This window comes from Nymphaea colorata, chromosome 2, assembly GCF_008831285.2.
Source record: "Nymphaea colorata isolate Beijing-Zhang1983 chromosome 2, ASM883128v2, whole genome shotgun sequence".
NCBI lineage: Eukaryota > Viridiplantae > Streptophyta > Magnoliopsida > Nymphaeales > Nymphaeaceae > Nymphaea > Nymphaea colorata.
Window position 1 is genome coordinate 1,894,795 of NC_045139.1, and position 71,414 is coordinate 1,966,208.

At 37.9% G+C, this 71,414-nt stretch overlaps 5 protein-coding genes and 1 long non-coding RNA gene across 10 annotated transcripts in view; 1 reads left to right on the top strand and 5 right to left on the bottom strand.

Annotated features, from left to right (window-relative positions):
- Positions 1–880: 880 nt before the first annotated feature.
- LOC116249157 (disease resistance protein TAO1-like) lies at positions 881–5,548 on the bottom strand. Its single transcript, XM_031622331.1, has 6 exons — positions 5,031–5,548; positions 3,326–4,442; positions 2,763–3,053; positions 1,945–2,360; positions 1,201–1,393; positions 881–940 (listed from the first exon to the last, which is right to left on the bottom strand). Exons 1-6 carry the CDS (start codon positions 5,546–5,548, stop codon positions 881–883), a joined length of 2,595 nt encoding a protein of 864 aa, XP_031478191.1.
- A 3,483-nt stretch (positions 5,549–9,031) lies between these two features.
- On the bottom strand, positions 9,032–27,091 carry LOC116249162 (uncharacterized). Its single transcript, XM_050076429.1, has 11 exons — positions 26,755–27,091; positions 25,083–26,196; positions 24,476–24,775; positions 21,591–24,050; positions 21,270–21,328; positions 15,168–15,338; positions 14,527–15,078; positions 12,947–14,051; positions 12,393–12,686; positions 9,632–12,010; positions 9,032–9,408 (listed from the first exon to the last, which is right to left on the bottom strand). Exons 1-11 carry the CDS (start codon positions 26,955–26,957, stop codon positions 9,247–9,249), a joined length of 8,799 nt encoding a protein of 2,932 aa, XP_049932386.1. The 5' UTR covers positions 26,958–27,091; the 3' UTR covers positions 9,032–9,246.
- Positions 27,092–30,680: 3,589 nt separating this feature from the next.
- LOC126409781 (uncharacterized) lies at positions 30,681–32,502 on the top strand. The gene is made up of 2 exons (XR_007572489.1): positions 30,681–30,911; positions 32,153–32,502. It is a non-coding gene; the product is annotated as an uncharacterized LOC126409781 (long non-coding RNA).
- A 9,891-nt stretch (positions 32,503–42,393) lies between these two features.
- On the bottom strand, positions 42,394–49,058 carry LOC116249169 (disease resistance protein RPV1-like). The gene is made up of 5 exons (XM_050076431.1): positions 47,891–49,058; positions 46,242–47,328; positions 45,618–45,935; positions 43,025–45,223; positions 42,394–42,871 (listed from the first exon to the last, which is right to left on the bottom strand). Exons 1-5 carry the CDS (start codon positions 48,508–48,510, stop codon positions 42,803–42,805), a joined length of 4,293 nt encoding a protein of 1,430 aa, XP_049932388.1. The 5' UTR covers positions 48,511–49,058; the 3' UTR covers positions 42,394–42,802.
- Positions 49,059–58,783: 9,725 nt separating this feature from the next.
- On the bottom strand, positions 58,784–64,067 carry LOC116248203 (disease resistance protein RUN1-like). Of its 4 annotated transcripts, none has more exons than XR_004170975.2 (3): positions 62,981–64,067; positions 60,890–62,459; positions 58,784–59,161 (listed from the first exon to the last, which is right to left on the bottom strand). XR_004170975.2 is itself a non-coding variant. In XM_031620857.2 (3 exons), the coding sequence occupies exons 1-3, from the start codon at positions 63,520–63,522 to the stop codon at positions 60,208–60,210; spliced, it is 1,986 nt and encodes a 661-aa protein (XP_031476717.1). In that variant the 5' UTR covers positions 63,523–64,067; the 3' UTR covers positions 58,784–60,207. The 4 variants fall into 4 exon arrangements, 2 of the variants coding, with proteins under 2 accessions (XP_031476717.1, XP_031476718.1); XM_031620857.2 differs by having other exon boundaries at positions 58,784–60,525; positions 61,334–62,459; XR_004170974.2 differs by lacking the exon at positions 58,784–59,161 and adding an exon at positions 60,395–60,525.
- Positions 64,068–69,292: 5,225 nt separating this feature from the next.
- Positions 69,293–71,414, bottom strand: part of LOC116248199 (disease resistance protein RPV1-like) — a 6,496-nt gene continuing 4,374 nt past the window's right edge. For both annotated transcript variants that reach the window (XM_031620851.2, XM_031620850.2), the window contains exons 4-5: positions 69,953–71,414; positions 69,293–69,698 (exon numbers count right to left, since the gene is read on the bottom strand). The exon at positions 69,953–71,414 is cut by the window's right edge and continues 497 nt beyond it. In XM_031620851.2, coding sequence (XP_031476711.1) covers positions 69,519–69,698; positions 69,953–71,414 — 1,642 coding nt within the window. In that variant the 3' untranslated portion in view covers positions 69,293–69,518. The remainder of the gene's footprint in view (positions 69,699–69,952) is intronic.

Consider the following 71,414-nt stretch of genomic DNA (forward strand, 5'->3'; position numbering starts at 1 on the left):
ATTGTATTACATCAAAGGAAAGAAAAGCAGAAAGCATCTTCCTTCTTTTCTCTCTTTTTTCCACTTGGTAGAGACACTAAGGAAACAGATCCTGGTTTTTTAGTGTACCATGGAGCTTTTTCGTTGATTTGATATTAAAATAAAAGCGGTAGAAGATGTCAATCACCTTCCAGTTCCAGCTATATAATTTTGTCCCCGATGAATGTAAAGTGGAAAACCTTCGGGCCGGGTTTCTGTCCATATATCACATGACAACAACTGGACCATCATAGTGATCAAATGCTCCATGCATCATCATCTTCTTCCACTTCCTCTGCCTCGGAGCATCATTTTGTCACTCACTGAGAATTAAGCACCCAACCTTTTTAATTAAAGGTGAGATCAGCTACAACTGTTAAACCAATGAAAACATAAAGATGACATGGGCGGCAATTCCATTCCACTTGTCAATCCACTTCCTACACCACTACATGCGGATGGAACCGAGTGATGAAGTTAGAAATAATGAAAATGACTTAATGTAAATAAACACTTTTATTCCGTACACAAATAAAAACTACATAATATATATATATATATATATACATATATATCCCAACAAAAATCCTTTTGTCTCTTGCTCCAATCTTTACAAAGCAGGAAAAAAAAAAAAAAAAAAAAACCTCAAGCACGAAATGAAAGCTTCCTGATCTCTCTAACAGCCTCTCTTGTTACCTCAAATAAGTGGGACAACACCCACCACTTCCAAAAATCAATCCCAATATAAATCATCGACCTCCGTAAAGTTTTCTTCTTCACTTGGATTGGGGTCCTCCCCATGGAGGGGATCCAGCCCAACTCAAGCTGCCAAATGCCCACTACTTGAGTGAGATCGTGCATCTCACGATTCTTCCATGCTTCCAGGGATGGTCAACTCCTCCAAGTCTGGAAAGTCTGCCTCCTGAAAAATGGAGTAAAGATATAATAAATTTGCAGTGGCTATCTTTATCTATGGGAAATGAAATTGCAAAGGACCTAATTGAACCACTCGGAATACTCCCCCCACAAAATCGAATTATTTAGTTTTTCCATTCCCGTGCATTTCAAATTACTGACTGACCAATAATTTGATAAGAGTCACAAGTTAGTACAAATTAAGGGGAGCCTAGCTAGCGAATGGACAAGAAACAAAACTTGCTCGTTAAGATGACATTTGATTACCTGTACTCTTTTTTTGAAAGAGTTGGAAAGGCTTCTACATCCTCCAAGCTTCAGCTTCTTTAAACATCTCAACTGCTCAACACCAGGAACATCCTCAAGCTTTTGGCAGCCGGTTAGGTCCAATTCCCATAAATCAAATGCCTTTGAAACATCTGCTATCACTTCCATTTCATAGCAATCTGCTGCATGAACTCTGATGAGAGAATGGGGTAACAGAGGCAAGAATTTAACCTGTTTGCAACCATTGATTGATAGTTGGGTAAGTTGCGTTAGTGAGTGAATGGAGCTCGGTAATTCTTCAATAGCTGTCCAACTCAAGTCAAGATAGTGCAAACTCCGCAGTTCGCCAAGCACGTTGGGCAAAGATGCAAGACTTACACAATTTTTAGCTTCCAGTTTTTCAAGACTGATACATGAATGAATCCATTCAGGTATTTCTTTCAAGAAGCGACACTCGTTGAGAGACAAATGCTTCAGTTGCTTCAAGTGTCTCATGGATTCAGGCAAAGCTGTTAGGGTGGTGCGATCAAGGAAGAGCTGCTTCAATCGCCTCGAGTTTCCCCAATTGTGATGGCAAAGCTGTATTTTGAGAGCAGTTGCCTACGTAAAGCTCCTCAAGCGATGTCAATTGCCAAACTCCTCCTTTAGGCAGTTCTTTTAGCGATTTGCATCCTACCAAAGACAAATAAGTCAAACTCTTGAGATGCCCAATAGATGGATGAAGTTCGGTCATATAAAAACAACCTCCAAAATCCAATTTCTCTAGATGTGGCATGCACGCACGTAAAATCCGGACAGATGGTAAGGTTCCAAGATGAATTGAGATCCATGACTTTTAATTTGCCAAGCAAGGGCCGCTTCAATGACTTAGAATCCATCAACTGTGATGGCAAAGCTGTAATTTGAGAGCAGCCGCAGACATAAAGCTCTTCAAGCGATGTCAATTGCCAAACTCCTTGAGGCATTTCTTTTAATGATTCACATCCCGTCAAAAACAAGTGAGTCAAGCTCTTGAGATACTTAACAGATGGATGAAGTTCAGTCAACTTCTTACAACCTATAAAATACAGCTTCTCTAGATGTTGCATGGTCGTAAAATCTGGACAAATGGTGAGATTCCAACATGAACTGAGATTTAGTACTTTTAATTGGCCAAACACCTGACAAAAAAAAGTCAGCATTTATCAAAACGAATGCCACAAGCATCAACCTCTGCATGTGTCTTACTGCATCAATATTCTAAGTGATTTAAATCAATCTTGTCAATCTCAGCTTCTAGAAAACTATCAAAACTACGTCTAACACTAACAAGCAGTAACCTTATCGGCCTTTTTCTCTATATTCAATTTAAAAAATAAACAATATTAATAAGCATTTTTTATAAAATATAAATAATTATTTATATCTCTAACTCCATTCAAGATCGATATGATGCATATAAATGGCCACAACTTCGATAGTGTTGGTCTCTATAAGACTATAACACCATGTTGGCTATAAAAACAAAACAAATAAACAAAACTGAAAAATACGCACAAAGGTGCTAAAGGATTTTCATTCACCTTGGTCTCTTTAAATCCGTGGTGATTCCATACTTGAGTTATACAACTTTTTGAGAAGTCGAGAACGACAATATTCTCAAGTGGAAGGGTGCAAGGAAATGAATCCAAGTACCGTGAATTCCAATTCAACCATTTGAGGGTACTAGGAAAATGTCCATATTCTCCTCCCAATGTCACATTTCCCAACCGAAGCATTATAAGTCGAGACATTCCTACAAAGGACTCCGTGTCAACATCCACTGAATCTATCGATAGACAAGAGATATCGATGGCTTCAATTTTTTCTGTTCCCTGCAATACACAATTGTTGGCAGTTAAAGGAAATGAATTTCGCTTATGAATTTGATAAATACGAGTTTTACAATTCAGAGGCATATCTATAGGGCATCAGTCCTTCTGGCATACCAGTTTCTGGCAACTCTATTTTTCAAATCATGGCAGTAATAACCATTAAAATTACTCATTATATAAAATTACTCATTAGAAAGAAGCGAAAACAAAATAAGGTAATAATAATAATAATAACAGTATTAACCATTGAAGTGATAGACTGAGTACCCTACCGTCTTGTTTTTCAGTACATATAATAGGTCATCTTTCTTCCACAACCTGCTGCGCATTCCTGGATCTGAAGGGCTCTCATCTTCCACAATTTTCCTTCCCATGTCTCTAATATGGTCATGCATTTCAAACGCTTCTGTATGTTCATTTATATTGACTAAACACTTGTGCATTAAGACTTCGATTGTTAGGTCTGGGAAGAGGTCGCGTTCTTCCCACATGAAAGTAGCAAAACTTCTTTGTTGACCAATAAAGAAGCAGGCTATGTCCAAAAATACAATTTTTTCTTCTTTATCAAGGGCATCAAAACTTATCTTCAACCTCTCATGGATATCTTTGTGTTGATCTTTCTTCAACTTTTTCAACATGGCTTCTCGTTGTTTAGTTGTTTTCTGGCACAAGAAATGTCTACCGAATATTTTGAGGGCTAGTGGCAACCCAGCAGCAGTAGCTGCAACTTCCTTTGATAAATTTGCAAATTCAGCGGGTGGCTCCTCTTTCCCAAATGCATGCCAACTGAAAAGCTGAAGTGCTTGGGCAGGATCGAGCTCCTTAATCTCATACACATTTTTTACTCTTAGTGTTGGTGGCCCAATCAACACCTGCTTATCCCTAGTAGTAATGATGATTCTTGACCCAGGCCGAAAATGATCCACACTGCCGACCAATGCACCGAGCTGTGATTCACTATCAACGTCGTCAAGAACTAGCAGAACCTTCTTATGCTTAATTCGATCCATGATCATGCCAGTTCCATGAGCAGTGTCATTTACTTTCACCTTTTCATCCTTGAGAACATCACGAAGCAGCTGTTCTTGGAGGGAAACGAGTTTGGACTGCTTTGCTGCTTCTCTAACGTCTGAAATGAAGCTACAAGCATCAAAATGCAGAAAGAGTTGGTTATAGACAGCCCTGGCAAGAGTCGTCTTGCCGATCCCACCCATTCCATGGATCCCAACCATTTTGACATCATTCTGGGCTTCAACATCCAGCACCTCCACCAACTCTTTAATTCGAGAATCTAGACCTATTGGATGTGTATCTCCAATAAATAGAGGGGCCCTGTTTACTTCAGTCAAGATCCTCGTCACAATTTTTTTGATCTCAGTTGCCTCGTCTCTGCCAAAAGGCCAAAAGAATACAAGTTAAAGTTATGACTCGTTGCAATCAATGCTTTGAGTATCTAAGAACATAAAGCTTAATTCAAGCATGAAATGTATGATTCTTAACTCAGCTAATATTTTGCAAACAGGGGAATCACTTCTTTATAGTTAGTTAAGGAAAGCTGTAAATGAGAGAAATTCGTGACTTCCTATTATGTGTACATTTTGAATAAAAATTCACAATCAGGGCAGTTAGGTTGACACGATCAGATGACCTATGAAGTAACACACAAGTTATCCCTGGTTTTCAATGTGTAACCCAAAAAGAACATGCCTACAACCATTGACAGTTTTCTGCATCGATTCAAAAGTTTATGCCTGCAACTTAGGCCCGATAAAGTTCGCTCTCTCTCTTTCCCATATATATATATATATATATATATATATGGTTTATCGTTTAAAAGAAAGTCTATTTTTTCATTAATTTGCAAATTTTAGTGCCAGATAAAGAGAGAACAATGTAGGAACTACACTACTTACAGACAAGTACTGGCCAAAGAGAGAACGATACGCTACTTACACACAAGTACTGGCCAAGTTATACCCTACGACTTTCCCAGCTGCCGTCAGAGCATCACTCCATTTCCTCGCCTCCTCCTTGTTTGTCATACCATTTTCAAGATATCTTGTGAATGCATGTGCGAAAGGGCCAGATTGATGACGGACGTCTCTTGGCTCAACATCAAAGAAGACTGGTATGATGAGCCTCTTGCACTCCACCATCTTAGCTATCTCTTTCAAACACCACTCTGAATCGGCATAACCTTTGGAGAAGATGGGCACAAATATTTTGGATCTCTCTACATACCCAAATAGCTCCTCCACCCTCTGACCCTTCTCCAACTCCTCGCTGTCGATGAAAGTGTGGATGCTCTTGTGTTGCAATGCTCGATAGAGATGGCTGGTGAAGCCCTTGCGAGCGTCCGGTCCCCTAAAGCTTAGAAACACATCATATTGGAAACCATCTTCCCTCACTGGTGGTGGGGACGATGAAGAAGGTGCAGCTTCATCAACCTCATAATCCGACCCGTTGGAATATCGGGATGAACTTGATCCTTTCATTAAGCCTTAAACTGGCTCCCCGATGCCAAAAGAGTGAAGTGGAAAGAGAGTTTATTCAACAGTATTAATTCGTCTGGCCTCTCGTCTTAGGCGATGTCAGTACCGTGGATCACCTTTAGCTAGCACTTCGGGATTCATTTCACAGCACATGCTGGCCTTGCCTTTCTGCGTCCTACACTCAGTTGCTTCTTTTTGGCCTTTTGGTCGCGCACTTGGGACTGATGCTCGTTCAGATGAGGAAAACTGTTGGAGACAAAAGAGGCAACAGAGGAAGAATCGTTGACAGCAGAAAATCAGTGATCTTATAAGTGCAACACAAAAATCTGTGATAAAAGCAGATAAAGATCTACATCTTCTTGTAACAGATTTCCAGTCTAAATTGAGGAGATTAAAGATAGAAGATAAATCTTCTATTTTTGTAAATGGATAAATATGGTGATTAATATATATATTGACACGATCTTTCTCAATACTTTCTTTGAGAAAGAGATCTGGGTGAGTTGTGGATATAGGCTGACATTGTAGCCGAACCACTTACCTGTTTTATTTTTTGTTCTGCTTTTCCTGATACTCTTTCAAAAACAACTAAGGCAGAAGAGATAGCATGAGGTAATTGGGTTGTCAATGCGTGTGTTGAAGGATATGTAGGAGAGATGCAACGCTCCAGATCGATCTTCCAAGTATCTAACAGGAAATGAAGTTTGTTTGCTTTGGGAGGTGAAGGAGGCTTCTTCCGCTTGATGTTTGTCGGAAGATTGAGATGGAGGTGTCAGATGTTTTCTGGAAGGTACAGATGGAGCTGCTGTGTGTTTCTCGGGTCCACCCACCACTGAAGTCCCTCCCTGTTCCTTCGTTGTTGGTGGTTTAGAGATGATGTTTGGCATCCGGATGCCGGATGGCTAAGGCTTTGACTTTCTAACTCGTTCTTGGAGTGTTCTAGAAACGGTTTGCACAAACAATTTTTTATAGGTTTTTTTTTTCTACTACCACCACGTTATTGCATTGTCAAGTTTATCTATTTCAGTTTAGCATTTTATATTGATTTTTGAAATTAAATTTTCTAAGGAAAAACCGTCCTTCTTTTGGGAAAGTTTTAACTCTATAACTAGCCAATAGTACACCTAAGGTTTCAATATCAGTAAAAGGATAATACCAAAGTATTTTTCATTGTTTAAAAAAAAAAACCAGCTAAGTTTGTCTTCACTCCTCTGTTAAGAAACATTTATGCCCACAAAAGAAACATACATAATATTTAAAATTAAAAAAAAAAATCCATGAAGGAAAAGGATCAATTAATTTTTAACTACGAACAGACACCAAAAAGGTCTTTTACTCTCTCTAAATTCTTGATTACTTTTTGTTTTCGAATAGATTTTGTTTTCGTAAAAAAAGTACGCCTCTCCCTCCTTTTGTTTTTATCGGTAGATTGGATGTGTGCACCGGAGCGGTGATCATCTGTCTACATCTTGTAGACTTTAATCGAATAATTGACTCTATAATCTATACAGTTAATAACGTTGCGACATTATGAGATTGACAAGCTGTTCCAACTGTTTTTCTTTCTTAGATTGTAATTGCCATAATCATGCTTGCCACACTTAATTGCGACGCTAATTATAATTTTCAAACATATTCATGCTTGTCACATTACAATTGCCGTAATCATGCTCACCACTCATTGTGAGGGCTGCCATGTCAATGAGGATTGACATTCTCCTCGTGGCAGCTGTCATGACCGCAAGACCTGCAGCTGCCATCAGAGTTGCAAGGATAAAAACTTGCCGCCTTTGCCGGATTGGGGTGACAGCCGTTGCCATCTTCACCACCATCATCCTACTCAGAGGAAACACAGCATCGTCAACCGGACGTGCTTAGTCATGACAGTGAATCAAATGTCTAAGAGTACAAATGGAATTAACCTATGGATCTAGTTTCCATAGCGTAACTTATTAGCCCTTGTCAACAGAAATGGAACAAGAGTTCAGTTCTTTCGAAAGTGGATGTAATGAAATTGTGTCCCCAGACATATTCAATGGGTTAAGTTGGGATCAATGGCATGTTCATTTGGGTTTTCTTTTTTCTTTTGAATGCTAAAAAGAAGCACCTGAAGTTACAAACATGAATATCATTGGTAGTCCGAGAAAAACTGAGATATAAATAGCCAAACTAAATTAATTTCATTTTCAATGTGAGATTTTATAAGTGTATACTAATTGAAAAGTCTTAACTTGCAAACTTAGGGTGTTCATTGGCGCAACCGAAATTGATTGGAGATTGAAATTCTAGGTTTTTATTTTTCGTAGACTACATCCTAAATAGGTTCAATTTGTCTGCGAGAAGAATGCAAAGTTTATTCAAAGATTACCAAGTGGCGGAGCCATGGGGGCCGGCATGGACACTCCTCTCCCACTAAAAAAGAAAATTTTTAAAGCTTTATATATGAATTTTAAAATATTTCATTTATCCCATACAAAAATTTTGAAAAATAATATTTCGGCCTCTATCAAAATTTTGAAACCATAATTCAGATGAAAAATTTCTGGTTTCACCCTTGAAGATTATGACAATTAGGAAATGAAAAACAGGTGGAAAAAGAAATCAAAACTAGTTATAAAGCCCGTCCCACTTTGGAAAAAATAATTATGCTGGGCAGTTCCAGATAAACTGCTGCCTAGGCAAAAAATCAGTTGGCCGACTCCTCAATTCCTCGTGTAATTTCAATGTTTACAGGACAACAATATTGTTCGTATCTCAAACATAGTTTTCTTCAAAATTTGACAAATGTAAAAAAAGCACAATGTTTTACGAATTCAATCACTAATTCCTTGGAAATGGTTTGGATTTAGAACCATCTTTCGTCAGGCAAAAAAGAGATGTGCACATTGTGCACAAATATTGAAAGTTGGTATATTGTATGTTTTAGTTAGATCTAAAATTCAATATTATACCAAAGCTTTACCTAGTTTAAGGTTGATCAATAATCAAAAGATCCACTTAGATTGAATTTAGATTTGGGCGACCATAAATTTGAATCACCGTTTTATGTTAAAAGCAACAAGATAGAATATGTATTTCAGACTAATTAAATCTAGTACGATTCATATGGTATGATCTAACTACTGAACTTGACGTTGAAAAAAGATATGAACATAGGAAAATTTTTGACAATGTAGATATCAACTTTATGAAACTCTTTTTCCATCATCAACACAGCCTTATATATATATATATATATATATATATATATAGAGAGAGAGAGAGAGAGAGAGAGTCTGAACCACAGGTCCAGCAATGTTTATGTGAATTTTTCAAATATGAAGGAATCAAATAATGCCTTTGTATTTGAAAGGTTATGTTGTTGTTGAATGTTCGTGTGCTCCTAGGCACGTTTCCTTCTTTAAAACAAGAAGGAGTTTAATCGTAATTGGTTGACCATATTTTTGTAACTTGTAAGTATCTAAAGCTGGTTATATGCACACTCAGTGTATTAAGCAATTATATATATCTACACCAAATAATAATAATAATAATTGTTGGGATATATATATCCACAACAATTATCCTTTTGTCTCTTGCTCCAATCTTTACAAAGCAGAAAAAAAGTAAAAAATAAAAACCTCAAACAAGAAATGCGGATCTCTCTAACAACCTCCCTTGTTACCGCAAATAAGTGGGACAACACCCTCCACCTCCAAAAATTAATTCCAAAAGTAAAGTTTTCTTCCTAACATGGATTTGGATCCTCCCCATGGAGGGGATCCAGCCCAACTCAAGCTTCCCATATGCCAACTACTTGAGTGAGATCGTGCATCGCTTCCAGGGATGGTCAACTCCTCCACCAAACTTGGAAAGTCTGCCTCCTGAAAAATGGAGTAAAGAGATATAATAAATTTGCAGTGGCTATCTTTATCTATGGGAAATGAAATTGCAAAGGACCACGCGGAGTACTCCCCACACAAAATCGAATTATTTAGTTTTCCCATTCCCGTGCATTTCAAATTATTGACTGATCAAATAATTTGATAACAGTCACAAGTTGCTACAAATTAAGGGGAGTACTCGTTAAGATGATATTTTAATTACCTGTACTCTTTTTTTGAAAGAGTTGGAAAGGCTTCTACATCCTCCAAGCTTCAGTTCGTTTAAACATATCAGCTGCTCAACACCAGGAACATCCAAAAGCTTTTGGCAGCCGGTTAGGTCCAATTCCCATAAATCAATTGCCTTTGAAACATCTGCTATCTCTTCCATTTTACAGCAATCTGCTGCATAAACTCTGCGGATAGAACGGGGTAACTGAGGCAAGAATTTAAGCCGTTTGCAACCAACAATTGATAGTTCGTAAAATTGCATTAGCGAGTGAATGGAGCTCGGTAATTCTTCAATAGCTGTCCAACTCAAATCAAGATTCCTCAAACTCCTCAGGTTGCCAAGTGCGTTGGGCAAAGATGCAAGACTTACACAGTTTCTAGCTTCAAGTTGTTCGAGACTTATACATGAATGAATCCCTTCAGGTATTTCTTTCAACAAGTAACACTTGTTTAGAGACAAATGGTTCAGTTGCTTCAAATGTCTTATGGATTCAGGCAAAGCTGTTATGATGGTGCCATCAAGGAAGAGCTGCTTCAATCGCTCCGAGTTTCCCAATTCTGATGGCAAAGTTGCAATTTTACAGCAATAACGGAGGTCAAGATTTTCGAGTGAGGTCAATTGCCAAGCGTCTTTAGTCAGTTCATTTAATGATCCACATCCCCTCAAATTCAAATGAGTCAAGCTCTGGAGACGCCCAATAGATGGATGAAGTTCAATCATATTACCACAAGCTTCAAAATCTAATTCCTCTAGATGTGGCATTGTAGTAAAATCTGGACACATGAGGAGGTTCTGACAATTACCAAGACTCAGTACTTTCACCTTGCCAAGCAAGGGCAGCTTTAGTGGCATTGAATCCACCGACTCTAATATCGAAGTTGCAAATTGAGAGCAAAGGCTGAGGTGAAGCTCTTCCTGTGAGGTCAATCTGGAAACTTCTTGGGGGAACAGCTGCTCTAATGACTTTGAATCCCAAAACAGTGGAAAAGTTGTCATTTGATAGCAACCAATGAGCTCAAGTATTTTGATAGAGGTCAATTGCCAAACTTCTTTAGGCAGTGCCTTTAGTGATTTGCATTCCTTCAATGACAAGTGAGTCAAGCTCTTGAGATGCCCAATAGATGGATCAAGTTCAATCAACTTCTGACAATCACTAAAATCCAATTTCTCTATATGTGGCATGCATGTAAAAACTGGACAGATTGTAAGGCTCTTGCAGGAACGAAGATTCATTACTTTTAGTTTGCTAAGCATGGGCCGCTTCAACTGTGATGGCAAAGCTGTAATTCCATAGCACTCGCTGAGGTCAAGCTCCTCAAGGGATGTCAACTGCCAAACTTCTTTAGGCAGTTCCTTTAGTGATGTGCATTTCTTCAAAGACAGGTGAGTCAAGCTCTTGAGATGCCCAATAGATGGACAAAGTTGAATAAACTTCACACAATCTTCAAAATGCAGCTTCTGTAGATGTGGCATGCTTGTGAAATTTGGAGATATGGTGAGGTTCCAACACAAAAGGAGATATAGGGCTTTTAGTTTGCCAAGCATGGGCTGCTTCAACTGTGATGGCAAAGCTATATTTTCAGAGCGACAAGTGAGCTTAAGCTCTTCAAGCGATGTCAACTGCCAAACCTCTACAGGCAGTTCCTTCAGTGAGAGGCATCGCTCCAAAGACAAGTGAGTGAGTCTCTTCAGATGCCCAATGGATGGATCAAGTTGATTCAATTCCATGCAACCATCAAAATCCAATTCCTCTAGATGAGGCATCCTCGTAAAATTTGGACAGATGGTGAGGCTCAAACAATGAGGAAGATGTAGGATTTTCAATTTGCCCAAGAGCTGATTTAATGAACTGGAATCCCTCGACGGTAATGTAATTCTTTCGCACAAACTGAGGTCAAGTTTTTCGAGCGACACCAGTCGCCAAACTTCTTCAAACCCTTCTTCAAGTGATTCACATTCCCTCAAAGACAAGCGAGTTAGGCGTTTGAGATTCCAAATAGATGGATGAAGTTCAGTCATATTTGCACAACTTCCAAAATCCAATTCCTCTATATATGGCATGCATAGAAAATCTGGACAGGTGGTAAGCTTATAACAAGAAGAGAGATTTAAGACTTTTAATCGGTCAAGCAAGGGCTGCTTCAATGACTTAGAGTCACTCGGTTGTGATGGCAAAGCTGTAATTTGAGAGCAACGACTGAGATCAAGCACTTGGAGTGAGGTCAATCGCCAAATGGATGGATGAAGTTCAGTCAACGCCATACAACCTTTAAGGTACAATTCCTCTATATGTGGCATGCCCGTAAAATCTGGGCAGATGGTGAGGTTTTCACATCCTGTCAGACTTAGTACTTTTAATTGGCTAAAGACCTAAGGAGGAAAAAAAAAAAAGCCTTGTCAAAGCGAACGCCATAAGCATCAACCTACGGATGTGTGACATATCATAAGTGATTTGCATCAAGCTTGTCGATCACAATTTCTAGAAGACTCAGAAAAACGACACGTAACACTAATAAGTGGTTACCTGTATTGGCCTTTTTCTCTATTTAAAAATAAAAAAAATATTAATAAATATTTGTTTGATGGAATTTAAGTGTCTAACTCTTTTCATGGTCGATATAATGCATTTAAAAGACCACAACATTGATAATTAATGTTGGTCTCTATAATACCATATCGCCAATAAAAAAAAACAAAACAAATAAACAAAAACTGAAAATAAACATATACGTGCTAAAGGATTTTCATTTACCTTGGTGGATCCAGACCTTTTCTGGTGCCATACTTGATGCATATTATAAGACCAAGATAAGTCGAGAACCACAATATTCTCAAGAGAAAGCTCGTTAGGAAGGCAACGCAAGTCCTGTGAATTCCAATGCAACCATCTGAGTGTCCTAGGAAAATATTTATATTTACCTTTCAAACTCACGTTCCGCAACTGAAGCATTTTAAGCTGAGACATTCCCACACAAGACTTTGTGTTCACATATGGTGTTGAATGTTGTTCACAAGAGAGATTTATTGCTTCAACTTTTTCTGTTCCCTGCATTACAAATTTGATGACAATTAAAAGAAATTAATTTCTTTTATTACTTTGAGAAATACGAGTCTTATAATTCAGAGGCAGATCTATAGGGCATCCCCCAGGCATACCGGCCAGCAACTCTACTTCTCAAACCATGGCACATCAACATCTTGATTTCTTTTACGGTAAGGCATAAGGTACTCTAATGGAACCACCAGCATATAAAATTACTCATTAGAAAGAAGCTAGAACAAATTAAGCTAGATCCAGTAATCTACCTTTTCTTCTTGCAATACGTTTAGTATGTCATCTTTCTTCCACAACCTGCTACGGTTTTCTGGATTTGGGCTCTCATCTTCCACAATTTTTCTTCCCATGTCTCGAATATGGTCATGCATTTCAAACGCTCCTGTATGTTCATTAAAATTGACTAGACACTTGTGCATTAAGACTTCAATTGTTAGGTCTGGGAAGAACCCGCGTTCTTTCCAAATGAAAGTAGCAAAACTTCTTTGTTGACCGATAAAGAAGCATGCTATGTCCAAAAATATAATTTTTTCTTCTTTTTCAAGGGCATCAAAACTTATCTTCATCCTCTCATGAATATCTTTGTGGTGATCTTTCAACAACTTTTTCAACATGTCTTCTCGCAGTTTATTTGTTCCCAGACAAGAGAAATGTCTACCGAATATTTCAAGGGCTAGTGGCAGCCCAGCAGCAGTAGCTGCAACTTCCTTTGACAACTCTACAATTTCGGCTTCTGGCTCCTCTTTTCCAAATGCGTGCCAACAGAAAAGCTGAAGCGATTGGCTATCATCTAGCAACTTAAGCTCATACACATTTTCCACACTTAAAGGCCCAATCAGCACCTGCTTGTTTCTAGTAGTAATGATGATTCTCGACCCCGAACAAAACCAATCCACGCTGCCGGCCAATGCACCGAGTTGTGGTTTGCTATCAATGTCATCAAGGACTAGCAGAACCTTCTTACTCTTAATTCGCTTCATGATCATGCCAGTTCCATGGGCGGTGTCATTTACTTTCACTTTTTTATCCTTCAACACATCCCGAAGCAGCTGTTCTTGGAGGGAAACGAGTTTGGACTGTTTTGCTGCTTCTCCGACACCTGAAATGAAGCTAAAAGCATCAAAATGTGGACAGATTTGGTTATATACTTCCCTAGCAAGAGTCGTCTTGCCAATTCCACCCATTCCATGAATTCCAACCATTTTGACATCATTTTGGAATCCAACCTTCAACATCTCCACCAACTCTACAACACGAGAATCTAGACCTACTCGATGTTCAGCTACAAATAGAGGGGTCATGTTTACTTCTGTCAAGATCCTCTTCACGATTAGTTTGATCAGCCTCGCCTCGTACCTGCCAAAAGGCCAAATGAATACAAGTCAAATTTATGACTTGCTGCAATCAATGTTTTGAGTTTCTAAGCACTTAAAGCTTAATTCAAGCATTATGTATGATTCATATTTTGCAAACAGGGGATTCACTGTCACATCTGTATAGTTGGTTAAGGAAAGTTGTAGTGAGAGGAATCACAATCTAGGCAGTTACATTAACATGATCAGACGACCTTCTAAGTAACACAAGTTGTCACTGGATTTCAACTTTTAACCCAAAATGAACATATATTCAAGCATACAACCATTGATGGTTTTTTGCCATCAATTCAAAAGTTTATGATAAAATATGCTCTATCTCTCTCTCTCTCTCTCTCTCTCTCTCTCTCTTTGTCTTTCTCTCTCTCTCTCTCTCTCTCTCTCTCTTTGTCTTTCTCTATCTCTCACACACACACATGCACACAGATAAACAGAGAACGGGGAGCTACCCTACTTACCCATCAGTATTGGCCAAGTTATACCCTGAGACTTTCCCTGCTTCTATCAGAGCATTTCTCCATTTCCTCACCTCCTCCTTGTTTGTTATATAATTATCATCGTATCTTGTGAATGCTGGTTCGAAAGGGCCAGATTGACTACGGACATCTCTTGGCTCGACTTCAAAGAAGATCGGTATGATGAGCCTCTCGCACTCCACCATCTTGGTTATTTCTTTCAAACACCACTCTGAATCGGCATAGCCTTTGGAGAAGATGGGCACAAATATTTTGGATCTCTCTATGTACCCAAATAGCTTTTCCACCTTCTCACCCTTCTCCAACTTCTCACTGTCGATGAAAGTGTGGATGCCCTTTTCTTGCAATGCTTGATAGAGATGGCCGGTGAAGCGGTTGCGAGTGTCCGGTCCCCTAAAGCTCAGAAACACATCATACTGGAAACCATCTTCCCTCACTGGTGGGGTGGACGATGAAGAAGGTGCTTCTTCAGCATCCTCATAAACAGACCGGTCGGAATATCGAGGTGACCTTGATCTTTTCATAAGTCTTAAACTGGCTCCACAATGCCAAAGAGTGAAGTGGAAACAGAGAAATCAACAGTATTAATTCGTTTGGCCTCTCCTCTTAGGCGATGTCAATACCGGGGATCACCTTTAGCTAGCGTTTCGGCATTCACCTGGCCAGCACATGCTCGCCTTTCCCTTCTGCATCCACTCAGCACCTGCTTTTCCTGTCCTCCTTCCCTCAGCTGCTTCTCCTTGGCCTCTCGGTCCGACACTTGGGACTGATGCTCGTTCGGATGAGGAAGACAACTAAGACAGAAGAGATACGCATGAGGTAATTGGGTTGTCAATGAGTGTGTAGGAGAGATGCAACGCTCCAGATCTTCCAAGTATCTGACAGGAAAGGAAGTTTTCCTGCTTTCGAAGGTGAAGGAGGCTTGAGATTTTTGGGAAGGAAGCAGTGGCTTAGCCTCAAAAATATTTTGGGAGGCCACTCATTCTCGATCTTCGTATCTGAAGGAACACGATGTTATGCAGGAAAATATTGAGAGGAAGAGGTGGAGGCGGCTCTTCCGCTGGATGTTTGTCGGAAGGTTCAGATGGAGCTGCCAAGTGCCTTCCTCAGGACGCCGCTCGGTACTGACCACTGAAGTCCCTGTTTCTTCATTCTTGGTGGACGCCCATTACAGATAATGTTTGTACCAAGACAATCTTTTATGGGTTTTTTTCTAGGACCACCACATTATTGCATTGTCAAATTCATCCTATTTCAGTTTAGATTTTTCTATTAAATTGAAATTAAATTTTCTAAGGAAAGCCGTCCATCTTTTGGGGAAAGTTTAAACATTAGTAAAAAGGACAATACCCAAGTATTTCCATTGTTTAAAAAAAAAACATCGAGCTAAGTTTATCTTCCCTTATCAGCGTAAGAAACATAAAAGAAACATACATAATATTTAAAACTTAAAAGTATTCCATGAAGGAAAAGGATCAACTTGAGTTTTCCTTTTTTTTTTTTCTTTTTGGGCAATATATGAAGATTTGGTTTCGACTATGCATTCCCTGAATTAATTATTAACTATGAACGGACACCAAAAAAGTCTTTTATGGACCTTTTTTTTCTTTCTAATTCTTGGTTACTTTTGTTTCCAATTAGATTGGCGTATCTGTATTTATGGCGAGAGATGTTGAGGCCCTGACCCTGGATTGAGGGCGCCTTGCTGTCCATACAATCCGTAGAGGGGATTGTAGAAAAGGAAATTTCTAAACTAAATCAACTCCAAACTCAAGAAACTTGATTCTAAAATACTAGAAATCATTCCTAAGTAGAGATAAACCAACCAAGAATGGACTGATTTAATGCTAGAAATTTCAAAATTTTCTGGGGAATTCGAGAAAAATATACTGGCAGTAACAGTATTCGGTTTTGCCCCAAAATCTAGACAATTATTGTTGTTTGTTCATCAATTATTGATTACAGTCATTCCAAACTTAATCCTAGAATGTACCTATTTAATCAAGTTGGAAACTCACATTTTGCATCAAAACACTTGAATTGCCACCAGAAAAGAATAAGCGCACATCCAGCACAGAGAGCAATGATCTTGATGAAAATCCAATCGATTTCAAGGCATGTTTTTTGCTAAATCTTGTTTTAGAATCTTCTAAACCGATCCAAGGCTCCTCCAGTACAGAATGAATTAAAAACTGACCGAAAATCCTGAGAATTTTGCTTTGGAATCATCGTTGCACATTTTTTCCTACGCTTACATCTAGTTTTCGAACAAACTTAGAGGCACGCAAAACAAAAATTAAACATCTTGTTGTTTTCCAACTGATTTAAGAACTACCAGAAATTATAAGTGGAGTCAAACTATGCTGCTTTTCACCCCTTGCAGGTAGAGGCGATGCTCTTTTTTGAATAGGTCTTTTTTTTATTTTTAAAAAGTTTATTTTGACTTTAAAGAGTTAAATATGTAATTAATCTTATATTTAGTATTTCCTTATGCAAAAGAGGTCGTTTGACATTGGTTGAAAGTAGATGTTTGCCGCCCATCATCAATAGTAACGAACAAATTTTCCCTAATAAAGAAAACTACATAGTATTTAACATTTTTATCGAAAAAAAAATCAAAGTTGGTAGAAAGAATCATAAAGAGATACGCATGTGGTTATTGGTTTGTGAATTTTCTTGGATATGTAGAAGAGATGCAGCGGTCCAAGATCCTCCAAGTGTCTACAGGAAGGGATTCTTTTTTTTTTTTTTGAGGTGAAGGAGGCTTGAGATTTTTCTCAAAACTTGTTTGGAAGGGCACTCGGTCTCATATCTTCATATCTGAAAGAATCTGTAAGAGATCCCATTACCCATATATATATATATATATATATATATAACAGAGAAAATATTGGATAACTGAAAGGAAGAGGTGCCTTCTCGGAAGGTTCAAATGGAGGTGCCACATGCCTTGCTCTTGAAGCCTCCTGATATTTCTCGGAAGGTTCAGATTGAGGAAGTCTGATTTTTTGGAGGGATGAGAAGGAACTCGGCTCCATCTTCCTCATTTCTTTGTTGGTGGAAGCCATGGAGTACAACTCGACGACAGCAACGTGGCGGTGGCAAGTGGACCACAGCCTCACTGTAGGTTGGCCAAGGAATTGACCTTGGGTCTCTGCAATTTTTTTAGTGCTTGTGATGCTTCCTGAGCTTCCATATGTGCCAAAGGTGGAAACTCTGCAACAAGTGCGCAGGAAGGACTCATGTCTTCCAAACTTACTTAGAGTGATCTTCCATATGGATTGGGCGACTCTGGCACTAGAAGAACAAATTATCCGCATTTTCTTGAGCTCGTTTCCATAAGTAACATATGGACGCTAAGAAGCTGTCACTACAAGGAAAATCTACATTTACTAATGCGCAAATTGCGTTAGTATTTGTTGTTAGTAACGATTAGCTGACCAGGCTTCTGATCAATTTTGATCTAAATTGTCACACTTTGATATAAAAGCCAAGCTCAATATATGTGCAGATGTATGTAGTTAAAAGATAGTGTAAAATTTTAAGTGGAGAGATCGGGTGTGGGAGTTGGAGGTCGACTACCCACTCGTATGTTGTGCAACCGTAATTTTGGGCACTTTGGAGGAAACATGGATGTATTTTTATTTTTATTTATTATTATTATTTTGTTGTTCTTCAAAGAGAGTTATATTTTTGCTCTTAAAGAGGCGTCTCCTTTTAATGTCATGATTAGGTTGGTTATTTAACTCATCCCTAACACGCAACTTGCATGTTTGGCGCCCAAAAAGTTCTATGTTTTGCACATGTCAGGTCTGCTTACTTCTCATTTTCATCAATAAAAGCATCATATCAATATTTTGGTCATTTCTGATTCAGGTTGGCTATTTGACAGATTCTGTAACAAAGACTTTGCCTGATGCTTATAAAATTCAACATCATTAATTCACGTCCATCGTCCAGTAACTTAGCCATTGGCAGGCCATCAAGAGCACATGCTACCATTGTCCACTTCACCATCACTAATAAACAGATTGCCGCAATTCAGTCAACTAAACAAAACGAAAAAGAACATACAAAGATATAGACATTAAAACTCACACACACAATGATAGATACCAGACAAGCAAATTAGAACCTAACAATTATCACTGTTCGGGACACCTCAAACAACTCTCCACTAGTCCTAAATTCTTGCTGCTGCTGAACATTTAGAGATAGATAGGGAATTGCCTGAGTTGTCTCATGAATTTAGCTACCACCTATCTCACATGGGTACTTGGACAACCCACGTACCTGTATGGTATGGCGGTACACCGATACAGATACGATGGTATGCATTGGTACGGTTTGTATTGGTGGTTTGTATTGGTTTTGAGTCAAAACTGACCCAAACCACCCTGAATAAACTCATTTTCATCAGACACCTTCACTGACACCTCTTCCTCCTTCTTCCTTACCTTCATACCTCATGGATGCAGTGGAGAGCTTTGTTGACTGGCAGCGACAGACGTCGGCCAACAAAGTAAGTGTTTTTTTCATTCTCTTCTAAGGGTTCTTTAGATAAAGGTACAGTATAATATGGCAGGTGTAGTATAGGACACAAAATATCACGTTGTTTTAAAATGAAAAATCTTTTATCACTTGACTGTTATTGGTAAACCTACGACCAGTAAAGTAGAAAAAGTAGAAAAACGAGTACGTTTTGGATTATAACGGAAAATTTGGACTGTAAATGAAAATGCTTTTGATTTTATTATGGTCAAGTCTGGTCGTCAGTCTCGGCCGATGAATCATCCAAACCCGTCAACACTCAGACAGTAGACACTGCAGAATTTACCTACAAAAAAACTACACCAAATCTTTTACAGATAATCTTTACCAGATAAATTTTACCCAAGCGCCAGTTGCAGAGTCAAACCGGAATAATTTTACCTTCGATTAAATTTCTGGCCATTTATTCTCTCTCGCTTTTCTTTTTTCATATTGGCAAGCTGGAAACAGGCAATCTCTTAGCTACGCAGGTTATTCCAAGTATTGTTCTGTACATTTTATTTATTTATTTATTTATTACCGCTTTCAACCTCAGATCAAGTTCAACCTCGTTAGCTCAATGGACTGAGTTCTGCTGGATTATATCTGCTGTGATAAAGCGGATAATACTTCTTTTGAAAAGGAAGTTCATAGAGTTCACATGGTTTGAAATTAATTAGTTGAACCAGAAGAAGGAAATGCAGTTAGCTTTTAATTGTCCTTTTGGTTGCTTGTACTAGCTGGAGATCAGAGAAAAAATATATATTTTACAAAAAAAAAATTAAGTAAGATTTAAAAAATAAGTCGAAGACCACTTAAAATTAAAAAATAAGCCCTGCCATCTTCATGATTAATTTTAGATGGTTTAAAATAATATTTAATTATTAAATATACAGTTCATTTGGTAGAGAGTATGCATTCTTTTCTGAGGAAATTTCTCCCTTTTCAATGTGAAACACGCGCAGTCTGCAATTTCTTTTTCCTTTTTTTTTTCTGTTTCACAGAAATTGCTCCCTGTGTGTTCCAGCTGAGGTTCAATTTCTCTGCTGGCTCCACGCATCCTCTCCCATTCTCTATTACTTGGACCGAATTTTGAAGAAATTAAACTCATCCTCACTTTTTCTCACAAGGCTCTCAGTAGAGGCTGGGGGCTCTGAAGGGCCCGACGGCAGACACAGGACGTCGCAGACTGCTAGTCTCCTTGTGTTAGGTGGGTCAAGTTTTCGAGGTGAGTTTTGGAGTCTTTTTGTGCAATATTTAAAGATCGACGAAGAAGGCGATCATGACAGTCACCTTTGTTGGTGCTTTAAAAACTAACCCTAATTAAAATAAAAAAGCGGTGAAATTATCCTGTAATTTGTCACCGAATTTATGTAGGTAGGGTTGAACATCAATGTCACTGCATTCATTTCTGGTGATAGGTTTTGTTTTATTCTAAACCAAAATAAAAATAAAAATAAAATAAACCGGCATCTTCAGAAAGTGATTTCAAAATTTTTGAATCCTTACAAGAATTTCATTTGTCTTTGGTGCCAGTTCGTGCGTTTGAATTTGTGCAAAATAGCTCTGATGAAGTGAAAGATGAATGCTAAAAAAAAGTAAAAAAATATTATAAAAAGGTAAAAAGACTAAAAAGTATAAAAGATTCTAAAATTACTCAACATTGCCTCTTTTTACCAACCTCAGACCATTACAAACTAGATTAATATTGGTATTGAATAGCTTCACTGGTGGGAATGGTGGAAAATATTTAATAACTAAGTTGGCAAAGTATCTTCCCGAAGGTTAATTCCCAAATGCATTAAAATAACCAACCGAAGAGCTGATTTAAAAACTAAGTTGGCAAAATATGTGCCCGAAGCTTAATTCCCAAATGCATTAAAATAATCAAGTGATTATATATATATCCCAACAAAAAACCTTTTGTCTCTTGCTCCAATCTTTACAAAGCAGGAAAAAAGAAAAAAAGAAAAACCTCAAGCACGAAATGAAAGCTTCCTGATCTCTCAAACAGCCTCTCTTGTTACCTCAAATAAGTGGGACAACACCCTCCACCTCAAGAAATCTCAACCAATAAATCATCGACCTCCGTAAAGTTTTCTTCTTCACTTGGATTGGGATCCTCCCCATGGAGGGGATCCAGCCCAACTCAAGCTGCCAAATGCCCACTACATGAGTGAGATCGAGCATCTCACGATTCTTCCATGCTTCCAGGTATGGTCAACTGCACCATCAAATTTGGAAAGTGTGCCTCCTGAAAAATGGAGCGAAGAGATATAATAAATTTGCAGTGGCCATCTTTATCTATGGGAAATGAAATTGCAAAGGACCTAATTCAACCACGCGGAGTACTCCCTACACAAAATTGAATTATTTAGTTTTTCCATTCCCCTGCATTTCAAATTATTGACTGACCAATAATTTTATAACAGTAACAAGTTACGACAAATTAAGGGGAGCCTAGCTAGCGAATGGACAAGAAACAAAACCTAGTCGTTAAAATGATATTTAATTACCTGTACTCTTTTTTTGAAAGAGTTGGAAAGGCTTCTACATCCTTCAAGCTTCAGCCTCATTAAGCATCTCAACAGCTCAACACCAGGAACATCCACAAGCTTTTGGCAGCCGGTTAGGTCCAATTCCCTTAAATCAATTGCCTGTGAAACATCTGCTATCTCTTCCATTTCACAGCAACCTTTCGCATAAACACTGTGGATAGAACGGGGTAACTGAGGCAAGAATTTAAGCCTTTTGCAACCAATGATTGATAATTGGTAAAATTGCATTAGTGAGTGAATGGAGCTCGGTAATTTTTCAATAGCTGTCCCACTCAAATTAAGATAGCGCAAACTCCTCAGGTCGCCAAGCACGTTGGGAAAAGAAGCAAGACTTTCACAATTTTTAGCTTCTAGTTGTTCAAGACTGATACATGAACGAATCCATTCAGGTATTTCTTTCAAGAAGCGACACTCGTTGAGAGACAAATGCTTCAGTTGCTTCAAGTGTCTCATGGATTCAGGCAAAGCTGTTATGATGGTGCCATCAAGGAAGAGCTGCTTGAAACGCTTCAAGTTTCCCAATTCTGATGGCAAAGTAGCAATTTTACAGCAGTAACCGAGGTCAAGATTTTCGAGTGAGGTCAATTGCCAAACGTCTTTAGGCAGTTCCTTTAGTGATTTGCATTCCTTCAACGACAAGTGAGTCAAGCTCTTGAGATGCCCAATAGATGGATGAAGTTCAGTCAACTTCTCACAATGACTAAAATCCAATTTCTCTATATGTGGCATGCACGTAAAGTCTGCACGGACTGTAAGGTTCTTGCAGGAACAGAGGTCAAGCTCCTCAAGCGATGTCAAGTGCCAAACCTCTACAGGCAGTTCCTTCAGTGATTCACATTTCCTCAAAGACAGGTGAGTCAACCTCCTGAGATGCCCAATAGATGGACAAAGTTGAATCAACTTAACACAACCGTCAAAAAGCAATTTCTCTATATGTGGCATGCTTGTAAAATTTGGAGATATGGTGAGGTTTGGACAATTAAGGAGACATAGGGCTTTAAGTTTGCCAAGCATGGGCTGCTTCAACTGTGATGGCAAAGCTGTAATTTGATAGCACCCGCTGAGGTTAAGCTCCTCAAGCGATGTCAACTGCCAAACTCCTTCAGGCAGTTCTTTTAGTGATTCGCAACTCCACAAAGATAGGTGAGTCAAGCTCTTGAGATGCCCAATAGATGGATGAAGTTCAGTCAACTTAACACAACCGTCAAAAAGCAATTTCTTTAAATGTGGCATGCTTGTAAAATTTGGAGATCTGATGAGGTTCCGACAATCCTTGAGACTTAGGGCTTTTAGTTTGCCAAGCATGGGCTTCTTCAACTGTGATGGCAAAGCTGTAATTTGATAGCACTGGCTGAGGTCAAGCTCCTCAAGCGATGTCAACTGCCAAACTCCTTCAGGCAGTTCTTTTAGTGATTGGCACCCCCACAAAGACAAATAAGTCAAGCTCTTGAGTTGCCCAATAGATGGATGAAGGTTAGTCATATTAAAACAACATCCAAAATTCAATTTCTCTATATTTGGCGTGCAAGTAAAATTTGGAGATCTGGTGAGGTTCGGACAATCCTTGAGACTTAGGGCTTTTAGCTTGCCAAGCATGGACTTCATCAACTGTGATGGCAAAGCTGTAATTCCATAGCACTCGCTGACGTCAAGCTCCTCAAGCGATGTCAACTGCCAAACCTCTACAGGCAGCTCCTTCAGTGAGTTGCATCCCTTCAAAGACAAGTGAGTCACTCTCTTCAGATGCCCAATGGATGGATCAAGTTCATTCAAGTTCTTGCAACCTTCAAAATCCAATTCCTGTAGATGAGGCATCCCCGTAAAATTTGGACAGAGGGTGAGGTTACCACAATTACGAAGATGTAGAATTTTCAATTTGTCCAAGAGCTGATTTAATGAACTGGAATCCCTCGACGGTAATGTAATTCTTTCACAGAAACTGAGGTCAAGTTTTTCGAGGGACGTCAGCTGCCAAACTTCTTCAAACCCTTCTTCGAGTGATTCACAGTACCTCAAAGACAAGCGAGTTAGGCGTTTGAGATTCCAAATAGAACGATGGAGTTCAGTCAACTTCTCACAATTACTAAAATCCAATTCCTCTATATATGGCATGAACGAAAAATCTGGACAGGTGGTAAGGTTCAGACAAAAAGCGAGATTTAAGACTTTTAATCGGTCAAGCAAGGGTTGCTTCAATGACTTAGAATCACTCGGTTGTGATGGCAAAGCTGTAATTTCACAGCCACTGAGATCAAGCACTTTCAGTGAGGTGAATCGCCAAATGGATGGATGAAGTTCAGTGAACGCATCACAATATTCAAGGTACAATTCCTCTATATGTGGCATGCCCGTAAAATCTGGACAGATGGTGAGACGTCTACATCCACTGAGATTTAGTACTTTTAATTGGCTAAAGACCTAAGGAAAAAAAAAAGAAAAAGAAAAAAAAGGCCTTGTCAAAGTGAACGCCATAAGCATCATCCTAGAGATGTAAGTTACTTAGTGCAACATATTATAAGTGATTTGCATCAATCTTGTCGATCACAATTTCTAGAAGACTCAGAAAAAAGACACATAACACTAATAAGTGGTTACCTGTATTGGCCTTTTTCTCTATTTTTCTATTTAAAAATAAAAAAAAATATTAATAAGCATTTGTTTCATAGAATATAAACAAATTATTTAAGTGTCTAACTCCTTTCATGGTCGATATAATGCATGTAAAGGACCACAACATTGATAATTAATGCTGGTCTGTATAATACCATCTCGCCAATAAAAATGGCAAAACAAATAAACAAAACTGAAAATAGACATATACGTGCTAAAGGATTTTCATTTACCTTGGTGGATCCAGATCCTTGTCTTTGCTGATGCCATACTTGATGCATATTATAAGACCAAGATAAGTCGAGAACCACAATATCCTCAAGAGAAAGCTCGTCAGGAAGGCAATGCAAGTCCTGTGAATTCCAACGCAAATATCTGAGCGTCCGAGGAAAATCTCTATATTTACCTTCCAATCTCACGTTCCACAGCTGAAGCATTTTAAGCTGAGACATTCCCTCAAAAAACTTTGCGTTCACATATGGTGTTGAACGCTGTTCACAAGAGAGATTGATGGCTTCAATTTTTTCTGTTCCCTGCATTACAAGTTTGATGACAATTAAAAGAAATTAATTTCTACTATAACTTTGGGAAATACGAGTCTTATAATTCAAAAGCAGATCTGTAGGGCACCCCCCAGGCATACCAGCTAGCAACTCTACTTTTCAAACCATGGCAGATCCACATTTTACTAACAGCTTGTTTTCTTATATGGGAAGGCATAAGGTACTCTAATGGAACCACCACTATATAAAATTACTCATTAGAAAGAAGCTAGAGCAAACTAAGCTACTAATAATAATACCAGAAATAACCATTAAAGTGATAGATCCAGTAATCTACCTTCTTTTCTCGCAATACTTTTAGTATGTCATCTTTCTGCCACAACCTGCTACGGTTTTCTGGATTTGGGCTTTCATCTTCCACAATTTTTCTTCCCATGTCTCGGATAGAGTCATGCATTTCAAACTTTCCCGTATCTTTATTTATATTGACCAGACACTTGTGCTTTAAGACTTCAATTGTTAGGTCTGGGAAGAACCCGCGTTCTTTCCACATGAAAGTAGCAAAACTTCTTTTTTGACCGATAAAGAAGCATGCTATGTCCAAAAATACAATTCTTTCTTCATTATCAAGGGCATCAAAACTTATCTTCAACTTCTCATGGATATCTTTGTCTTGAACTTTCTTCAACTTTTGCAACATGGCTTCTCGTAGTTTGTTTGTTTTCTGGCACAAGAAATGTCTACCAAATATTTTGAGGGCTAGTGGCAGCCCAGAAGCAGTAGCTGCAACTTCCTTTGATATCTTTGCAAATTCAGCGGGTGGCTCCTCTTTCCCAAATGCATGCCAACTGAAAAGCTGAAGCGATTGGGCAAAATCGAGCTTCTTAATCTCATACACATTTTCCACTCTTAGTGTTGGTGGCTCAATCAACACCTGCATGTCTCTAGTAGTAATGATGATTCTTGACCCAGGCTGAAAATGATCCACGCTGCCGACCAATGCACCGAGCTGTGATTCGCTATCAACGTCGTCAAGAACTAGCAGAACCTTCTTATGCTTAATTCGATCCATGATCATGCCAGTTCCATGAGCAGTGTCATTTACTTTCACCTTTTCATCCTTGAGAACATCACGAAGCAGCTGTTCTTGGAGGGAAACGAGTTTGGACTGTTTTGCTGCTTCTCTAACGTCTGAAATGAAGCTACAAGCATCAAAATGCAGAAAGAGTTTGTTATAGACAGCCCTGGCAAGAGTCGTCTTGCCGATCCCACCCATTCCATGGATCCCAACCATTTTGACATCATTATGGGCTTCAACATCCAGCACCTCCACCAACTCTGCAATTCTAGAATCTAGACCTATTGGATGTGTGGCTCCAATAAATAGAGGGGCCCTGTTTACTTCTTCCAAGATCCTCGTCACAATTTTTTTGATCTCAGTCGCCTCGACTCTGCCAAAAGGCCAAAAGAATGCAAGTCAAAGTTATGACTCGTTGCAATCAATGCTTTGAGTTTCTAAGCACATAAAGCTTAATTCAAGCATGAAATGTATAATTCTTAAGTCAGTTCATATTTTGTAAACAGAGGAATCATTTCTTTGTAGTTGGTTAAAGAAAACTGTAAATGAGTGGAATTCGTGACTCTCAATTATGTGTACATTTTGATTTAAATCTCACAATCTGGGCAGTTAGGTTGACACAATCAGATGACCTTCGAAGCAACACACAAGTTATCCCTGGTTTTCACTATGTAACCCAGAAAAAACATATTATTCAACCCTACAACCATTGACGGTTTTCTGCCATGGATTCAAAAGTTTACGCCCGCTACTAAAGCCTAATGAAATACTCTATCTATCTCTCCTACATATATATATATATATATATATATATATATATATGTCATTCCACCCATGTGGTTTATCGTATAAAAAAAGGTCGAATTTTCAATTAATTTACAAAGTTTTGTGCCGAATAATTAGAGAACGATGTAGGAACTACGCTACTTACATACAAGTATTGGCCAAGGTATACCCTGAGACTTCCCCTGCTTCTGTCAAAGCATTTCTCCATTTCCTCACCTCCTCCTTGTCTGTTATATCATTTTTACCATATCTTGTGAATGCTGGTTCAAAAGGGCCAGATTGACCACGGACGTCTCTTGGCTCAACATCAAAGAAGACTGGTATGATGAGTCTCTTGCACTCCACCATCTTGGTTATTTCTTTCAAACACCACTTTGAATCTGCATAGCTTTTGGAGAAGATGGGCACAAATATTTAGGATTTCTCTATGTACCCAAATAGCTCATCCACCCTCTGTCCCTTCTCCAACTCCTCACTGTCAATGAAAGTGTGGATGCCCTTGTCTTCCAAGGCTTGATAGAGATGGCCGGTGAAGCGGTTGCGAGTGTCCGGTCCCCTAAAGCTCAGAAACACATCATATTGGAAACCATCTTCCCTCACTGGTGGCGTGGACGATGAAGAAGGTGCTTCCTCAGCATCCTCATAATCCGACCGGTCGGAATATCGGGGTAAGCTTGATCTTTTCATAACTCTTAAACTGGCTCCACAATGCCAAAAAGTGAAGTGGAAACAGAGAAATCAATAGTATTAATTCGTCTGGCCTCTCCTCTTAGGCGATGTTAGTACCGTGGATCACCTTTACCTTGCGCTTCGGCATTCACCTGGCCAGCACATGCTCCCCTCGCCTTTCTGCGTCGGATCAGCTCCTGCTTTTCCTGTCCTCCTTCCCTCAGCTGCTTCTCCTTGGCCTCTCGGTCCGACACTTGGGACTGATGCTCGTTCGGATGAGGAAGACAACTAAGACAGAAGAGATACGCATGAGGTAATTGGGTTGTCAATGAGTGTGTAGAAGGATATGTAGGAGATGCAACGCTCCAGATCTTCCAAGTATCTAACAGGAAAGGAAGTTTTTTTTGCTTTCGGAGGTGAAGGAGGCTTGAGATCTTTAGGAAGGAAACAGGGGCAGAGACTCAAATGTATTTTGGGAGGGCACACATTCTCAGATCTTCATATCTCAAGGTGGCTTCTTCCACTCGATGTTTGTTGAAGGTTCAGACGAAGGTGCCCGATGTATCCCGGAAGGTTCAGATGAAGGTCGGTATTTATTGGGTCCACCCACCACTTAAGTCCATGTTCATTCATTATTGGTGAAAGCCAAAGTCAGATCTAAGTCTTGACAAACAATTTCATTATGGGTTTTTTTATGGGTTTTGTTTTTTCCGAGTACCACCACATTATTGCATTGTCAAATTCATCCTATTTCACTTTGTCATTTTATATTAACTTTTGAAATTAAATTTTCTAAGGAAAGCCGCCTTTCTTTTGGGGAAAGTTATATATTAGTAAAGGGATAATACCAAGTATTTTCATTGTTTAAAAAAACAAAAACGAGCTAAGTTTGTCTTTCCTCATCAGTGGTAAGAAACATATTTGCCCATAAAAGAAACATACATAATATTTAAAACTTTAAAAAGTTCCATGAAGGAAAAGGATCAGCTTGAGTTTTCCTTTTCTTTTTCTTTTTGAACAATATATGAAGATTTGGTATCGACTATGCATTCCGTAAATTATTTTTTATTTACAAACGAACTCCAAAAAACTGTCTTTTACTGACTTTTTTTTTCTCCCTAATTCTTGATTACTTTTGTTTTCCATATATGGTATTAAGAACACACAATTTCTTGAGGTTCCATTAGATTGGCGTATCTGTATTTATGGATTGCCGAAAATTTTAAATTTATCTCTTTTGTGGGCCTTTCATAAGTATTTCCGCATTGACAAATCCATCCTATTAACTCCGAATTTAACATTAATTCTGTAATTAAATTTAGAAAAGTTGTAAACTCCGAATTTAACATTAATTCTGCAATTAAATTTAGAAAAGTTTACAACTGAACACCCATCCTTTGGCCAATGACAAAAAGTCCCACACACAACCTTTGAACTTTGAACTACCACAAATAAGCCTTCAATTTTTCCATGAAACTCTCAGAAAGCCTCATTTTAAAAGCCCAAATTATAAATTTGCCCTTCAGTATCAACATTAGTTTTTTAAAACATCAAAACAAAATAAATGAATAATCATCACACCCGTTATCGGCAATGAAGCATCAACCGACTATCTACCCTCGCTAAACAGCTATTGTTGGCATCATTGAAGCATCAACCGACTATCTACCCTCGCTAAACAGCTATTGTTGGCATCATTGAAGAAAACAACTAGCTTGGTAGCAGTTGGCACATATTGGCACCATTAATTGGTAGCAGTTGGCACATATTGGCACCATTAAATTGGGATCATTGACATAATTAAATAAGACAGCTAGGTTAGCAGTTGGCCATTATTGGGATCAATAAAGAAAGCAATTAACTTGGTAGTTGGTCATAGGGTTGGAGCCAAAGGGGCCAGCAGAGACCTTGTCCCCTTGTTAAAATTTTGAAAACATAATTTGGCACCTTCAGTGAAAAGTTCCTCGTTTCACCCCGAGTTTGCCTTTATTAGCATCATTTAAAATTTTCCCCAATAAAGATTTTTGAAAAATCAATTTTTTTTCAAAAAATCTTGATCAGACATCTCATCCAAATGGGATATATTGACATCACTACAAATTTATTTCGTAAATGTAAAAGATTGCTACTTTTTACATTATTAATATATGAAACTATTAGGTGATTTTTTTCTTATCGATGCTAAAATTTAGATATACTCATAAATTTCTTAGGAAGTTACTTTTTGAATTATTGAATTCAAAACAGTTGACAACTATTATGTTATTAAATTCGTAGTACACTCACATAGTATCCCTACCGCCAAACAGTTGGCAACTATTATGTTACTCAACAGGTGAATGCTTTGACAAATAAAATTTACTGGTGCTTTTAATTTCATTCAAATGATGGCCCATCGCCATGTGCATCAAAGCTCTTAAAGATTTTTCGTTTGGACTCATCCAACTTTAGTCAGGAAAGCTGTTTAAAGATGAGTACTACAAAAGCTTTGTAGGTCCGCCTTGTCTGCTAGCTTGGGGAAGTTGACGTGTTCCTCATCCTGCACTTCTGAAATTTATCATCAGAGTATGTCATCTGTTATGGTACATAAAAATGGTGTAGGTAAAAAAAAGAAGAAAAAGAAAAGTAAGCCAAATTAATGACCGAAATACCCTTGACTTTAAACTGTAGTAATAGGCTTTTCTGTGTTCCAGCAGGACACAGAAATCGTTGTCGTTCATCAAAGTCCAATTCATTTTAATTAACATTGACTATAGCTAAGATTCATTTTTTATGGTAAATTTATGCGTAACATTTGTTATCATTGGCATATCCCGAATGATGCTTCATGCTTATATTGAATAGCTAAATCATTTTGATTTTACAATTAAAATACCAAGAACTTATGGCTCAAGGATATGTATGTATATATATACATCAAAATAATATGGTTAAATACAAGCATGTGTTAGTCCCGTTGTGAGGTTTTGGCAAATTGATGATCAAGGAAAAACCAAACTCGTCAAAGAAACGTGACACATTAGGAAATCAAGATGCATCTTTTACATAAAAAGAAATAATAATAATAATAAAACGAAGTTGGCCCTAAAGAAAAAACCAAAGGTTGTCTGAACACAAGTAAGATTTTGCAAATTAAAGGTGCACCGTCAGGACCTCGAAGGTAGGGGAAATGAGGGAGTTTTTAGGCTTTTTTTTGAGCAGTGGAATTAATACCTCTTGCTCAGCCCAAAAACTGCTCAATGGTAAAGTCATGCTACGTGAAACCTAACTTTCAAAAGCAAGACCTAAGGCCCGTTTGATGGACGGGATAAATTGAAAGGAACGGTTGAAAAATGTACGAACGAATGAAATTTTACTAAAAACGTAACAAACAGGATCAAAGTTCACCCGTTTGACGTAAATGGGAGCGGGTGAAGTTTCACCTGCTCGACATGTTTCCTTTTTCACCCCTCTTCCTCCCGCTCGACATGTTTGCTTCTTCACCGCTCTTCCTCCCTCTGCTGCTCCTTCTCCCTCGCCGTAGCCTTCTCACCATCGTACCAGAGGTGTCTGCCGGTTCCCTTTCTCCCTTTCTCTCTTGCTCGCCGCTCCGCTCCTCCGCTGGTTCGCCAACGCCACAGTCCCTGCTCTCAAGTAACAGTTTCTCCATTTTTCTTGCTCTGTCCCTTTCAAAAACGCCCAAATCGATTTTTTCTCTGTTTTTACACATTGATCTCGTTGTCTCCCTTTCTCTGTTGTTGATGCTTCTATTGCTCTCGTTGCCTATAGATTCCATAGTTTATTAGCTTTTGAATGCCATGTTCGCTTCATTGCCATGATGTCTGGCCTCCCTGAACTGTTGTTGCTCCCCCTCCTCCTTCATTTTTTATACTGAACTTCATTTTCTTTCTTATTCTGGTTTTGTTTCGTCGCCGTCAGCTGTTAGTCATACCTTCTGCTGTGGCCTCTCGTTTTTTTGGATTACAGCTGCGATCAGCAGATGGCCTGTTTTGTGTTTGATAAATTCATGCGAGCATCCGACTAATAATCAGCGCATTGGGAACTGATTAATACTTCTGACATTTGTAGGCAGATAGTTTCTCAATCTCATTTCTTATATTATTAAAACCTTGGGAAATCCTGGGGCATTGGGGGGTTAATTTCGAGTGGTTCACACTCTGGGTTAACGCAATTTCTTATGTAGTTGGTTCCTTTTTCTACTGTACTCGAGGTTTTGTGCCTAACAGCTGCTGGGTTAACTGAAACATGAGTTGGAAAGAGAGTTCGATGTTGTTTGTACCTTGCAGAACCTGTGATTGAAGTATTTCTTTGTTCTTCGACAATATGGATTTTAAATGGAAGTAGAAGATATTTCATCTGATTGTTTCACGCTTTGTCTGTACTTCGATCATGACAAGTTAAGCGTTTTTGCTGCCTCGGTTTAGAGTTAAGACTTAAGAGTGCCTTGGCTGTGCTTAGGGCGATGTTTAAGGAAGGAAGCATGGTTTTCCATGTTCCTATTCATGCTGTTCATGATTCTTGATTCACATGTTTTCTAGGGCACTCTCTCGCACAGGCTTAGACAACACACACAATTGCCTCGAAGTAGCAATAACTGTTACGAATTCGAGATATCAACAGCCACCTGTTGGTGTTGTCCAAAGCTATGTTGGGTCTTCCATCCGAACCTCATGTCTTCCAGTCATAGTATTGTCATCTCTTCTTATTGTTGTTAATAGAATGGACTATAGTTAATGAGGCCTTGCATTTGATATGTGTGTTTATTCTCTTGTGATCTATTTGTTTTTAATGAGTATGTTCATTCTTCTGTCGCCAAGATATATTTTGCAATGCCTTATGCCTTGCTGACTTACGCTTCAAATTTCTGAAACTAGGCCTCCCGTGAACGAAGTTTTACAGAGAGGAAGCCAGCCCCCAACTTATCCTTTTTCACTTACCCGTCACAGAGCTACACCAGCGGTATGCCCACCTACCCTTTGTGCTTGGAGAAGTGCTCAATAATTTAATTACCCAATATTCATTGTAAAGTATGAATTCTTTTATTCTGTGTCTTTTTCCTATTGAAATTACTAATTATTCTGTTATGTGCGCCTATGAAGAAAATTATGGTATCTTTTTCATCTGTCCTATATTGTCCTTTTGTTGACAGAAAATCATTTGAACCGAGCAAATTGTTACATTTCATACTTCATTTGGAATTAGAATGAAAAATTGAAAATCTTAATTCTAGTTTCATTTTGTTGTTTTGGAAGATCATCATCCAATTTCTTCCCTAGTCAGATTTGGAGAGGAGAAGACACAAAAAAAACAATATTTAACGTTAAATTCTTCCTATGCATCAAACATGGTTAAATTTAGCACGTTAAATTCTTCATGTGCATCAAACAAGGTTAAATTTACCATGGTAAATTCTTTCAGCCCATCAAACAGGGCCTCAGATTGGAAGAGGGAGAAATTTCATCCCGCCCATCAAACGGGCCCCTAAAGTCTTTGGAAGGGACAAATTGTGAAGACTGGAGAATGAATTTGTCAACATAATTAGGTGGAAATTAAGTTGTAAGCCAACTGTATGAACGGCCTGATAGCAGCCCCGCATACTAGTGGAGCCCAAAAAAAAAATCGTGGCGGCACTCATAATTAACATACATATTAAACTAAGAGATAGAGAAACAAATGTGCCAAAGGAAAGTGAAGGGAAAATCTTGAAAGAGAGAAGGCTCTGTTTGAAGAAAGTTCTCATCATTGAAGACGATGTGGATTTTGAAGGAGGCATTAGATTTTTGGGAAGAAAGAGTGGCGGAGACTCAAAAATAATTTGGGAGGGCACTCATTCTCAGATCTTCATATATGTGAAGGAGCATTGTGTTGTGTAGGAAAATTTTTAAAGGAAGAGGCAGGTGGCGGCGGCTTCTTCCGCTCAATGTTTGTCTGAAGGTTCAGATGGAGGTGCCGCGTTGCCTTCCACTATAGACAGATCAGAGCTTAGAGATGATGCTCTAGTACCACCACATTATCGCATTGTCAAATTCATCAGTGGTAAGTTTGTCTTCCCTCATCAGTGGTAAGAAACATTTTTGGCCATAAAACAAAACTTAAAAAAAAAAAATCATGAAGGAAAAGGATCAACTTGAGTTTTCCTTCCTTTTTTAGTTTTTGAATAATATATGAAGATTTATTTTTAATGCTAGAAATTTCAATTATTTGAGCAAACCTACTTTTTATATAAATAATGCACCTAGGTTTATCTCTTACTAAAAAATACAGGTCATTTGATATTGGTTGAAAGTAGATGCTTGCCGCCCATCATCAATAGTAACAAATAAACTTTCCCTAATAAAGAAAAATATATGGTATTTAACATTTTTATCGAAACAAAAATCAAAGTTGGTAACAAGAATCATAAAGAGATAGGCATGAGGTTATTGGTTTGTGAATTTTCTTGGATATGTTGGAGAGATGCAGCTCTCCAAGATCTTCCAAGTATCTACAGGAAGGAAGTTTCTTTTTCTTTGGCTCTATCTTCCCTCACCATGAAGTACAACTCCACAGCAAAGTGGTGATGGCTAGTGGACCACATGGGGGTGGGGGTGGTTTACTTGTTTTATATAAAAATTTTGAAAAATCACAAAAATTTAACGACTGTAGGTTTCACAAGGAATTGACCTTGGGTCCCTGCTGCAACCCAGCTGAGGGCTGGGACCTCCCATAATTTTATTGACAGAGCTCACTTTTTGAGTGCTTGTGGGGGTTCCTAAGCTTCCATATGTGCCGAAGATATAATTTACTTTGTGGAGGCCCATCTTCCCTCTTTTTGTAGTCGGCATTTATTAGCGCCATTGAAAAAGACAGCTAGCGAACCAGTTGATGCTTTTTGGCATCATTGAAGAAAACAGCTAGCTTGGTAGCAGTTGGCACTTATTGGCACCATTAAATTGGGATCATTAAGACAGCTAGGTTGGCAGTTGGCCATTATTGGGATCAATAAAGAAAGCAATTAACTTGGTAGTTGGTCATAGAATTGGAGTCAAAGGGGCCAGCAGAAACCTTGTCCCCTTGAAATTTTGAAAATATAATTTGGCACCTTCAGTGAAAAGTTCCTCCTTCCACCCCGAGTTTGCCTTTATTAGCATCATTTAAAATTTTCTCCAATAAAGATTATTGCAAAATCAAATTTTTTCAAAAAATTTTGATGAAAATCGAATATATTGACATCATTACAAATTTATTTCGCAAACACAATATTAAACTGAACCTTTTTGGGACAAAACTTTTTTTTAATATTTCTCACCCCATGGATATTTTTGTAATAGAAGTGAATGTACTCTAAGTAATCTAATAAGCGTGCCCAAAAGAACAAGTCAACGAGGGAATCCAAATATCAAAACTAGTTGGAAAATATGAACTTTTTTAAATTAATTGAAGGTTGTTTCAAAAGTGGTACGTGGCACTCTAATCCGCAACTCGTCGACTACCCATATGAAAGGCACTGAGTCCTCTGGTGTGGTCCCCCAACAATTACAACATTTGACTTTTTAAGCAAGGAAGTGTAGAAGCCATAAATTAGCTTAGCTGTTGCTTTCGAGTTGTCTACTAAAATCAGCTTATTAGTTTTCACGTATATATATATATATATATATATATATATATATATATATATATATATATAAAGGCAGATTAATCCGCAACTCGTCGACTACCCATATGAAAGGCACCGAGTCCTCTGGTGTGGTCCCCCAACAATTACCAAGGAAGTGTATAAGCCATAAATTAGCTTAGCTGTTGCTTTCGAGTTGTCTACCAAAATCAGCTTATTAGTTTTCACGTATATATATAAAGGCACATTAATCCGCAACTCGTCGACTACCCATATGAAAGGCACCGAGTCCTTTGGTGTGGTCCCCCAACAATTACAACATTTGACCTTTTAAGCAAGGAAGTGTAGAAGCCATAAATTAGCTTAGCTGTTGCTTTCGAGTTGTTTACCAAAATCAGCTTATTAGTTTTCACGTGTATATATATATATATATATATATATATATATATATATATAAAGGCAGATTAATTCACAACTCGTCGACTACCCATATGAAAGGCACCCGGAGGACTCGGTGCCTTTCATATGGGTAGTGGACGAGTTGCGGATTAGAGTGCCACGTACCACTTTTGAAACAACCTTCAATTAATTTAAAAAAGTTCATATTTTCCAACTAGTTTTGATATTTCGATTCCCTCGTTGACTTAAGGGGATGTTGTTCTAGTACTTTTATAATAATTTTGCCAATAAGTGTGCCGATAGAAACAAGTCAACGAGGGAATGGAAATATCAAAAGCAGTTGGAAAATATCAACTTTTTTAAATTAATTGAAGGTTGTTTCAAAAGTGGTACATGACACTTTTGAATCCCCAACTCGTCAACTACCCATATGAAAGGCACCCGGTCCTCCGGTGTGAAGAAGCCATAAATTAGCTTAGCTGTTGCCTTCGAGTTGCCTACCAAAATGTGCTTATTAGTTTTCACGTGTATATATATATATATATATAAAGTGAGGTTGTAGGGAATAGAAATATCAAAAGTAGTTGGAAAATATCAACTTTTTTAAATTAATTGAAGGTTGTTTCAAAAGTGGTACATGGTACTCTTGAATCTGCAACTCGTCGACTACCCATATGAAAGGCACCGGGTCCTCCGGTGTGAAGAAGTTTCACATGTATATATATATATATATATATATATATATATATATATATAAAGTGACGTTGTGGGGAATAGAAATATCAAAAGTAGTTGGAAAATATCAACTTTTTTAAATTAATTGAAGGTTGTTTCAAAAGTGGTACATGGCACTCTCGAATCCGCAACTCGTCAACTACCCATATGAAAGGCACCGGGTCCTCCGGTGTGAAGAAGCCATAAATTAGCTTAGCTGTTGCCTTCGAGTTGCCTACCAAAATGTGCTTATTAGTTTTCACGTGTGTGTATATATATATATATATATATATATATATATATATATATATATATATATATATATATATATATATATAAAGTGACGTTGTAGGGAATCGAAATATCAAAAGTAGTTGGAAAATATCAACTTTTTTAAATTAATTGAAGGTTGTTTCAAAAGTGGTACATGGCACTCTCGAATCTGCAACTCGTCGACTACCCATATGAAAGGCACCGGGTCCTCCGGTGTAAAGAAGCCATAAATTTGCTTAGCTGTTGCCTTCGAGTTGCGTACCAAAATGAGCTTATTAGTTTTCATGTATATATATATATATATATATATATATATATATATATATATATATATATATATATATATATATATAAAGTGACGTTGTTCTAGTATTTTATAATAATTTTGCCAATAAGTGTGCCGATAGGAAGAAGTCAACCAGGGAATCCAAATATCAAAAGTAGTTGGAAAATATCAACTTTTTTTAATTAATTGAAGGTTGTTTCAAAAGTGGTACATGTTACTCTTGAATCTGCAACTCGTCGACTATCCATATGAAAGGCACCGGGTCCTCCGGTGTGAAGAAGCCATAAATTAGCTTAGCTGTTGCCTTCGAGTTGCCTACCAAAATGAGCTTATTAGTTTTCACGTATATATATATATATATATATATATATATATATATATATATATAAAGTGATGTTGTTCTAGTATTTTTATAATAATTTTGCCAAATGTTGTAGTTCAAGTTAATTGTTAAGTAAACTTATTGGATTCAAGTTAATTAAATTATATGCTGTAGTTTCAGATATTAGTGGTCTCTAGTATGATGACCAGACTATGGGATGGGTTTCTTAAATTAATAAAAGGAACTTAAGAACCTTTTCATATAGAATTAAAACCAGTGAACCGATTTTGACAATATTATATAAAGTACGAGTACGAGTCGAGTTTTTTATATTAATTTTTGAAATTAATTTTTTTTAAGAAAAGCCAATAATACACCTAAGGTTTCAATATTAGTAAAAAAAAACGAGCTAAGTTTGTCTTCCTTTTTTTTGAACAATATGTGAAGATTTGGTATCGACTATGCATTGCGTAAATTAATTTTTAATTACGAACGGACACCTAAAAAGGTCTTTTACATTTGTTTTCGAGTAGATCAATCGCGCCCTATATTAACAACGCACAATTTCGTGAGGTTCCATTAGATTGGTGTATCTGTATTTATGGATTACCGAAAATTTTAAATTGTATCTCCTTTGTAGGTCCCGCATTGACAAATCCATCCTATTAACTCTGCATTTAACATTAATTCTGCAATTAAATTTAAAAAAATTTACACCACAAATATGCCTTCAAACAACCACAAATAACAAAAGGTCCCACCCTCGCCTCAAAAGGCATAGCGTAGCTGGTCGAGCTATGGGCTTGTATTAAGGCAGGTCTGTAGTTCGATTCCTGTGGGCACTATGTTCCTGTGTCTTAAGACGGTACGGTGTGGCATCCAAACTGAAGGGTGCACCGTTGCTATCTCTGACACCGACGCAGCTCAAGACCCCGGAGACGGGGGGAATGTGGGGGCCTTCGGGCCTTGCTTGGACGGTGGGGTTAACACCTCTCGCTTACTTACCCAAAACAAAAGGTCCCACCCTCAACCTTCCAACTACCACAAAACTACCACAAATATGCTTTCAATTTTTCCATGAAACTCACCAAAAGCCTCATTTTAAAAGCCCAAATTAAGAATTTGTGCTTCAATATCAACATTAGTATTTAAAAACATCAAAATAAAATAAATAAATAATCATCACGCCTGCTATGACAATGGCGTATCGACCTAGTTAAAGAGGGAGGATTGGGGACATCATCACACCAAGTGGCCATCAATCTCTCTTGCCCGAGAGCAAAACTTGAGAATGAAGTCGGTGAGAGAGGTTGAGGCCCTGACCTTGGATTGTAGAAAAAGAAATTTCTAAACTAAATCAACTCAAAACTCAAGAGACTTGGTTCTAAAATACTCGAAATCATAACGAACCAAGAATGGACTGATTCAATAATACAAGTTTCAAAATTTTTGTCGGGAATTTGAGAAACATATATTGGCAGTAGCAGTGTTCAGTTTTGCCACAAAATTTTAGACAATTGTTGTTATTTGTTCATCAATTATTGATTAAAATCATTCCAAACTTAATCCTAAAATGTATTCAAGAAAAGCCACTATTTAATCAAGTTGGAAACTCAATTTTTCAACAAAACACCTGAATTGCCACCAGAAAAGAATAAGAACACATCCAGCACAGACAACAACGATTTTGATGAAAATCCGATCGATTTTTCAACAAGTTTTTTGCTAAATCTTGTTTTAGAATCTTCTAAACCGATCAAAGATTCTTCCATAGTACAAAATGAATTAAAAACTTGGCGAAAATCTTGTGAATTTTGCTTTGGAATCATCGTTGCACAATTTTCAGGCAGGTTTCTGATTTTTACTACGCTTAGATCTAGTTTTCGGAAAAACTTGGGAGGCACACAAAACAAAAGTTAAACATCATGTTTTCCAAAGAAACTATCACAAATCATAAGTCGAGTCAAACTATCTTGCTTCTCACCGCTCCTTTCTGCATAGGTCTTTTCTTTTATTTTTTAAAAAGTTTAATTTGACTTTAAATGGTTAAATATGTAAATTAATCTTACATTTTAATATTTCTTTATGCAAAGGGGCTGTCTCTTATAAAAAGTTTAATTATCCTTGGTAGGAATTTTTATGAATGAGGTTTTTTGGGTTACATGCATGGGACAGTGACGTAATGTTACTCTACCCAAACAGCCCCTAAACATATCATATATTTTTAGGCACATTCATGGGAAGAGATAGTAACATTGTGCTATTATTGCCAAACGACCCCCAATGGATGATGTTCAATCATCTTCTTACAACCATGAAAATAAACCATGGCACATCCACATTTTACTAACAGCTTGTTTTCTTACGCGAACAGGCAAAAGGTAGTCTAATGGAATCACAGGCATCTGAAATTACTCATCAGAAAGAAACCATAACAAATAAATTGATTTCTTTCCAAAGCCTCGATCTCCTTGATCAAGCTCGAAACGGGGATTCGTTCTCTGAAAAGTGAAAACCCAACCAGATTTTATGAAACTTGACAATAGTTTCATATCAAAGATTGTCTTGCCCAAGTTGTATATAGTATATATCAATATTCGGTATTACTCAGAAAATTAAGGTATGAGTTAGGGCCAGAAATTATAATTAGCTGACCAGGCTTCCGATCAATTTTGAGCTGAATTGTCACACTTGATATACAAGCCAGCTTCAATATATGTGCAGATGTATGTGGTTAAAATATAGTGTAAAATTTTAAGTAAAGAGATCGGAGGCCGACTACCCACTCGTATGTTGTGCGACTTTGAAGGAAACATGGATGTATTTTTTTTTTATTATTATTATTATATTGGGTTCTTCAAAGAGAGTTATATTTTTGCCCTTACATATGATCAGGCACCGTGAGATTATGTGATCGGAAAAATTGATCCCTTCCACTAGATTTTAACCAAAGATGCGTTTTAGAGACAGTAGATGTACCAGCGCTGTAAGCCTTTTCGTATGATCACAAGCCAACCTATAATTAGCTCAAGCTCACAAAGAAATTGACTTCCGCAAGCTCAACTAAGTTATTATAAATATGCCAATAAAATGAAGTTCTTAATCTGTATTTCACAAATGCAACCATATGACTAATTGTTGGAGCACAAATTTGTATCTACATATATGGGGAATATATAGGATCCACGGTAAACCAAAAATTCACGACGATGACAACAACAGGATCATCATATATATATATATATATATATATATATATATATATATAGTTTTTTCTCTTGCTGCAATCTTCAGAAAACAGAAAAAAAGCAAAAAGAAAAAAGCTCAAACAAGAAATGAAAGCTTTCTGATCTCTCTAACACCTCGCTTGTTACTTGAAATGAGTGGAACAAGACCCTCCAGATAGAAAGAGAGAGAGAGTTGTGCTACACACACATGTATATATAGTCAGTCAAATAGTCGATGGTCTAAGGCCCTACTGACCACATGGCCACGGACTAGCCAACTGACTAACAATTAAGCAACTGATCAACTGAGTATTAAAGAATGTAAAGGAAGGTGAAAAGTGCAGGGAAAAAAAAAAGACATCAATAATCAAAGGAAATTAGGGTTTCTCACAATGCCCAATTATCCCTAATCACAAGGCAATATGCCCTTTTAAGGGTCCTAATCTTAAGATCCGAATTGGATCTCGGATCATATAAATAAAAGTTCCAAACCCAACATACATCAAATAAATCAAATCTAAAACCTAAACAGATCGAATATAAGATCCAAACTAATCTAAACTATATTGCGTTTTCTAAAAGAAGAACTAGGCTCAGTTTTTTGCTAATTCGTTTACTTATCTTTGCTCTATTCTTATATAATTATAGATAACAATAATAAATTTCTTTCTTAATTTTCAAATATAAGCAAGAAAGTGAGCAAACCAAGGGAGCTTGACGCTCCATTAATAAAAAACGCACCCCATGGACTTATCATTTTCTTCAAAACCTATAAATGAAGCCCACGTGATGTTTCTGCTAGCTAAATATGAAAATTATGTGATTTCTAACTAAATATCAGGCAACTGAATACAAGGTCAAGATAAAGGTACAATATAATATGGCAGGTGTAGTCTAGGACACAAAATATCACGTTGTTTTAAAATGAAAAATCTTTTATTACTTGACTGTTAATGGTAAACCTACGACCAGTAAAGCAGAAAAAGTAGAAAAACGAGTACGTTTTGGATTATAATGGGAAATTTGGACTGTAAATGAAAAAACTTTTTTATTTTATTGTGGTCAAGTCTGGTCGTCAGTCTCGGCCGATGAATCGTCCAAACCCGTCAACACTCAGACGGTAGACACTGCAGAATTTACCTATAAAAAAACTACACCAAATCTTAACCAGATAAATTTTACCCAAGCGCCAGTTCCAGAGTCAAACAGGAATAATTTTACCTTCTATTAAATTTCTGGCAATGTATTCTCTCTTGCAGTTTATTCCAAGCATTGTTCTGTACATTTTATTTATTTATTTATTTTTACCACTTGCAACCCCAGATCAAGTTCAACCTCGTTAGCTCAATGGACTGAGTTCTGCTGGCATTACATCTGTGGTGATAAGGCGGATAATACTTCTTTTGAAAAGGAAGTTCATAGAGTTCACATGGTTTGAAATTAATTAGTTGAACCAGATCAAGGAAATGCAGTTAGCTTTTAATTGTCCTTTTGGTTGCTAGTACTAGCTGGAGATCAGAGAAAAAAATATATATTTTACAAAAAAAAAAAATTAAGTAACATCTAAAAAATCCAATACAACTGCAGCAAAAACTAGTTTGAGTAAAGTCGAAGACCACTTAAAAATAAGCCCTGCCTTCTTCACGATTAATTTTAGATGTTTTCTTCTAAACTAAAATAAACCGGCCTCCTCAAATAGTGATTTCATAATTTTTGAATCCTTACAATTAATTTCATTTGTCTTTGGTACAAACTCGTGCGTTTGAATTTGATCAAGACATTGTACACCCAAAACACACGGGCAACTTTCGATGTCGTTGAAAGCAAATTAGGTTAATTTTGTCCATGGTGAACCAAAAGGATTGAAGTTATCCGCTGAATCAATAAAGAGTTTATCAGCTTGTCCTGTCAAAGAAAAAATAAGTTGAAAAGTATTTATCACAGTTAAAAACGGAGAGGGGGTATTTTTAAAATTTTTTATAAAGTAGTAGACATTTTAGACTCTTTCTTTCACAATTTTTTTACCCTTTCATTTTTTTTTGTATTTTAATAAGTAGTGTTTATAAAGACATAATTAGGAGTTTCATTTTCCTTAAAATACTTTTGGCAACAAATTTATGGATTTAAGACTGGTTTTTACCATTAATTTGAAATAGTTAAAAGCATAAATATTCTGTGTTTAAATATCGTTAACCTTAAGGAAGCCAATTATCGAAAGGGTGAGGATTGAGGGGCTGAAACTCTTCCACTTTCTCTCGTCTCCATATGTTAGAGAGGCCCGCATGTGTGGACAATACACCTTTAGCTCAATGATTCTTTCTTAAATGGATCGATTCCCTGCCCTCTTCCATGATCTTCATCTCCAAACACTTTTTAGACAAATTTGTGAATATTTACGTCTACATCTTAACAGCGATACAGCATATATATATATCCCATCAAAAATCCTTTTGTCACTTGCTCCAATATTTACGAAGCAGAAAAAAAGAAAAAAAAAAAAAGAAAAGTAAAAAACTCAAACAAGAAATGAAAGCTTTTTGATCTCTCTAACAACCTCTCTTGTTACCTCAAATAAGTGGGACAACACCCACCACTTCCAAAAATCAATCCCAATCTAAATCATCGACCTCCGTAAAGATTTCTTCTTCACTTGGATTTGGATCCTCCCCATGGAGGGGATCCAGCCCAACCCAAGCGGCCAAATGCCCACTACTTGAGTGATTCTTCCATGCTTCCAGGGATGGTCAACTCCTCCTCCAAATTTGGAAAATCTGCCTCCTGAAAAATGGAGTAAAAGATATAATAAATTTGCAGTGGCTATCTTTATCTATGGGAAATGAAATTGCAAAGGACCTAATTCAACCACGCGGAGTACTCCCCACACAAAATCGACAAGAAACAAACTTACTCGTTAAGACGATGTTTAATTACCTGTACTCTTTTCTTGAAAGAGTTGGAAAGGCTTCTACATCCTCCAAGCTTCAGTTTCTTTAAACGTCTCAACTGCTCAACACCAGGAACATCCACAAGCTTTTGGCAGCCGGTCAGGTCCAATTCCCGTAATTCAATTGCCTTTGAAACATCTGCTATCTCTTCCATTTCATCGCAATCTGCTGCATAAACTCTTCTGAGAGAATGGGGTAACTGAGGCAAGAATTTAAGCCTTTTGCAACCAATAATTGATAGTTGGGTAAGTCGCGTTGGTGAGTGAATGGAGCTCGATAATTCTTCAGTAGCTGTCCAACTCAAGTCAAGATAGCGCAAACTCCTCAGGTCGCCAAGCACGTTGGTAAAAGATGCAAGACTTACACAATTTTTAGCTTCTAGTCTGTGGACAGAACGGGGTAACTGAGGCAAGAATTTAAGCCGTTTGCAACCAGTAATTGATAGCTCCCTAAATTCCGGTAGTGAGTGAATGGAGCTCGGTAATTCTTCAATAGCTGTCCCACTCAAATTAAGATTCCACAAACTCCTCAGGTCGCCAAGCACGTTGGGAAAAGATGCAAGACTTACACAGTTTCCAGCTGAAAGTGTTTCAAGACTGATACATGAACGAATCCCTTCAGGTATTTCTTTCAACAAGCGACACTCGTTGAGAGACAAATGCTTCAGTTGCTTCAAGTGTCTCATGGATTCAGGCAAAGCTGTTATGATGGTGCCATCAAGGAAGAGCTGCTTCAGTCGCCCTGAGTTTCCTAATTGTGATGGCAAAGTTGCAAATTTACAGCAATGACGGAGGTATAGATTTTCGAGTGAGGTCAACTGCCAAGCTTCTTCAGGCAGTTCTTTTAGTGATCCACATCCACTCAAATTCAAGTGAGTCAAGCTCTCCAGACGCCCAATAGATGGATGAAGTTCAGTCATATTACCGCAAGCTTTAAAATCTAATTTCTCTAGATGTGGAATTCTCGTAAAATCTGGACTCGTGAGGAGGTTCTGACAATTATCAAGACTTAGTACTTTCACCTTGTCAAGCAAGGGCAGCTTTAGCGGCATTGAATCCACCGAATCTAATGACTTCGAATCCGAGAACAGAGGAAAAGTTGTAAGTTGATAACAACCATTGAGCTCAAGCATTTTGATAGAGGTCAGTTGCCAAACTTCTTTAGGCAGTGCCTTTAGTGATTTGCATTTTTTCAAAGACAAGTAAGTCAAGCTCTTGAGATGCCCAATAGATGGATCAAGTTCAGTCAACTCCTCACAATAACTAAAATCCAATTTCTCCATTTGTGGCATGCACGTAAAATCTGGACAGATTGTAAGGTTCTTGCAGGAACAAAGATTCATTACTTTTAGTTTGCCGAGCATGGGCTGCTTCAACTGTGATGGCAAAGCTGTAATTCGATAGCACATACTGAGGTCAAGCTCCTCAAGCGATGTCAACTGCCAAACCTCTACAGGCAGTTCCTTGAGTGAGCGGCAACTCTCCAAAGACAAGTGAGTCAGTCTCTTCAGATGCCCAATGGATGGATCAAGTTCCTTCAACAACACGCAACCGTCAAAATCCAATTCCTCTAGATGAGGCATCCCCATAAAATTTGGACTGATGGTGAGGTTCCAACAATGAGGAAGATGTAGGATTTTCAATTTGCCCAAGAGCTGATTTAATGAACTGGAATCCCTCGACGGGAATGTAATTCTATAGCAGAAACTGATGCCAAGTTTTTCGAGCGACGCCAGTTGCCAAACTTGTTCAAACCCTTCTTCGAGTGAATGACAGCCCCTCAAAGACAAGCGAGCTAGCCGTTTGAGATTCCAAATAGATGGATGAAGTTCAGTCATATTTGCACAACTACCAAAATCCAATTCCTCTATATATGGCATGCACGAAAAATCTGGACAGGTGGTAAGCTTATAGCAAGAGAGATTTAAGACTTTTAATCGGCCAAGCAAGGGCTGCTTCAATGGCTGAGAATCACTTGGTTGCGATGGCAAAGCTGTAATTTTAGAGCATTGAGTGAGGTCAAGCACTTGGAGTGAGGTCAATCCCCAAATGGATGGATGAAGTTCAGTCAACGCATAACAAGCTTGAAAGTGCAATTCCTCTAAATGTGGCATGCCCGTAAAATCTGGACAGATGGTGAGGCTTCTACATTCTCTGAGACTTAGTACTTTTAATTGGCTAAAGACCTACGGAAAAAAAAAAAAAAGGCCTTGTCAAAGTGCATGCCATAAAAGCATCAACCTACGGATGTAAGTGAACATATTATAAGTGATTTGCATCAATCTTGTCGATCACAATTTCTAGAAGACTCGGAAAAACAACACATAACACTAATAAGTGGTTACCTGTATTGGCCTTTTTGTCTATTTTTCTAATTAAAAATAAAAAAAATATTAATAAGCATTTGTTTGATAGAATATAAACAAATTATTTATGTGTCTAACTCCTTTCATGGTCGATGTAATGCATGTAAAGGACCACAAGATTGATAATTAATGTTTGTCTGTATAATACCATCTCTCCAATTAAAAAAAACAAAACTGAAAATAGACATATACGTGCTAAAGGATTTCCATTTACCTTGGTGGATCCAGATATTTTGTGGCACCATACTTGATCCATAGAAGGCCAACATAAGTCGAGAACCACAATATCCTCAAGAGAAAGCTCGTCAGGAAGGCAATGCAAGTCCTTTGAATTCCAACTCAACCATCTGAGGGTCCTAGGAAAATCTCTATATTCATCTTCCAATCTCACCTTATACAACTGAAGCATTTTAAGCTTAGACATTCCCGCAAATGACTTTACGTCCACATTTGGTGTTGAATGCTTTTCACAAGAGAGATTGATGGCTTCAATTTTTTTTGTTCCCTGCATTACAAATTTGATGACAATTAAAAGAAATTAAATTTTTTTATAACTTTGAGAAATATGAGTCTTATAATTTAGAGGCAGATCTATAGGGCATACCCCAGACATACCGGCTAGCAACTCTACTTTTTAAACCATGGCACATCCACATTTTGCTAACAGCTTGTTTTCTTATATGGGAAGGCAGAAGGTACTCTAATGGAACCACCAGTATGTAAAATTACTCATTAGAAAGAAGCTAGAGCAAATTAAGCTACTAACAATAATACAAAAAATAACCATTAAAGTGATGGATCCAGCAATCTACCTTCTGTTCTCTCAGTACTTCTAGTATGTCATCTTTCTGCCACAACCTGCTACGGTTTCTAGATTTGGGCTTTCATCTTCCACAATTTTTCTTCCCATGTCTCGAATATGGTCATGCATTTCAAACGCTCCTGTATGTTCATTTATATTGACTAGACACTTGTGCATTAAGACTTCGATTGTTAGGTCTGGGAAGAACCCGCGTTCTTTCCAAATGAAAGTTGCAAAATTTCTTTTTTGACCGATAAAGAAGCATGCTATGTCCAAAAATATAATTTTTTCTTCTTTTTCAAGGGCATCGAAACTTATCTTCAACATCTCATGGATATCTTTGTGTTGATCTTTCTTCAACTTTTCCAACATGGCTTCTCGTTGTTTATCTGTTTTCTGGTACAAGAAATGTCTACCGAATATTTTGAGGGCTAGTGGCAGCCCGGCAGCAGTAGCTGCAACTTCCTCTGATAACTTTGCAAGTTCAGCGGGTGGCTCCTCTTTCCCAAATGCATGCCAACTGAAAAGCTGAAGCGATTGGGCAATATCGAGCTTCTTAATCTCGTACACTTTTTTCACTCTTAGTGTAGGTGGCTCAATCAACACCTGCATATCTCTAGTAGTAATGATGATTCTTGACCCAGGCCGAAACTGATCCACGCTGCCGACCATTGCATCGAGCTGTGATTCGCTATCAACATCGTCAAAAACTAGCAGAACCTTCTTACTCTTAATTCGCTCCATGATCATGCCAGTTCCATGGGCAGTGTCATTTACTTTCACTTTTTCATCTTTGAAAACATCCCGAAGCAGCTTTTCTTGGAGGGAAACGAGTTTGGACTGTTTTGTTTCTTCTCTAACGTCTGAAATGAAGCTAGAAGCATCAAAATGTGGACTGATTTGGTTGTAGACAGCCCTGGCAAGAGTCGTCTTGCCGATCCCACCCATTCCATGGATCCCAACCATTTTGACAACATTTTGGTCTTCAACCTCCAGCACCTCCACCAACTCTGCAGTGCGAGAATCTAGACCTATTGGATGTGTAGTTCCAATAAATAGAGGGGCCCTGTTTACCTCAGTCAAGATCTTAGCCACGATGTTTTTTATCTGAGCTGCCTCGTCTCTGCGAAAAGGCCAAAAAAATACAAGTCAAATTTATGACTCGTTGCAATCAATGCTTTAAGTTTGCAAGAAAATAAAGCTTAATTCAAGCATGAAAAGTATGAATCTTAAATCAGTTCATATTTTGCAAACATGGGAAATAATATCTATATAGTCTGTTGGTTAAGGAAAATTGTAAATGAGAGGAATTCACAACCCAATTAGGTGTACATTTTGATTTAAAGCTCCCAATCTGGGGTGTCACGTTGACACGATTAGATGACCTTCGATGTAACACAATGTCCCAGGCTTCCATTGTTTAACCCCAAAAGAACATATTATTCAAGCCTACAACCATTGATGGTTTTTTGCCATCGATTCAAAAGTTTATGCCTGACTACTTCAGCCTTATATATATATATATATATATATGTGAGAGAGAGAGTGTGTGTGTACTTTACAATTAGGCTTAGGTCCTAAAACAAAATTGTGGTTTATCATAGAAAAGAAGGTCAAATTTTCCATTAATTTGCAAATTTTAGTGCTACATAAAGAGAGAACGATGTAAGAACTACATTACTTACACACAGGTATTGGCCAATGTATACCCTGAGACTTCTCCTGCTTCGATCAAAGCATTTTTCCATTTTCTCACCTCCTCCTTGTTTGTCATACTATTTTCAAGATATCTTCTGAATGCAGGTGCGAAAGGGCCAGATTGACCACGGACGTCTCTTGGTTCGACATTAAAGAAGACTGGTATGATGAGCCTCTTACACTCCACCATATTGGTTATTTCTTTCAAACACCACTCTGAATCGGCATAGCCTTTGGAGAAGATGGGCACAAATATTTTGGATCTCTCTATGTACCCAAATAGCTCCTTCACCTTCTGTCCCTTCTTCAACTTCTTACTATCCATGAAAGTGTGGATGCCCTTGTCTTGCAATGCTTGATAGAGATGGCTGGTGAAGCCCTTGCGAGTGTCCGGTCCCCTAAAGCTTAGAAACACATCATACTGGAAACCATCTTCCCTCAGTGGTGGTGAGGACGGTGAAGAAGGTTCAGCTTCATCCTCCTCTGATGAAGAAGGTGCCTCAAAATCCGATCGGTTGGATCTTTTAGTAAGTCTTAAACTGGCTCCACAAAGCCAAAAAAGTGTAAACAGAGACATCAACAATATTAATTCTTCTAGCCACCACATGCTCTCCTTGCCTTTTTGCACCCGCTCAGCACCTGCTTTTCCTGCCCTCTTCCCTCAGCTGCTTCTCTTTGGCCTCTCAGTTGGACACTTGGGACTGAGGCTCGTTCAGATGAGGAAGACAACAAAGACAGAAGAGATAAGCATGAGGTACTTGGGTTGTCAATCCGTTTGTTGAAGGATATGTAGGAGAGATGCAACGCTCCACATCTTCCAAGTATCTAACAGGAAACAAAGGTTTTTTTGCTTTCGGAGGTGAATTAGGCTTGAGAGCAGTGGCTTGCCTCAAAAATATTTTGGGTGGGCAGTCATTCTCAGATCTTCATATCTGAAGGAGTACTGTGTTATGTAGGAAAATATTGAAAGGAAGAGGTGGAGGCGGCTTCTTCCGCTCGATGTTCGTCGGAACTCGGAAGGTTCAGATGCAGTTGCTCGATGTTACCTGGAACGTTCAGATGGAGTTGCCAAGTGCCGTCCTCAGGACGCCGATCAGTACCCACCACTGAAGTCCCTGTTCCTTCGTTGTTGGTGGTTTAGAGATGATGTTTGGCATCCGGATGCCGGATGGCTAAGGCTTGACTTTCTAACTCATTCTTGGAGTGTTCTAGAAACGTTTGTACAAACAACTTTTTGTGGGCATTTTTTCTAAAACCACCAGATTATTGCATTGTCAAATTCATCCTATTTCAGTTATTTCAGTTTAGCATTTTATATCAAATTTTTTAGATTAAATTTTATAAAGAAAGCCGTTTTCTTTTGGGGAAAGTTTTAACTTTATAACTAGCCAATAATACACCTAAGGGTTCAATATTAGTAAAAGGATAATACCCAAGTATTTTCATTCTTTAAAAGAAAAAAAAAACGAGCCAAGTTTGCCTTCCCTCGTCAGTGGTAAGAAACATTTAAGAGAAACATACATAATATTTAAAACTTAAAAAAATTTCCATGGGAAGGAAAAGGATCAACTTGAGTTTCCCTTTTTTTTGGGGGCTATCCATTCGTAAATTAAGTTTTAACTACTAACGGACTCTAAAAATGTCTTTTACGGACTCTCTAAAAATGTCTTTTACGGACTTTCTTTTTCTCTAATTCTTGATTACTTTTGCTTTCGAATAGATCATTCGCGCCATATAAGATATTAAGAACACAGAATTTCATGAGGTTCCATTAGATTGGCGTATATGTATTTATGGATTGCCAAAAATTTTAAATTTGTCTCCTTTGTAGGCCTTTCATGGTATTCCCGCATTCAAAAATCCATCCTATTGACTTCGCATTTAACATTAATTAATTCTGCAATCAAATTTAAAAAAATTTACAACGGAACACCCATCCTTTGGGCCAATAACAAAGGTCCCACCCTCACCTTTGAACTACCACAAATAAGCCATCAATTTTTTTCATGAAATTTACAAAAAACCTCATTTTAATAGCCTAAATTATAATTGTGCCCGAGGCCCGGCCCGGCCCGGCCCGTTTATAACCGGGCCGGGCCGGGCCGATGAACTATCGGGCGTCGGGCTTGAGATTGCTGTCAGGCCCGATTATCCACCCAGGTTTGGCTTCCTGGAGGCTGTAGGGTCTTCACTTTTCAAGTTTTCCCCTATTTTTAAGTTGTCATAGAGCCGTGGGTGATGGGCAACGGGCAGGACTGGAAGAGGTGTTCAACGGCAGTGAGCGAGGTCATGGTGTCGGTTACGGGGTAGAAGAATGAAAGGAAAGTATGAAAAACACATTCAAAAGAAGTGAAAATCGAAAACCCTAATATAAGTAAAGAGATAAAAAAAAAAGCTTTTATTTTTAAATTACGGGCTTGTCGGGCCGTCGTTGAACGTTGGATCAAGCCCGGGCCCGACCCATTAAGTATCTGGCCAGGGCCGAGCTCGATAAAATCTACCCCGTTAAGGATTTTTCAAGGCCCAGGCCCGAGCCCGAGTCGGACTGAGTACCGGGTACCCGGCGATGGCCCGACCCGGTGCCCAAGCTTAATGAAGCATTGACCGTCTATCGACCCTCGCTAAAGTGGGCATCAACCTCTCCCAATGTCACCTGGGTGTGTTTCCCAGGAGCTCGCACCCGCACCGACGCGTTGCGGGTGCGGGTTCTGGTGCGGGTGCGCTCCAGGTGCGCACCCAAACCGCACCTGATGATGAGGCGCACCGAAACCGTACCCAGGGGAGTTAGATTAAGTTTCGAGTCGAATCCAAATCCAAACCAAGTTCATTTGTGTGTATGGTTTGGATCTGGATCTGATTTCAGGATGAAACTAGATTAAAAATCCACAAAATCAAATCCCCGTCGGCCGGGGCATCTAATTTAATACATCCATAGATATATTATATGTTCTCTTTTCTCTTTAAAAAAAACAATACAGGACTAAAGAATGGTGGCTTTCATAAAACGATCTGTTTGTCTTTTTTTCAAACATTTCTTTTTTTATTTTTTCTCACTATCATAAAAATATATAATTTTAATTGTGTTATTCAATTTCTACAAAAAATTAATAATAATAATAATATTATTATTAATATTAAAAAAATATTTCCACCGCACCGCCGCACCTAATTTTTTTGAGATGTGCCGCACCCGCACCGGCACCGGCACCGACCTCTCCTGCCGGAGAGCAGGACTTGAGGACGCAGTTTGGTGTGAGAGGTTGGGGCACTGACCCTCGACGGCAAGCAGGCAAGCAGGAAGGGCATCGACGCCATGCTGTCCATCATCAAATCAGTACTTGGGATTTGAATCAACTCAAAACTCAAGAAACTTGGTTCTAAAATGCTGGAAATCATGCCTAAGTAGAGATAAACCAACCAAGAATGGACTGACCTAATTCAATGCTCGAAATTTCAAAATTTTCTCGGGAATTTGAGAAAAATCTACTGGCAGTAATAGTGTTTGGTTTTGCCCCAAAATCAGTCGATTGTTGTTGCTTGTTCATCAATTATTGATTAAAATCATTCCAAACATAAACCTATAATGTATTCAAGAAGAAACACCTATTTAATCAAGTTAGAAACCCACATTTTGCATCAAAACACATGAATTGCCACCAGAAAAGAATAAAAACACATCTAGCACAGACAACAATGATTTTGATGAAAACACATCTAGCCCCAAAATCTAGTCAATTTTTTTTTTGCTAAATCTTCTTTTAGAATCTTGTAAACCGATCGAAGACTCTTTGAGAACAAAATGAATTAAAAACCAATCGAAAATCTTGAGAATTTTGCTTTGGAATCATCGAGCTTGGGAGGCAAGCAAAACAAAAATTGAACATCTTGTTTTCCAACTGCTGTAAGAAACTGCTGCATAGGACTCCTTTTTTTTTATTTTTAAAAAGTTTAATTTCACTTTAAAGAGTTAAATATGTAAATTAATCTTATATTTTAATATTTCATTATGCAAAGGGGCTATTTGTGAGTTTCCTGACAAAAATTAAGTGCTTATTTGTGGCATTTGAAAGGTATTGGCTCAGGTTGTCTTTTGTAATTTTTTCTTAAATTTATTATAAAAGGTTCTTTCTTTTTAAGAGCAAACCTAATTTTTTATATAAATAACCAATAATGCACCAAATTTGTGTCTTCAAATCTGAAAGAATTCGAAAGAGAACCCAAACAGAGAAGACATTGAAAGGAAGAGGTGGTGGTGGCTTCCTAAGGGCGCCGCTCGATGTTTCTCAGAAGGTTCAGATGGAAGTGCCAGGGGCCATCCTCATGAAGCCTCCTGATAATGCTCCGAAGGTTCAGATTGAGGAAGGCTGATTTCTTGGAGGGATGAGAACGAACTCGGCTCCATATCTTCCTCATTTTTTTGTTGGTGGAACTGGAAGCCATGGAGGTGATAAGTGCCTTCCTCATGAAGCTTCCTGATATTTCTGGGTTCAGATAGAGGAAGGCTCATTTCTTGGAGCGATGAGAACGAACTCGGCTCCATCTTCCCTCATTGTTGGTGGAAGCCATGGAGTACAACTCGACGACAGCAACGTGGCGGTGGCAAGTGGACCACAGCGTCACTGTAGGTTCGCCAACGAATTGACCTTGGGTCTCTGCTGCAACCCTGCTGAGGGATCTTCTTCCTAATTTTATTGACAGAGCTGCATTGTTTAGAGCTTCCGTATCTGCCAAAGGTGGAAAATGTAAAAGAATGAAACGAGAGGTGACAAAGAGGGTGGAAGAGAGAGAGCACACAAGAATTCCACGAACACCTTCCTTTGTTCTCAATCTTGAAGAGGAATCCTCTCTTACAACCACAGAAAACTTTAGAGAGGAAAGAATGCTAAATAGAAATTTCAGGTAGATTCAATTTTGATTACAAATTTGAATTTTTTTCCCTTTGAAATAGACGTTGGAGCATTAGTTGTTTTCTTTGTAGCGTCAATTGCATTTCTTCTATATTTGTCTTGAAATTCAAAATTTAATTTAAGTTACAAGGTTTGGCAAAGACGTTGGATCGGCGACCTTATCGTCGATCTGTCACTATTTCGTCGATCTGTCACTATTGGAGCTTTATCATTTTCAGCAAAACTGCATAGCCAGGCTGAGGTGAAACATGAGTACATCTTACTATGAAGGTTCCTTCGTCTGCATTGAAACCAACAAAAATTTGATAGATACTTGAAAGCAGAGTGCCTTTGAGACGATATTTATACATTACGGTGAATTATGGTCGAAGGAGAGCCATAAATTAATAAGGGCTTTAAGTTGGTGGGAATTACAAAAATGTAATTCTATATACAAGGACTCTATGCGAGCAGTGAATGCCTAGAATACCCACATTTTGTGTATTAAAAAAAAACAATTTCATGAATGTATTTAAATTACACTTAGACTAAGACTCTTAAATCCATATATGTGGAGCATGAAAGTCAAGTCTTTCCACTTTTTTCTCTAAATCAGACCTAATTATGGGAGCTTTCTTCCAAGAACACAACGTAATTTGGGTTGACAAAAAGTTACTTTTCATTAACAGTCCAAAATTTTTTACGTGCCTTTTAACGAAATGAAAGACTTGAAGCATGTTTTTTGTTTAATAATCTGCAAATCCTACTGGTGTTTCTGGAAACTCCTCTTTGTTTTATCAGTATTTAAGATTGCTACTTTTTACATTATTAGTATATGAAACTATTAGGTGATTTTTTTTTCCTGATCAATGCTAAAATTTAGATGTACTGATAAAGATGTGTTTTCTAGGAAGTTACTTTTTGTATTATTGAATTCAAAAATAGTTGGCAACTATTATGTTATTAAATTCATAGAACACTCACATAGTATCCACACAGCCAAGTAGCCACTTAATTTATTACTCTATTCTTAGTGAATTATCCTCAACAGGTGAATGCTTTGATAAATAAAATTTACTGGCGCTTTTAATTTCATTCAAACGATGGCCCATTGCCATGCCATGTGCATCAAATCTCTTAAACATTTTTCGTTTGGACTCATTCAACTTTATTCAAGAAAGCTATTTAAAGATAAGGACTACAGAAGTTTTGTAGGTCCGCCATGTCTGCTAACTTGGGGAAGTTGACGTGGTCCTCATCCTGCACTTCTGAAATTTATCATCAGAGTATGCCATCTGTTATGGTCCTTAACAAGGGGCCATGTGTTATGGATCAAAAAATGGCCAAAATGCTTTTCTTGAATAAACGGAAGACTCCCCTTATAAGGGTAAAATGGTGTAGGTTTTTTAAAAAAAAAAAAAAACATATTGAATGAGCGAAATGCCCATGAGTTTAAACTGTAGTAACAGGAATCGTTGTCGTTCATGAAAGTGCAATTCATTTTAATTTTCATTGACTATAGCTGAGATTCAATTTTTGTGGTAAATTTGTGCTTAACATTTGTTGTCATTGGCATATCCCGAATGATGCTTCATGCTTATATCAAATAGCTTTGTCATTTTGATTTTATAATTAAAATACCACGGACTTATTGCTCAACGATAAATATATATATATATATATATATATATATATATATATATATATATATATATATATATAATATGGTTAAATACAAGCAAGAATGGTTCCAGAAAAGTAGTAGAATCATTATTACAACAAGAAACAATGATATATTAACAAAGCATGATTTGAATGAGAACAAAATCTATGGAGTTTCAGAACTGGACCATTGCCAGTCTCATCAACTCTTCTGCTATCATGTCTTCAGAACCGAGAAACCCCAAGAAGGACATGCAGATCTTACGTATAACGTGGCAAGGCATTGATGGGAAGCTACCATTGGCTCTGCAAACCCTGGGAATATATTTATAGAAGAGAGATAAGGAGGAGTGGGAAGAGACACTGAAGGAACTGGAGAAATGTCCTCCAGATGATGTAATAGTTTCCACTGCGTAACTTATTAGTCCTTGTCTCCAGAAATGGAACAAGAGTTCAGTTCTTTCGAAAATGGATGTAATGAAATTGTGTCCCCCAGACATGAATCGGTCAATTTTGGATCAATTGCATGTTCATTTGTTTTGTTTTTTTTTTTTTTTGAATGCCAAAAAGAAGCACCTGAAGTTACAAACATGAATATCGTTACCATCCAAGAGAGAGAGAGAGCAGGAGAACTTCATATGTAAGCAACTCTTACCATCGAAGGTATGTTGGTAGCGTGAAGCCAGTTGAACTAACTGGATACAGCTAGCTAGTTTACCTTTTTCATCATAAGCTATAGTGGAGTTCTACACATGAAGAGTAAAGAGTGCTGATTTGAAATCTCAATTGTACTTGTGGAACCCAAACCAGTTACAGAAAAAAAGTTTGAGGAGGGCACGTCTTATTATTTACTAATTTTATTAGAAGGTATACTCGTGCCACCTACAGAATTCAATGGTTGCACAAGAATCTTCCAACCCCCAGCCTGGGCATCGGGCTGGCCTGGCCTGACCTGATAATGAGTAGGGCCCAAGACGGCTAGACATCTAAAACTCAAGCTTAGGTCCGGCTCGACTTGAACTCAGTCGGCCTGTTTTAATAAAAAAAATTAATATAAAATAATATACAAAATAACTAATTGTAATAAAATATTATAAATATATATATAAATTAATAATAATCATCAGGCCCGACTCGAGCTTATTTATCGGGCTGGCTCGGGTTGCGTTTTTTCAAGCCCGGGCCGGAGTCGGGCCAGATACCGGCAGTAACTCGGCCTCTTGAGCGGGCTTAGCCCCCTCTCCCCACCCACCAAAAAAAGAAGAAAAAAATAATGCTTTTAAAATTTTCTATAAATTTAGGTGTATAAGTTCTCCTTATGGTGGAAAAAAAACAGGTTTGATGGAGGGGGCACACATCCTGGGAATTGAGCACCAGTTTAAAGAAGGTATGTTTTTTTGAAACGCATGTTCAAAATGCGTTTGAGATGCCCATGACTAATTTTAACGCATGCACCTGGTGTGTTAATGTAGGTTATAATGGTCGCGGTGGAGCTAACCAGGTCTTTACAGATCGTTCAGTTGCTTCAAGCGTCTCATGGATCCAGGTAGAGTTCTTACGCTGGTGCTATCAAGGATGAAGTGCATCAATCGTGATGGTAAAGTTCCAACACGAATGCAATAACTGAGGCAAAGATATTTGAGTGAGTCGGTCTTGGCCTTTTTTATTTATTTTACAGAAAATATTCTCATATTTTACAGTCAGGCACATGAGTTATGCATAAAACAAAGTGGGAGAAATTCTCAATATAACACCAAAAGTTAGGCACTTACGTTGTAGGTTTGATTCAAAATTAGGCTGTCTTGAACACACATCTTTGGTTGAGTTTTTGTCCATCAAGTCACGTCCGACCCTATGTGTTTAAAAAAAGAAAATGAGACAAATTCATGAAATACTGTAACAATTGTACCATAAGAAGCTGTTTGAGAACATAGCGGTGTGTTATTATTTTGTGCATCTATTCCAAAAAGTAGGGCAGATTCATGAAACACTTTTTAAAGTGTCTAATGCATCTAACTAATTTTTTGGGTTAGACGTATTTTGTGCATCTATTTCAAAAAGTAGGGCAGATTCATGAAACACTTTTTAAAGTGTCTAATGCATCTAACTAATTTTTTGGGTTAGACGCACGAGGCAGTGAAGTGATTAATGTTACTATTCCCAAATGACCCCTAGAGAACAACAACCTTTCAAAGAAGTAACTCAATCTCTCAACATACCCAATGGATGATGTTCAATCATCTCCTAACAACCATGAAAATTCAATGTCTCCAGCAGCTCTGTTTCTCAAACCACAGCACATCCACATTTTACTAACAGCTTATTTTCTTACGCTAACAGACAAAAGATGGTCTAATGGAATCACAGATGTCTGAAATTACTCATCAGAAAGAAACTAGAACAAATAAATTGCTTTCTTTCCAAAGCCTCTATCTCCTTGATCAAGCTCGAAACGGGATTCGTTCTCTGAAAAGTGAAAACCCAACCAGATTTTATGAAACTTGACAATAGTTTCATATCAAAGATTGTCTTGCCCAAGTTGTATATGGTATATACCAATATTCGGTATTACTCAGAATGTTTAAGCATGAATTAGGGCCAGAAATTACCAGGCTTCCGATCAATTTTGAGCTGAATTGTTACACTTGATATAAAAACCAACCTCAATATATGTGCAGATGTATGTGGTTAAAATATAAGTCAAGAGATCGGGTTTGGAAGTTGAAGGCCGACTACCTAAGTCACCAAACTCTTTTATTTTACTGGCACACCGGAGTCCGCGTCGAGTCGGGTGCGCACTTGACATGGGCGCGGCTCCAACTCCCATCTGTCATATTACTAAATTACTTATATAATATATATTATTTTGATATTTTTCTATGCAATACAATTATTTTGGTATGTTATATACATTAATAACTAAATTGTAATAATATGCTTATTTTGTTATATATATATATATAACAAATTTAAAAAAAATAATAATAAAATACTCTCGCTGCACCGTCGCACCTAAAAATTTTAGGATGTGTCGATCCGGCACCCGCACCGGCACCGGCATGGGTACCCGCACCCTGCACTATGGTGACATAGCCGACTACCCACTCATATGTTGTGTGATGGGTATTTTGGGCACTTTGAAGAAAACAAGGATGAATTTCTATTTTTTTATTTTGGTTCTTCAAAGAGAGTTATATTTTTGCCCTTAGAGTGGCGTCTCTGTTTTTAATCACATCGTATTGAAGCTTTTTAGTAAAAAAAAAAAAAACCTTCAAATGTATATATATTGTAACTAATACCACAAATTCTACTGTATCCAATGAGTGGCTTAGAATTCGATAAACGGAGAAGGGCATTGAGGTGCGGATGATCCAACACTCCTCTCTTAAACCATATTAACATCTTTCAATTCCATCAAGATAGCAGTGCCACAACACAGTGCCACTGAAAATTGAACAGAAAACGTGCCCAACAGAGAGAAAGCGAGAGAGACTTGTGCTATACACACACATACATATGATCAGGCACCGTGAGACGTAAATTTTTATGTGATCAGAAAAATTGATCCCTCCTACTATCCACACGGTATGGACAGTCTCGAATTTTTTAAGAACACAAATTAGCAAATAATTTGGCCAGTTTGTCATTCATTAAGACAAGCTTAACTAATTATAAGTTGACAATTTACAAAAAAATGTTGAATTTTGTTTTGGTTTCCAGAAAGGAGCCAGCATGTCAAAGCATCATATATTAGTTTCAGGAACTAGCAAAATTTGTGGATTTCACTACACCTTTCCACAGCGTCAAACATTTTCAATCTTAGTATTCTTCATATATTTCACGAATTGTTCATCATATACCTTCATCCCTGGTAAATTTATAAGTTTTCCTTTGTCAAGGTCAACATGGAGGCGGTGTGGCTTGATTTTTGCATATGTTCGTTTGCAGTAGATTATGCACCGACGGAATTCTCTTAATTAATCAACAAACGATTTCCAGTATATGTTAGAAGCTCTTTTTTTAACTGAGATTTTTAACCAAAGATGTGTCTTAGAGCTAGTAGATGTACCAGCAGTGTAAGCCTTTTCATACGATCACGAGCCAAACTATAATTAGCTCAAGCTCACAAAGAAATTGACTTCCACAAGTTCAACTAAGTTATTAGAAATATGCCAACCAGATATAGATCATAAAATATAAAATGAAGTTTTATCTGTATTTCTTCAATGTAACCATATGACTAATTGTTGGAGCACAAATTTGTACACACACACACACTATATATATATATATATGACAACAGGACCATCATATATTATAAATCCTTTTTTCACGCGCACCAATCTTCACAAAACAGAAAAAACGCAAAAAAAAAAAAACCCAAACAAGAAAAGAAAACTTTCTGATCCCCCTAACAACCTCTCTTGTTACTTGAAATGAGTGAAACAAGACCCTCCACCTCAAAAGATCTTTGCCAATAAATCGTCGCCGTCTGCAAAGTTTTCGTTCTTCACAATGCCAAAGAGTGAAGTGGAAGTGGAAATAGAGAAATCAACAGTATTAATTAGTCTGGCCTCTCTGGATCACCTTTAGCTAGCGGCATTCACTTGGCCTCGCCGTGTCTTTCTACTCTGTCCTCCTTCCCTGAACTGCTTCTCTCTGCACTCTCGGCCTGAGACCTGGGACTGGTCGTCCAGATGAGGAAGACAACTAAGACAGAAGAGATGCTGGTGAGGTAATTGGGTTGTCAATGCGTGTGTAGAAGGACATGTAGGGGAGATGCAATGCTCCAGATCTTCCAATGTTTAGATGGAGGTGCCGCGTTGCCTTCTTAAGAACGCAGTTCCGTTTTTCTCGGATCCACCCACCAGTGAAGTCCATGTTCCTTCATTATTGGTGGAAGCCCATAGAGAGACCTCAGTGCTTAGGAACGCTTGACTTTTTATTTTTTAACTCTTTCAATTCATCCTTTTTCAGTCTAGCATTTTATATTAATTTTTGAAATTAGATCTTCTCAGGAACGCCGTCTTTCTTTTGTGGTAAGTTTAACTCTATAACTAGCCAATAATACCCAAGTATTTTCATTGTAGTAAATTAATTTTTGACTAAATTAATTTTTAGTAAATTAATTTTTAACTACGAACGAACACCAAAAAAGGTCTTTTACGGAATTTTTTCTTCTCTCTAATTCTTGATTACTTTTATTTTAGAGTAGATCAATCGCGCCATATAAGATATTAAGAAGACACAATTTCATGAGCTCCCATTAGATTAGCGTATATGTATTTTTGGATTGCGGAAAATTTAAAATTTAAATTTTCAATTAAAAAAAAATAGAACGGAAAACCCATCCTTTGGGCCAATAACAAAAAGTTCCAGCCTCAACCTGTGAACTACCACAAATAAGCCATCAATTTTTTCGTGAAACTTAGCCTCATTTTAAAATCCTAAATTACAAATTTACCTTTCAATATCAACAATAATTTTTAATTCGGCAAAAAGAAAAAATATAGAATGACTGGAGATTTCTTAGTTTTCCTGAATGGCAATGATCTACATTTACATTTAGTGGATCAAAACTGCTCCCATTACAAATAATTTTACTTTTACAAATTACGAGTTGTGATTATTAACATCACCAATTATAAATGAATCGTTTTTCTTTTTCTTTTTCCTTTTTTTTTTTTTGCAATTAAAACCTACTTCTTTTTGCATTGTTCTTTGTTTAAGTAAGATAAACCTTGACTGGAAAGTATTTAGTCTAACATTGAATGGACCTTTTTTATATCTGGACAGGTGGTAAGTTGAGAACAATATGGGAGATTTAGGACTTTTAATCGGCCAAGCAATGACTTAGAATCACTCGGTTGTGATGGAAAAGCTGTAATTTGACGGCAAGCATGGAGATCAAGCACTTGGAGTGAGGTCAATCCCCAAATGGATGGATGAAGTTCTGTCAACGCCACACAACGTTCAAAGTACAATTCCTCTAAATGTGGCATGCCCGTAAAGTCTGGACAGATGGTGAGCCTTGTACATTCTCTGAGATTTAGTACTTTTAATTGGCTGAAGACCTAAAAAGAAAAAGGCCTTGTCAAAGCATCAACCTACGGACGTTAGTGACTTAGTGCAACATATTATAAGTGATTTGCATCAATCTTGTGGATCACAATTTCTAGAAGACTCAGAAAAACGACACATAACACTAATAAGTGGTTACCTGTATTGGCCTCTTTCTTTATTTTTTCTATTTAAAAAATGAAAAAATATTAATAAGCATTTGTTTGACAGAATATAAACAAATTATTTGTGTCTCTAACTCCTTTCATGGTCGATATAATGCATGTAAAGGACCAGAACATTGATAATTAATGCTGGTCTGCAATAAAAAAACAAAACTGAAAATAGACATATACGTGCTAAAGGATTTTCATTTACCTTGGTGGATCCAAATATTCTGTGGCGCCATACTTGATGCATATTGTAACACCGAGATAAGTCGAGAACCACAATATTCTCAAGAGAAAGCTTGCTAGGACGCCTACCCAAGTCCATTGAATTCCAACGCAACCATCTGAGCGTCCAAGGAAAATCTCTATATCTACCTTTCAATCTCACGTTCCACAGCTGAAGCATTTTAAGCTGAGACATTCCCGCAAAAGACTTTGCGTTCACATATCGTGTTGAACGCTCTTCACAATTGAGATTGATATGGCACATCCACATTTTACTAACAACTTGTTTTCTTATATGGGAAGGCATAAGGTACCCTAATGGAACCGCCACTATATAAAATTACTCGTTAGAAAGAAGCTAGAGCAAACTAAGCTACTAACAATGATACTAGAAATAACCATTAAAGTGATAGATCCAGTAATCTACCTTCTTTTCTCGCAGTACTTTTAGTATGTCATCTTTCTGCCACAACCTGCTGCGGTTTTCTGGACGGTTTTCTGGATTTGGGCTTTCATCTTCCACAATTTTTCTTCCCATGTCTCTGATACAGTCATGCATTTCAAACTTTCCCGTATCCTTATTTATATTGACTAGACACTTGTGCATTAAGACTTTGATTGTTAGGTCTGGGAAGAGGTTGCGTTCTTCCCACATGAAAGTAGCATAACTGCTTTGTTCACCGATAAAGAAGCAGGCTATGTCCAAAAATACAATTTTTTCTTCTTTATCAAGGGCATCAAAACTTATCTTCAACCTCTCATGGATATCTTTGTTTTGATCTTTCTTCAACTTTTGCAACATGGTTTCTCGTTGTTTATTTGTTTTCTGGCACAAGAAATGTCTACCGAATATTTTGAGGGCTAGTGGCAGCCCAACAGCAATAGCTGCAACTTCCTTTGATAACTTTGTAAATTCAGCAGGTGGCTCCTCTTTCCAAAATGCATGCCAACTGAAAAGCTGAAGCCATTGGGCAGAATCGAGCTCCTTAATCTTATACACATTTTTCACTCTTAGTGTTGGTGGCTCAATCAACACCTGCATATCTCTAGTAGTAATGATGATTCTTGACCCAGGCGGAAAATGATCCACGCTGCCGACCAATGCACAGAGCTGTGATTCGCTGTCAATGTCGTCAAGAACTAGCAGAACCTTCTTACTCTTAATTCGCTTCATGATCATGCTAGTTCCATGGGCGATGTCATTTACTTTCACTTTTTCATCCTTGAGAACATCACGAAGCAGCTGTTCTTGGAGGGAAACCAGTTTGGACTGTTTTGCTGCTTCTCTAACGTCTGAAATGAAGCTACAAGCATCAAAATGCAGAAAGAGTTGGTTATAGGCGGCCCTGACAAGAGTCGTCTTGCCAATCCCACCCATTCCATGGATCCCAACCATTATGACATCATTCTGGGATTCAAGCTCCAGCACCTCCACCAACTCTGCAATTCTAGAATCTAGACCTATTGGATGTGTATCTCCAATAAATAGAGGGGCGCTGTTCACTTCAGTCAAGATCCTCGTCACAATTTTTTTTATCTCAGTTGCCTCGTCTCTGCCAAAAGGCCAAAAAAATACAAGTCAAAGTTATGACTGGTTGCAATCAATGCTTTGAGTTTCTAAGAACATAAAGCTTAATTCAAGTGTGAAATGTATGATTCTTAAGTCAGTTAATATTTTACAAACAGGGAATCACTTCTTTATAGTTGGTTAAGGAAAGCTGTAAATGAGAGGAATTCCTGACTTTCAATTATGTACGTTTTGTTATAAATCTCACAATCTGGGCAGTTACGTTGACACGATCAGATGACCTTCCAAGTAACGCACAAATTATCCCTGGTTTTCACTGTGTAACCCAAAAAGAACATATTATTCAAGCCTACAACCAATGATGGTTTTCTGCCAACGATTCTATGCCCGCTACTTAGGCCTGATTAAATACTCTCTCTCTATCCCATATATATATATATATGTCATTCCGCCCATGTGGTTTATCGTATAAAAGAAGGTCGATATTTTCATTAATTTGCAAATTTTAGTGCCAGACAAAGAAAGAACGATGTAGGAACTACTTACACACAACCATTAGCCAAGGTATACCCTGAGATTTCCCCTGCTTCTGTCAAAGCGTTTCTCCATTTCCTCACCTCCTCCTTGTTTGTTATATCATTTTTACCATATCTTGTGAATGCTGGTTCAAAAGGGCCAGATTGACCACGGACGTCTCTTGGCTCGACATCAAAGAAGACTGGTATGATGAGCCTCTTGCACTCCACCATCTTGGTTATTTCTTTCAAACACCACTCTGAATCGGCATAACCTTTGGAGAAGATGGGCACAAATATTTTGGATGTCTCTATGTACCTACATAGTTCCTTCACCTTCTGTCCCTTCTCCAACTCTTGGCTATCGATGAAAGTGTGGATGCCCTTGTCTTGCATTGCATGATGGAGATGGCCGGTGAAGCCGTTGCGAGTGTCTGGTCCCCTGAAGCTCAGAAACACATCATACTGAAAATCATCTTCCCCCACTGGTGGTGGAGACGATGAAGAAGGTGCACCTTCATCATCCTCATAATCCGACTGGTCGGAATATCGGGGTAAGCTTGATCTTTTCATAACTCTTAAACTGGCTCCACAATGCCAAAAAGTGAAGTGGAAACAGAGAAATCAACAGTATTAATTCGTCTGGCCTCTCCTCTTAGGAGATGTTACTACCGTGGATCACTTTACCTTGCGCTTCGGCATTCACCTGGCCAGCACATGCTCCCCTCGCCTTTCTGCGTCGGATTAGCTCCTGCTTTTCCTGTCCTCCTTCCCTCAGCTGCTTCTCTTTGGGCTCTCGGTCCGACACTTGGGACTGAACCGATGCTCGTTCAGATGAGGAAGACAACTAAGACAGAAGAGATACCCATGAGGTAATTGGGTTGGCAATCCGTTTGTAGAAGGATATGTAGGAGAGATGCAGCGCTCCAGATGTTCCAAGCATGTAACAGGAAAGGAAGATTTTTGCTTTCGGAGGTGAAGGAGGCTTGAGATTTTTGGGATGGAAACAGTGGCGGAGCCTCAAAAGTATTTTGGTCTCAGATCTTCATATCTGAAGGTGGCTTCTTCCACTCGATGTTTGTTGAAGGTTCAGACGAAGGTGCCCGATGTATCCCGGAAGGTTCAGATGGAGCTCGGTATTGATTGGGTCCACCCACCACTGAAGTCCATGTTCCTTCATTATTGGTGAAAGCCAAAGTCAGATCTAAGGCTTGACAAACAATTTCATTATGGGTTTTGTTTTTTCCGAGTACCACCACATTATTGCGTTGTCAAATTCATCCTATTTCATTTTATATTAACTTTTGAAATTAAATTTTGTAAGGAAAGCCGCCTTTCTTTTGGGGAAAGATTTATATTAGTAAAGGGACAATACCCAAGTATTTTCGTTGTTTAAAAAAAAAAAGAGAGCTAAGTTTGTCGTCCCTCATCAGTCTTAAGAAACATATTTGCCCATAAAAGAAACATATTTACCCATCCTTTGGGCCAATGACAAAAAGTCCCACACACAACCTTTCAACTTTTCAACTTTGAACTACCACAAATAAGCCTTCAATTTTTCCATGGAAGCTTTCATTTTAAAAGCCCAAATTACAAATTTGCCCTTCAGTATCAACATTAATTTTTTAAAACATCAAAACAAAATAAATGAATAATCATCACACCCGCTATCGGCAATGAAGCATCAACCGACTATCGACCCTCGCTAAACAGGGAGGGTTGCAACATCATCACACCAAGTGGGCATCAACCTCCCTCGCCGGAGAGCAAAACTTAAGAGCACAGTTTGGTGAGAGAGGTTGAGGCCCTGACCCTAGACGACAAGCAGCAAGGGCATCGAGGGCGCCTTGCTGTCCATACAATCGCTAGATGTTGCATGCTCATAAAATTTAGAAGGCCAGGCAATCACAGAGACATAGGAATTTTAATTGGCCAAGTAAGGGCTGCTTGAATGACTTAGAATCCATCAACTGTGATGGCACAGCTATCTCACTAGCGTCAAGCTCTTCAAGCGATGTCAACTGCCAATTAAGTTTCAATATGGTGACGTTCTCACCACGAGTGAATCTTAAGACTTTCAATTTGCCAAGCAAAAGCTGATTTAATGAACTTGAAGCCTCCGACTGTAATAGCAAAGCCGTAATTTGGAAGCAACGACTGAGGCGAAGCTCTTCGAGTGAGGTCAATCACCAAACTAGGTCTGTGCCTTTAGGGTTGGTGGAACGTGTAATATGGCGGCTAGTCTTCCTTCAGACTTGGTAGTTGGCCCTTTTTGGCATCATTGAATAAGGCGTCTACTTTTACGGCAGGAATTGTTTTTTCCATGAGAAAGTTGTGCCTAATTGGTTTTAGCTTACAATATAAAAGCAGTTATTGCTAACCTCTTATGTTTTTAATCGTTGAGCCTGGGGCTGCACATGAGCCGAGTTTAGCTAGCTCGAGTTGAACTCAACTCGGACTCCAAAAACTCAAGCTCATGTCGAGTTAGAACTCAATTTGAGTTTCATATAGGAGGCTTGTGCTCGACTCAATGATATAGTGTTGAGCTCAAACTCAACTCAATTAACTTGTTTAACTTAACCGGTCTTGTTTTTTTAACTTGTTTAACTGGTTTCTATTAATTAATTCAACTATAAATGGCCATCTTGCATAAAATCCAAAGAAAGAATATTGTACAAGTGTTTCCATCCAAACATCCCCTAAAGAAAACCTAAGAAACAAAAAATCTCTCTTTCATAACTTGCTTATATAGTTGACCCGAGCTTAGACAAGTTTAAATGAGTTGAGTTCAACTCGAACTTGTTCAACATTTCAAGCATAAATTATAAAGAGTTTTTTTTTTGAGTAAGTTTGAGTGGAACCCAAGTTGGATTCACCCGGTTGTGCAGCCCTACTTGAGCTTGTGTTGGGGCCGGAAGATATAATTTATTTTGTGGAGGCCCGTCTTCCCTCTTTTTGTAGTCGACGCTTGTTGGCATCATTGAAGAAAACAGCGATTGTTGGCATCATTGAAGAAAACAGCTAGATTGTAGCAGTTGGCACTTTTTGGCACCATTAAATTGAGATCATTGGCATAATTAAATAATTTGGCCATTATTGGGATCAATAAAGAAAGCAATTAACTTGTTAGTTGGTCCTAGGGGCGGAGCAAAAGTGGCCACCGGGAACCTTGTTCCCTTGTTAAAATTTTGAAAATATAATTTCGCACCTTAGTGAAAAGTTCATCGTTCCACCCCGAGTTTGCCTTTATTAGCATCATTTAATATTTTTTTCAATAAAGACATCTCATCCAAATCGGATATATTGACATCACTACAAATTTATTTCGCAAAACCTTTTTGGGACATAACTTTTGTTTGAATATTTCCCACTCCATGGATACTTTTCTAATAGATGTGAATGCACTCTAAGTAATCTTACCAGATACTAAACGATTAAACGATTTTATAAAATACACCAAAACCAATAATTTTGATGTTGATAGGGATTTTCTTAAGCAAATAAAAAAGAATGGATCGTATGAAAGCAATAACTTGAATGTCAAAAATGAACTAGCTATATATATTTATATTTTGTGTGTGTACTTTTACATATATATATTTATATATATAACAATGAGTGGTAGTGAACACGCATACGTATTCAAATCATTCAAATCGAGCCTCTTGATTGATTGCAAGAGTTATTTGCTACACACTAAAGTATCTACACATGGCAATAGTTCTTTAAAGTTTATTCTATTTTATTTGTATAACCTGACCATATTTTATTGTTAAGCCCTTCTTTTTCCAATCTTTCCAGTTATACGCTTTTATGACATATTTACTCTCGTGCACTACTTTAATACACAAAAATCGTGTATAGTGCAATCTTTCTTTTCATTTTACCTTCGATTAAAATAAAAGATCGACCGCACGCCCCTTGGGCTTTTACCCACCATCTCCTTTTACTTTTATCTCAATGCCCTTTTCACTATTTTCTTTGTAAAAGCTTGCAATCACAAATGCATGGCTTAATCTAATTCAACTTAGATGTACATGTAAACATATCTATTTTCTGAGTATCTAAATTCGAATTCAGACTTGAATGTGATAAAAAAAAAGTCATATTTTGAATCTGAGTTCACAATATGAATCCGATATTTGAATTCACATTTAAATTTGAATCCAAGTTTCAATCAAAATACGTTGACTATCAAAATTTGAGGGCATTAGATCATATAGGATATTTATTTAAAACTAAATCTAAAACGAATCCAACTCCAAAGAGATATTTATGTAGAACTGAATCCATATAAGAATCTGATCATATATCGTTCCTTGAAGCCAAATCCGATCTAATTTCTTAATCAGATATTAAGATTTTTCCATATCAAATTTTTTGGAAACATTTGATCAAGCATCTGGTCCAAAGTGGATATATTGACATCCATGCAAATATATTTCACAAACACAATATTAAAAAGAACCTTTTTTGGGACACAACTTTTTAATTAATTCAGAATATTTCCCACCCCATGGATATTTTTTTTATAGATTTGAGTGTTCCCTAAGTAATCTAGCCTGCTACTGAACGATTTTATAAAATACAATAAATCTAATCATTTCAATGCTCATAGGTACTTTCTTAAGCAAATGAAAAAGAATGGATCATTTGACAGCAATAACTTGAATGTCAAAAATGAACTAGCTATATATATTTATATTTTGTGTATGTTCTATATATATATATATATATATATATATATAGATATATATATATATATATAAAGTGAAACTAGTTGGAAAATATGAACTTTTTTAAATTAATTGAAGGTTGTTTCAAAAGTGGTACGCGGCACTCTTGAATCCGCAACTCGTCGACTACCCATATGAAGGCACCGGGTCCTCCGGTGTGAAGAAGCCATAAATTAGCTTAGCTGTTGCCTTCCAGTTGTCTACCAAAATGAGCTTATTAGTTTTGACTTTGTCGATTCTGCTTTTTGTTTTTCACTTTTATTTAATAATATTACTATGTTTGATTCTTCTCCTCTAGATATAAAGTGAAACATTTTTATTAAGAGTTAATTGTTAAGTAAACTTATTGGATTCAAGTTAATTAAATTATATGCTGTAGTTCCAGATATTAGTGGTCTCTAGTATGATGACCAGACTATGGGATGGGTTTCTTAAATTAATAAAAGGAATTTAAGAACCTTTTCATATAGAATTAAAACCGGTGAACCCATTTTGACAATATTATATAAAGTATAAGTACGAGTCGAGTTTTTTATATTAATTTTTGAAATTAAATTTTTTTAAGGAAAGCCAATAATACACCTAAGGTTTCAATATTAGTAAAAAAAAAACGAGCTCAGTTTGTCTTCCCTCATCAGCGACAAGAAAAATTTTAACCATAAAAGAAACATGCATAATATTTAAAACTTTAAAAAAATCCACGAAGGAAAAGTAACAACTTGAGTTTTCCTTTTTTTGAACAATATGTGAAGATTTGGTATCGACTATGCATTGAGTAAATTAATTTTTAATTACTAACGGACACCTAAAAAGGTCTTTTACATTTGTTTTCGAGTAGATCAAGCGCGCCCTATAAGATATTAACAACACACAATTTCGTGAGGTTCCATTAGATTGGTGTATCTGTATTTATGGATTACCGAAAATTTTAAATTGTATCTCCTTTGTAGGTCCCACATTGACAAATCCATCCTATTAACTCCGCATTTAACATTAATTCTGCAATTAAATTTAAAAAAATTTACACCACAAATATGTCTTCAAATAACCACAAATAACAAAAGGTCCCACCCTCGCCTCAAAGGGCATAGCATAGCTGGTCGAGTTAGGGACCTGTATTAAGGCAGGTCTCTAGTTCGATTTTCGTAGGCACTATGTTCATGTGTCTTAAGGCGGTAGGACGCGGCATCCAAGCTGAAGGGTGCACCATTGCTATCTCTGACACCGACGCAGCTCAGGTCCTCGGAAGCAGGGGGAATGAGGGGGCCTTCGAGCCTTGCTTGGGCGGTGGGAGTTAACACCTCTCGCTCACCCAAAACAAAAGGCCTCACCCTCAACCTTCCAACTACCACAAATATGCCTTCAATTTTTCCATGAAACTCACCAAAAGCCTTATTTTAAAAGCCCAAATTACAAATTTGCGCTTCAATATCAACATTAGTATTTAAAAACATCAAAATAAAATAAATAAATAATCATGACGCCTGCTATCGACAATGGCGCATCGACCTCGTTAAAGAGGGAGGATTGGGGACATCATCACACCAAGTGGGAATCAATCTCTCTTGCCGGAGAGCAAAACTTGAGAATGAAGTCGGTGAGAGAGGTTGAGGTAAAGTTTTATTCCACATAAATAAAAACTACACCAAATAATAATAATAATAATTGTTGGGATATATATATCCACAACAATTATCCTTTTGTCTCTTGCTCCAATCTTTACAAAGCAGAAAAAAAGTTAAAAATAAAAACCTCAAACAAGAAATGCGGATCTCTCTAACAATCTCCCTTGTTACCGCAAATAAGTGGGACAACACCCTCCACCTCCAAAAATTAATTCCAAAAGTAAAGTTTTCTTCCTAACATGGATTTGGATCCTCCTCCCCATGGAGGGGATCCAGCCCAACTCAAGCTTCCCATATGCCAACTACTTGAGTGAGATCGTGCATCTGATGATTCTTCCATGCTGCCAGGGATGGTCAACTCCTCCACCAAACTTGGAAAGTCTGCCTCCTGGAAAGAAAATGGAGCAAAGAGATATAATAAATTTGCAGTGGCTATCTTTATCTATGGGAAATGAAATTGCAAAGGATGGATTACTCCCCACACAAAATCGAATTATTTAGTTTTTCCATTCCCGTGCATTTCAAATTATTGACTGACCAAATAATTTGATAAGAGTCACAAGTTAGTACAAAATTAAGGGGAGCCTAGCAAGCGAATGGACAAGAAACGAAACTTGCTCGTTAAGATGATATTTTAATTACCTGTACTCTTCTTTTGAAAGAGTCGGAAAGGCTTCTACATCCTCCAAGCTTCAGCTTCCTTAAACCTCTCAACTGCTCAACACCGGGAACATCCACAAGCTTTTGGCAGCCGGTTAGGTCCAAAACCCATAAATTAATTGCCTCTGAAACATCTGCTATCTCTTCCATTTCACAGCAATCTGCTGCATAAACGCTGCGGATAGAACGGGGTAACTGAGGCAAGAACTTAAGCCGTTTGCAACCAACAATTGATAGATGGGTAAGTTGCGTTAGTGAGTGAATGGAGCTCGGTAATTCTTCAATAGCTGTCCCACTCAAACTAAGATAGCGCAAACTCTTCAGGTTGCCAAGTGCGTTGGGCAAAGATGCAAGACGTAAACATTTTGCAGCTTCTAGTTTTTCAAGACTGATACATGAAAGAATCCATTCAGGTATTTCTTTCAACAAGTAACAATTGTTTAGAGACAAATGCTTCAGTTGTTCCAACTGTCTCATGGATTCAGGCAAAGCTGTTATGACGGTGCCATCAAGCAAGAGCTGCTTCAGTCGCCCTGAGTTTCCCAATTGTGACGGCAAAGTCGCAACTTTACAACAATAACGGAGGTCAAGATGTTCGAGTGAGGTCGATTGCCAAGCGTCCTTAGGCAGTTCGTTTAGTGATCCACACCCTCCCAAATTCAAATGATGCAAGCTCTTGAGATGCCCAATAGATGGATGAAGTTCAGTCAACTTCTCGCAATGTCTAAAATCCAATTTCTCTACATGTGGCATGCAGGTCAAATCTGGACAGATTGTAAGGTTCTTGCAGGAAGAAAGTCTCATGACTTTTAATTTGCCAAGCATGGGCTGCTTCGACTGTGATGGCAAAGCTGAAATTCCATAGCACATACTGAGGTCAAGCTCCTCAAGCGATGTCAACTGCCAAACTTCTTTAGGCAGTTCCTTTAGTGATTCGCATTTCTTCAAAGACAGGTGAGTCAAGCTCCTGAGATGACCAATAGATGGACAAAGTCGAATCAACTTAACACAACCTTCAAAATGCAACTTCTTTAGATGTGGCATGCTTGTAAAGTTTGGAGATATGGTGAGGTTTGGACAATCAAAGAGATATAGGGCTTTTAGTTTGCCAAGCATGGGACGCTTCAACTGTGATGGCAAAGCTATATTTTGGGAGCAACAAGTGAGCTTAAGCTCTTCAAGCGATGTCAACTGCCAAACCTCTACAGGCAGTTCCTTCAGTGAGATGCATCCCTCCAAAGACAAGTGAGTCAGTCTCTTCAGATGCCCAATGGATGGATCGAGTTCCTTCAAGTTCCAGCAACCTTCAACATCCAATTTCTCGAGATGAGCCATCCCCGTAAAATTTGGACAGAGGGTGAGGTTCCCACAATAACTAAGATGTAGGATTTTCAGTTTGCCCAGGAGCTGATTTAATGACCTGGAATCCCTCGACGGTGATGTA

Coding starts and splice junctions, on each gene's coding strand:
- LOC116248203 (XM_031620857.2), bottom strand. CDS start 63,522: ATGAAAAGATCAAGCTTACCCCGATATTCCGACCAGTCGGATTATGAG. Junction 62,460..62,980: donor ACCTTGGCTAATGGTTGTGT/GTAAGTAGTTCC, acceptor GCCTTTTGGCAG/AGACGAGGCAACTGAGATAA. Junction 60,526..61,333: donor AAGTACTGCGAGAAAAGAAG/GTAGATTACTGG, acceptor TTTTCTTTTTAG/GTCTTCAGCCAATTAAAAGT.
- LOC116249157 (XM_031622331.1), bottom strand. CDS start 5,548: ATGAAAGGATCAAGTTCATCCCGATATTCCAACGGGTCGGATTATGAG. Junction 2,361..2,762: donor ACGGATTTAAAGAGACCAAG/GTGAATGAAAAT, acceptor TTTTTTTGTCAG/GTGTTTGGCCAATTAAAAGT. Junction 941..1,200: donor CTTTCAAAAAAAGAGTACAG/GTAATCAAATGT, acceptor TCCATTTTTCAG/GAGGCAGACTTTCCAGACTT.
- LOC116249162 (XM_050076429.1), bottom strand. CDS start 26,957: ATGGTGGAGTGCAAGAGACTCATCATACCAGTCTTCTTTGATGTTGAG. Junction 12,011..12,392: donor AAAGGTCTGGATCCACCAAG/GTAAATGAAAAT, acceptor TTTCCTCCTTAG/GTCTTTAGCCAATTAAAAGT. Junction 9,409..9,631: donor CTTTCAAAAAAAGAGTACAG/GTAATTAAAATA, acceptor TCCATTTTTCAG/GAGGCAGACTTTCCAAGTTT.
- LOC116249169 (XM_050076431.1), bottom strand. CDS start 48,510: ATGTGGTGGCTAGAAGAATTAATATTGTTGATGTCTCTGTTTACACTT. Junction 47,329..47,890: donor ACATTGGCCAATACCTGTGT/GTAAGTAATGTA, acceptor GCCTTTTCGCAG/AGACGAGGCAGCTCAGATAA. Junction 45,224..45,617: donor AAATATCTGGATCCACCAAG/GTAAATGGAAAT, acceptor TTTTTTCCGTAG/GTCTTTAGCCAATTAAAAGT.